The 69,099-nt window shown below is 44.8% G+C and overlaps 1 protein-coding gene and 5 long non-coding RNA genes across 15 annotated transcripts in view; 1 reads left to right on the top strand and 5 right to left on the bottom strand.

Annotated features, from left to right (window-relative positions):
- Positions 1-3,456, top strand: part of LOC127481166 (uncharacterized) — a 5,603-nt gene extending 2,147 nt beyond the window's left edge. For 2 of the 7 annotated variants that reach the window (XR_007908125.1, XR_007908129.1), the window contains 3 exons: positions 623-814; positions 1,574-1,765; positions 3,102-3,456. This is a non-coding gene — a long non-coding RNA (uncharacterized LOC127481166). Of the gene's footprint in view, positions 1-622; positions 1,005-1,573; positions 1,766-2,147; positions 2,261-2,528; positions 2,706-3,101 lie in introns of those variants that run through there. The other 5 variants (XR_007908126.1, XR_007908127.1, XR_007908128.1 and 2 more) reach the window with 5 other exon arrangements.
- A 35,476-nt stretch (positions 3,457-38,932) lies between these two features.
- LOC127481288 (uncharacterized) lies at positions 38,933-54,252 on the bottom strand. The gene is made up of 5 exons (XM_051810430.1): positions 54,203-54,252; positions 42,199-42,315; positions 41,467-41,729; positions 39,822-39,953; positions 38,933-39,320 (listed from the first exon to the last, which is right to left on the bottom strand). Exons 2-5 carry the CDS (start codon positions 42,234-42,236, stop codon positions 39,106-39,108), a joined length of 648 nt encoding a protein of 215 aa, XP_051666390.1. The 5' UTR covers positions 42,237-42,315; positions 54,203-54,252; the 3' UTR covers positions 38,933-39,105.
- Positions 42,644-47,644, bottom strand: LOC127481292 (uncharacterized). Of its 3 annotated transcripts, none has more exons than XR_007908187.1 (4): positions 45,819-46,365; positions 45,613-45,714; positions 44,588-44,783; positions 42,644-43,018 (listed from the first exon to the last, which is right to left on the bottom strand). It is a non-coding gene; the product is annotated as an uncharacterized LOC127481292 (long non-coding RNA). The 3 variants fall into 3 exon arrangements; XR_007908186.1 differs by lacking the exon at positions 42,644-43,018 and adding an exon at positions 46,437-46,448 and having other exon boundaries at positions 43,029-44,783; positions 45,819-45,892; XR_007908185.1 differs by lacking the exons at positions 42,644-43,018; positions 45,819-46,365 and adding an exon at positions 46,437-47,644 and having other exon boundaries at positions 43,029-44,783.
- On the bottom strand, positions 49,095-53,520 carry LOC127481289 (uncharacterized). Its single transcript, XR_007908181.1, has 2 exons — positions 49,540-53,520; positions 49,095-49,319 (listed from the first exon to the last, which is right to left on the bottom strand). It is a non-coding gene; the product is annotated as an uncharacterized LOC127481289 (long non-coding RNA).
- A 244-nt stretch (positions 54,253-54,496) lies between the features above and the next one.
- Positions 54,497-56,878, bottom strand: LOC127481291 (uncharacterized). Of its 2 annotated transcripts, none has more exons than XR_007908184.1 (4): positions 56,249-56,795; positions 56,043-56,144; positions 55,018-55,213; positions 54,497-54,648 (listed from the first exon to the last, which is right to left on the bottom strand). It is a non-coding gene; the product is annotated as an uncharacterized LOC127481291 (long non-coding RNA). The 2 variants fall into 2 exon arrangements; XR_007908183.1 differs by lacking the exon at positions 54,497-54,648 and adding an exon at positions 56,867-56,878 and having other exon boundaries at positions 54,659-55,213; positions 56,249-56,322.
- Positions 56,879-61,865: 4,987 nt separating this feature from the next.
- On the bottom strand, positions 61,866-64,265 carry LOC127481290 (uncharacterized). The gene is made up of 2 exons (XR_007908182.1): positions 62,486-64,265; positions 61,866-62,064 (listed from the first exon to the last, which is right to left on the bottom strand). It is a non-coding gene; the product is annotated as an uncharacterized LOC127481290 (long non-coding RNA).
- Positions 64,266-69,099: the final 4,834 nt, after the last annotated feature.

Raw genomic sequence — 69,099 nt, 5'->3', positions numbered from 1 at the left:
CTGTAAGTGAACAAGAGCCTGATTCCCCAGGAAAGAAAGCCCTTACCCTCAGGGCCTCAGGGGTAGCTGCTATGAAACTCCATGGGAAACAAGAGCTCTCTGTCCTGGAACCTTTTGTCTGGGAGGAATCTTCATCCTTATGCAATTTTGGGAGTAAAGACTGACAGTTTCAGCACAGGATTAAAAACACGATCAACAGCCCTTATTCCCAGGAAAGAAAGCCTGGAACCTTTGGCTGTTAGGTGCATTTGGTGGGCCAGTTTGGGCACTCGATGGGCAGCAACATCTCTCTGTCCTGGCATCTTTTGTCTTGCAGGAATCTTGGCCTGTATGGAATATTGGGAGTCAGACTGGCAGTTTCAGCACAGGATTTCTAAAAATGAACAACAGCCCTTTTACACAGGAAACAAAGCACTGACCATTTTAACTTCAGGTGCAGTTGGTAGGCCAGCCTGGGCACTCCTTAGGCAGCAAGAGCTTTCTGGTGTGCTACCTTTTGTCTGGGAGGAATCCTCATCCGTATTCAATTTTGGGAGCTGGACTGCCCCTTTTGGCTCGAGTCCTGCAAGGTCACATCAACCCTTTTCCCCTGGAAGGAAAGCCCTTACCTTCTTGGTTTCAGGTGCAGTTGGTGGGCCGGCCTGGACACTCGCTGGGCAGCAAGAGCTTTGTGTGGTGTCACCTTTGATCTGGGAGGAATCTTCGTCCGTATGGAATTTTGGGAGCTGGACTGCCCATTTCGGCAGTAGGATTGCTGCAAGGTAACAACAGCCCTTATGGCCAGGACAGAAAGCCTGAAACCTTTGGGTTTCAGGTGCAGTTGGTGGGCCAGCCTAGGCACTCCATGGGCAGCAAGAGCTTTCTGTGGTGGCACCTTTTATCTTGGTGGAATCCTCCTCCGTATTCAATTCTGGGAGTCGGACTGGCAATTGCAGCGCAGGACCCTTCACGTGAACTACAGCCCTTTTCCCCAAGAAAAAAGGTCCTTACCTTTGGGGTCTCAGGTGCAGTTGGTGGGCCAGCCAGGGCAGTCCATGGCCAGCAAGAGCTCTCTGTGCTGGCACCTTTTGTCTGGGAGGAATCCTCGTCTGTATTCAATTCTGGGACTTGGACTGGTAATTTCAGGGCAGGACTCCTGCAAGCGAACAGCCCTTTCTCCCAGGCAAGAAAGTGCTTACCCTCAGGGTCTCAGGTGCAGTTGGTGGGCTAGCCTAGGCACTAGCCTAGGTGGGCAGCAACATCTCTCTGTCCTGGCACCTTTTGTCTTGCAACAATCTGCATCCGGATGCAATTTTGGGAGTCGGACTGCCAGTTTCAGCGCAGGATTCCTAACAACAGCCCTTTTCCACAGCAAAGCGAGCACCGACCCTTTTAATTTCAGGTGCCGGTGGTGGGCCAGCCTGGGCACTCCTTAGGCAGCAAGAGCTTTCTGGTGTGCTACCTTTTGTCTGGGAGGAATCCTCATCCGTATTCAATTTTGGGAGCTGGACTGCCCCTTTCGGCTCGAGGAGTCCTGCAGGGTCACATCAACCCTTTTCCCCTGGAAGGAAAGCCCTTACCTTCTTGGTTTCAGGTGCAGTTGGTGGGCCGGCCTGGACACTCGCTGGGCAGCAAGAGCTTTGTGTGGTGTCACCTTTGATCTGGGAGGAATCTTCGTCCGTATGGAATTTTGGGAGCTGGACTGCCCATTTCGGCAGTAGGATTGCTGCAAGGTAACAACAGCCCTTATGGCCAGGGCAGAAAGCCTGAAACCTTTGGGTTTCAGGTGCAGTTGGTGGGCCAGCCTAGGCACTCCATGGGCAGCAAGAGCTCTCTGTGCTGGCACCTTTTGTCTGGGAGGAATCCTCGTCTATATTCAATTCTGGGACTTGGACTGGCAATTTCAGTGCAGGACTCCTGCAAGCGAACAACAGCCCTTTCTCCCAGGCAAGAAAGTGCTTACCCTCAGGGTCTCAGGTGCAGTTGGTGGGCCAGCCTAGGCACTCCATGGGCAGCAAGAGCTTTCTGTGGTGGCACCTTTTATCTTGGTGGAATCCTCCTCTGTATTCAATTCTGGGAGTCGGACTGGCGATTGCAGCGCAGGACTCCTGCACGTGAACTACAGCCCTTTTCCCCAAGAAAAAAGGTCCTTACCTTTGGGGTCTCAGGTGCAGTTGGTGGGCCAGCCAGGGCAGTCCATGGGCAGCAAGAGCTCTCTGTGGTGGCACCTTTGGTCTGGGAGGAATCTTCGTCCGTATGCCATGTTGAGACTTGGACTGGCACTTTCAGGACAGGGCTGAAAAAAACAACAACAGCCATTATCCCGACGAAACAAACCCTGGAACCTCTGGCTTTCAGGTGCAGTTGGTGGGCCAGCCTGGGCAGTCCATGGACAGCAAGAGCTCTCTGTGCTGGCACCTTTTGTCTGGGAGGAATCCTCGTCTGTATTCAATTCTGAGACTTGGACTGGCAATTTCAGTGCAGGACTCCTGCAAGCGAACAACAGCCCTTTCTCCCAGGCAAGAAAGTGCTTACCCTCAGGGTCTCAGGTGCAGTTGGTGGGCCAGCCAGGGCAGTCCATGGGCAGCAAGAGCTCTCTGTGCTGGCACCTTTTGTCTGGGAGGAATCCTCGTCTGTATTCAATTCTGGGACTTGGACTGGCAATTTCAGTGCAGGACTCCTGCAGGCGAACAACAGCCCTTTCTCCCAGGCAAGAAAGTGCTTACCCTCAGGGTCTCAGGTGCAGTTGGTGGGCCAGCCAGGGCAGTCCATGGCCAGCAAGAGCTTTCTGTGGTGGCACCTTTTATCTTGGTGGAATCCTCATCCGTATTCAATTCTGGGAGTCGGACTGGCGATTGCAGCGCAGGACTCCTGCACGTGAACTACAGCCCTTTTCCCCAAGAAAAAAGGTCCTTACCTTAGGGGTCTCAGGTGCAGTTGCTGAGCCAGCCAGGGCAGTCCATGGGCAGCAAGAGCTCTCTGTGCTGGCACCTTTTGTCTGGGAGGAATCCTCGTCTGTATTCAATTCTGAGACTTGGACTGGCAATTTCAGGGCAGGACTCCTGCAAGCGAACAACAGCCCTTTCTCCCAGGCAAGAAAGTGCTTACCCTCAGGGTCTCAGGTGCAGTTGGTGGGCCAGCCAGGGCAGTCCATGGGCAGCAAGAGCTCTCTGTGCTGGCACCTTTTGTCTGGGAGGAATCCTCGTCTGTATTCAATTCTGGGACTTGGACTGGCAATTTCAGGGCAGGACTCCTGCAAGCGAACAACAGCCCTTTCTCCCAGGCAAGAAAGTGCTTACCCTCAGGGTCTCAGGTGCAGTTGGTGGGCTAGCCTAGGCGCTAGCCTAGGTGGGCAGCAACATCTCTCTGTCCTGGCACCTTTTGTCTTGCAACAATCTGCATCCGGATGCAATTTTGGGAGTCGGACTGCCAGTTTCAGCGCAGGATTCCTAACAACAGCCCTTTTCCACAGCAAAGCGAGCACCGACCCTTTTAATTTCAGGTGCGGTGGTGGGCCAGCCTGGGCACTCCTTAAGCAGCAAGAGCTTCCTGGTGTGCTACCTTTTGTCTGGGAGGAATCCTCATCCGTATTCAATTTAGGGAGCTGGACTGCCCCTTTTGGCTCGAGGAGTCCTGCAAGGTAAACATCAAGCCTTTTCCCCTGGAAGGAAAGCCCTTGGTTTCAGGTGCAGTTCTTGGGCCGGCCTAAAAATCTTAAAATCAGGAGAAGACCCTAAGAGAATAAAAATAAGGAGAGTAGCCTAAAAAAATAAAATCAGGAGGAGAGCCTAAATAAATTAAAATCAGGAGAAGAGCCTAAAAAAATTAAAATCAGGACAGGAGCCTACAAAAATTAAAATCAGGACAGGAGCCTACAAAAACTAGAATCATGAGAGGAGCCTAAAAAAATTAATATCAGGAGAGGAGCCTAAAAAAATTAAAACCAGCAGAGGAGCCTAAAAAAATTAAAAGCAGGAGAGGAGCCTAAGAGAATAAAAATCAGGAGAGGAGACTAAAAATCTAAAAATCAGGAGAGGGGCCTATAAAAATTAATATCAGGAGAGGAGCCTAAAAAAACAAAAATCAGGAGAGGAGCCTAAAAAAACAAAAATCAGGAGAGGAGCCTAAAAAAACAAAAATCAGGAGAGGAGCCTAAAAAAATTAAAATCAGGAGAGGAGCCTAAAAAAATTGAAATCAGGAGAGGAGCCAAAAAATCTAAAAATCAGGAGAGGAGCCAAAAAAAATTAAAACCAGCAGAAGAGCCTAAAAAAATAAAAATCAGGACAGGAGCCCAAAAAAATTTTAAATCAGGAAAGGAGCCTAAAAATCTTAAAATCAGGAGAAGAGCCTAAGAGAATAAAAATCAAGAGAGCAGCCTAAAAAAATTAAAATCAGGAGAGGACACTAAACAAATTAAAATCAGGAAAGGAGTCTAAAAAAATTAAAACCAAGAGAGGAGCCTAAAAATCTTAAAATCAGGAGAGGGGCCTAATAAAATATAATCAGGAGAGGAGCCTAAAAAAATTGAAATCAGGAAAGGAGCCTAAAAAATTAAAATCAGGAGAGGAGTATAAAAATCTAAAAATCAGGAGGTGAGCCTAAAAATCTAAAAATCAGGACAGGAGCCTAAAAAAAACCAAAATCAGGAGAGGAGCCTAAAAAAAACCAAAATCAGGAGAGGAGCCTAAAAAAATTAAAATAAGGAGAGGAGTATAAAAATCTTAAAATCAGGAGAGGAGCGTAAGAAAATTAAAATTAGGAGAGGAGCCTAAAAAAATTAAAATCAGGAGTAGAGTCTAAAAAAATTAAAATCAGGAGAGGAGCCTAAAAAAATTATCATCAGGAGAGGAGCCTGGAAAAACTAAAATCAGGAGAGGAGCCTAAAAATCTGAAAATCAGGAGAGGAGCCTAAAAATCTTAAAATCAGGAGAGGAGCCTAAAATCCTAAAAATCAGGAGAGGAGACTAAAAAAAGTAAAATCAGGAGAGGAGCCAAGAAAATTTTAAATCAGAAAATGAGCCTAAAAATCTTAAAATCAGGAGAAGAGCCTAAGAGAATAAAAATAAGGAGAGCAGCCTAAAAAAATTAAAATCTGGAGAGGAGCCTAAAAAAATTAAAATCAGGAGAGGAGCCAAAAAAAATTAAAATCAGGAGAGAAGTATAAAAATCTTAAAATCAGGAGACGAGCCTAAAAATCTAAAAATCAGGAGAGTAGCCTAAAAAAAACCAAAATCAGGAGAGGAGCCTAAAAAAATTAAAATCAGGAGAGCAGCCCAAATAAATTAAAATCAAGAGAGGAGCCCAAAAAAATTAAAATCAGGAGAGGAGTCTAAAAAAATTAAAATCAGGAGAAGAGCCTAAAAAAATTGAAATCAGGACAGGAGCCTACAAAAATTAAAATCAGGAGAGGAGCCTAAAAAAATTAATATCAGGAGAGGAGCCTAAAAAAATTAATATCAGGAGAGGAGCCTAAAAAAATTAATATCAGGAGAGGAGCCTAAAAAAATTAAAACCAGCAGAGGAGCCTAAAAAAATTAAAAGCAGGAGAGGAGCCTAAGAGAATAAAAATCAGGACAGGAGACTAAAAATCTAAAAATCAGGAGAGGAGCCTAAAAAAATTAATATCAGGAGAGAAACCTAAAAATATTAAAATCAGGAGAGGAGCCTAAAAAAATTGAAATCAGGAGAGGAGCCTAAAAATCTAAAAATCAGGAGAGGAGCCAAAAAAAATTAAAACAAGCAGAGGAGCCTAAAAAAATAAAAATCAGGACAGGAGCCCAAAAATTTTAAATCAGGAAAAGAGCCTAAAAATCTTAAAATCAGGAGAAGAGCCTAAGAGAATAAAAATCAAGAGAGCAGCCTAAAAAAATTAAAATCAGGAGAGGAGCCTAAAATAATCAAAATCAGACGAGGAGCTTAAAAAAATTAAAATAAGGAGAGCAGCCTAAAAAAATTAAAATCAGGAGAGGAGCCTAAAAAAATTAAAATCAGGAGAAGAGCTTAAATAATTAAAATCAGGAGACGAGCCTAAGAGAATAAAAATCAGGAGATCAGCCTAAAAAAATTAAAATCAGGAGAGGACACTAAACAAATTAATATCAGGAGAGGAGTCTAAAAAAATTGAAACCAGGAGAGGAGTATAAAAATCTTAAAACCAGGAGAAGAGCACAAAAGTCTAAAAATCAGGAAAGGAGCCTAAGAAAAAAACAAAAATCAGGAGAGGAGCCTAAAAAAATTAATATCAGGAGAGGAACCTAAAAAAATTAAAATCAGGAGAGGAGCCAAAAAAATTTTAAATCAGGAAATGAGCCTAAAAATGTTAAAATCAGGAGAAGAGCCTAAGAGAATAAAAATAAGGAGAGCTGCCTAAAAAAATTAAAATCAGGAGAGGAGCCTAAAAAAAACAAAAATCAGGAGACGAGCCTAATAAAATTAAAATCAGGAGAGGAGTGTAAAAATCTTAAAATCAGGAGACGAGCCTAAGAAAATTAAAATCAGGAGAGCAGCCCAAATAAATTAAAATCAGAAGAGGAGCACAAAAAAATTAAAATCAGGAGAGGAGTCTAAAAAAATTAAAATCAGGAGACGAGCCTAAGAAAATTAAAATCAGGAGAAGAGCATAAAAAAATTAAAATCAGGACAGGAGCTTACAAAAATTAAAATCAGGAGAGGAGCCTACAAAAACTAGAATCATGAGAGGAGCCTAAAAAAATTAATATCAGGAGAGGAGCCTAAAAAAATTAAAACCAGTAGAGGAGCCTAAAAAAATTAAAAGCAGGAGAGGAGCCAAAGAGAATAAAAATCAGGAGAGGAGACTAAAAATCTAAAAATCAGGAGAGGAGCCTAAAAGAATTAATATCAGGAGAGGAGCCTAAAAAAATTAAAATCAGGAGAAGAGTCTAAACAAATTAAAATCAGGAGAGGAGCCTAAAAAAATTAAAATCAGGAGAGGAGCATAAAAATCTTAAAATCAGGAGACGAGCCTAAAAATCTAAAAATCAGGAGAGGAGCCTAAAAAAACAAAAATCAGGAGAGGAGCCTAAAAAAATTAAAATCAGGAGAGGAGCCTAAAAAAATTAAAATCAGGACAGGAGCCTAAAAAAATTAAATTCAGGAGAGGAGCCTAAAAGAATAAAAATCAGGAGAGGAGCCTAAAAAAATTAAAATCAGGAGAAGAGCCTAAAAAAATTAAAATCAGGACAGGAGCCTACAAAAACTAGAATCATGAGAGGAGCCTAAAAAAATTAATATCAGGAGAGGAAACTAAAAAAACTAGAATCAGGAGAGGAGCATAAAAAAACAAAAATCAGGAGAGGAGCCTAAAAAAATTAAAATCAGGAGAGGAGCCTAAAAATCTAAAAATCAGGAGAGGAACCTAAAAAAAATAAAACCAGCAGAGGAGCCTAAAAAAATAAAAATCAGGACAAGAGCCCAGAAAAATTTTAAATCAGGAAAGGAGCCTAAAAATATTAAAATCAGGAGAAGAGCCTAAGAGAATAAAAATCAAGAGAGCTGCCAAAAAAAATTCAAATCAGGAGAACAGACTAAACAAATTAAAATCAGGAGAGGAGTCTAAAAAAATTAAAACCAGGAGAGGAGGACAAAAAAATTAAAATCAGGAGAGGAGCCTAAAAAAATTAAAATCAGGAGAGGAGCCTAAAATAATTAAAATCAGGAGAAGAGCCTAAGAGAATAAAAAAAAGGAGAGGAGACTAAAAATTTAAAAATCAGGAAAGGAGCCTAAAAAAATTAAAATCTGGAGAGGAGCCCAAAAAAAATTAAAATCAGGAGAGGAGCCTAAAAAAATTAAAACCAGGAGAGGAGCCCAAAAAAATTTTAAATCAGGAAAGGTGCCTAAAAAAATTAAAATCAGGAGAGGAGCCTAAAAATCTAAAAATGAGGAGACGGGCCTAATAAAATGAAAACAGGAGAAGAGTCTAAAATGCTAAAATCAGGAGAGGAGCCTAAAAATCTTAAAATCAGGACAGGAGCCTACAAAAACTAGAATCATGAGAGGAGCCTAAAAAAATTAATATCAGGAGAGGAGCCTAAAAAAATTAATATCAGGAGAGGAGCCTAAAAAAATTAATATCAGGAGAGGAGCCTAAAAAAATTAATATCAGGAGAGGAGCCTAAAAAAATTAATATCAGGAGAGGAGCCTAAAAAAATTAATATCAGGAGAGGAGCCTAAAAAAATTAAAACCAGCAGAGGAGCCTAAAAAAATTAAAATCAGGAGAGGAGCCTAAGAGAATAAAAATCAGGACAGGAGACTAAAAATCTAAAAATCAGGAGAGGAGCCTAAAAAAATTAATATCAGGAGAGAAACCTAAAAATATTAAAATAAGGAGAGGAGCCTAAAAATATTAAAATCAGGAGACGAGCCTAAGAGAATAAAAATCAGGAGAGGAGCCAAAAAAAATTAAAACCAGCAGAGGAACCTAAAAAAATAAAAATCAGGACAGGAGCCCAAAAAAATTTTAAATCAGGAAAAGAGCCTAAAAATCTTAAAATCAGGAGAAGAGCCTAAGAGAATAAAAATCAAGAGAGCAGCCTAAAAAAATTAAAATCAGGAGAGGAGCCTAAAAAAATTAAAATCAGGAGAGGAGCCTAAAAATATTAAAATCAGGAGACGAGCCTAAGAGAATAAAAATCAAGAGAGCAGCCTAAAAAAATTAAAATCAGGAGAGGACACTAAACAAATTAAAATCAGGAGAGGAGTCTAAAAAAATTGAAACCAGGAGAGGAGTATAAAAATCTTAAAACCAGGAGAAGAGCATAAAAGTCTAAAAATCAGGAAAGGAGCCTAAAAAAAACAAAAATCAGGAGAGGAGCCTAAAAAAATTAATATCAGGGGAGGAACCTAAAAAAATTAAAATCAGGAGAGGAGCCTTAAAAAATTATAATCAGGAGAGGAGCCTGAAAAAACTAAAATCAGGAGAGCAGCCTAAAAATCTGAAAATCAGGAGCGGAGCCTAAAAATCTTAAAATCAGGAGACGAGCCTGAAATCCTAAAAATCAGGAGAGGAGCCTAAAAAAATTAAAATCAGGAGAGGAGCCCAAAAATTTTTAAATCAGGAAATGAGCCTAAAAATCTTAAAATCAGGAGAAGAGCCTAAGAGAATAAAAATAAGGAGAGGAGCCTAAAAAAATTAAAATCAGGAGAGGAGCCTAAAAACATTAAAATCAGGAGAGGAGCCTAAAAAAATTAAAATCAGGAGAGGAGCCTAAACAAATTAAAATCAGGAGAGGAGCCTAAAAAAATTAAAATCAGGAGAGGAGCCTACAAAAATTAAAATCAGGACAGGAGCCTACAAAAATTAAAATCAGGACAGGAGCCTACAAAAATTAAAATCAGGACAGGAGCCTACAAAAATTAAAATCAGGACAGGAGCCTAAATAAATTAAAATCCGGAGAGGAGCCTAAAAAAATTAAAATCAGGAGAGAAGCCAAATATCTAAAAATCAGGAGAGGAGCCTAAAAGAATAAAAATCAGGAGAGGAGCCTAAAAAAATTAAAATCAGGAGAGAAGCCAAATATCTAAAAATCAGGAGAGGAGCCTAAAAAAATTAATATCAGGAGAGGAACTTAAAAAAACTAAAATCAGGAGAGGAGCCAAAAAAAATTAAAATCCGGAGAGGAGCCTAAGAAAATTAAAATCAGGAGAGAAGACGAATATCTAAAAACCAGGAGAGGAGCCTAAAAAAACTAAAATCAGGAGAGGAGCCTAAAAAAACTAAAATCAGGAGAGGAGCCTAAAAAAATTAAAATCAGGAGAGGAGCCCAAAAAAATTAAAATCCGGAGAAGAGCCTAAGAAAATTAAAATCAGGAGAGAAAATAAATATCTAAAAACCAGGAGAGGAGCCAAAAAAACTAAAATCAGGAGAGGAGCCTAAAAAAATTAAAACCAGGAGAGGAGCCCAAAAAAATTAAAATCAGGAGAGGAGCCTAAAAATATTAAAATCAGGAGAAGAGTCTAAAAAAAATTAAAATTAGGAGAGGAGCCTTAAAAAATTGTAATCAGGAGAGGAGCCTGAAAAAACTAAAATCAGGAGAGGAGCCTAAAAATCTTAAAATCAGGAGACGAGCCTAAGAGAATAAAAATAAGGAGAGTAGCCTAAAAAAATTAAAATCAGGAGAGGAGACTAAACGAATTAAAATCAGGAGAGGAGTCTAAAAAAATTAAAATCAGGAGAGGAGCCTAAGAAAATTAAAATCAGGACAAGAGCCTAAAAAAATTAAAATCAGGACAGGAGCTTACAAAAATTAAAATCAGGAGAGGAGCCTACAAAAACTAGAATCATGAAAGGAGCCTAAAAAAATTAATATCAGGAGAGGAAACTAAAAAAACTAAAATCAGGAGAGGAGCCTAAAAAAAGAAAAATCAGGAGAGGAGCCTAAAAAAATTGAAATCAGGAGAGGAGTCTAAAAAAATAAAACCAGGAGAGGAGTCTAAAAAAATAAAACCAGCAGAGGAGCCTAAAAAAATTAAAACCAGCAGGAGAGGAGCCTAAGAGAATAAAAATCAGGAGAGGAGCCTAAAAATCTAAAAATCAGGAGAGGAGCCTAAAAAAATTAAAACCAGCAGAGGAGCCTAAAAAAATAAAAATCAGGACAGGAGCCCAAAAAAATTTTAAATCAGGATAGGAGCTTAAAAATATTAAAATCAGGAGAAGAGCCTAAGAGAATAAAAATCAAGAGAGCAACCTAAAAAATTTAAATCAGGAGAGGAGCCTAAAAATCTTAAAATCAGGAGAAGAGCATAAAAATCTAAAAATCAGGAGAGGAGCCTAAAAATCTAAAAATCAGGAGAGGAGCCTAAAAAAATTAATATCAGGAGAGGAGCCTAAAAAAATTAATATCAGGAGAGGAGCCTAAAAAAATTAATATCAGGAGAGGAGCCTAAAAAAATTAATATCAGGAGAGGAGCCTAAAAAAATTAATATCAGGAGAGGAGCCTAAAAAAATTAATATCAGGAGAGGAGCCTAAAAAAATTAATATCAGGAGAGGAGCCTAAAAAAATTAAAACCAGCAGAGGAGCCTAAAAAAATTAAAATCAGGAGAGGAGCCTAAGAGAATAAAAGTCAGGACAGGAGACTAAAAATCTAAAAATCAGGAGAGGAGCCTAAAAAAATTAATATCAGGAGAGAAACCTAAAAATATTAAAATAAGGAGAGGAGCCTAAAAAAATTGAAATCAGGAGAGGAGACTAAAAATCTAAAAATCAGGAGAGGAGCCAAAAAAAATTAAAACCAGCAGAGGAGCCTAAAAAAATAAAAATCAGGACAGGAGCCCAAAAAAATTTTAAATCAGGAAAAGAGCCTAAAAATATTAAAATCAGGAGAAGACCTAAGAGAATAAAAATCAAGAGAGCAGCCTAAAAAAATTAAAATCAGGAGAGGAGCCTAAAATAATCAAAATCAGACGAGGAGCTTAAAAAAATTAAAATCAGGAGAGCAGCCTAAAAAAATTAAAATCAGGAGAGGAGCCTAAAAAAATTAAAATCAGGAGAGGAGCCTAAAAATATTAAAATCAGGAGACGAGCCTAAGAGAATAAAAATCAGGAGAGGAGCCTAAAAAAATTAAAATCAGGAGAGGACACTAAACAAATTAAAATCAGGAGAGGAGTCTAAAAAAATTGAAACCAGGAGAGGAGTATAAAAATATTAAAACCAGGAGAAGAGCATAAAAATCTAAAAATCAGAAGAGGAGCCTAAAAATCTAAAAATAAGGAGAGGAGCCTAAAAAAATTAATATCAGGAGAGGAGCCTAAAAAAATTAATATCAGGAGAGGAGCCTAAAAAAATTAATATCAGGAGAGGAGCCTAAAAAAATTAATATCAGGAGAGGAGCCTAAAAAAATTAAAATCAGGAGAGGAGCCAAAAAAAATTAAAATCAGGAGAAGAGCCTAAAAAAATTAAAATCAGGACAGGAGCTTACAAAAATTAAAATCAGGAGAGGAGCCTACAAAAACTAGAATCATGAAAGGAGCCTAAAAAAATTAATATCAGGAGAGGAAACTAAAAAAACTAAAATCAGGAGAGGAGCCTAAAAAAAGAAAAATCAGGAGAGGAGCCTAAAAAAATTAAAATAAGGAGAGCAGCCTACAAAAATTAAAATCAGGAGAGGAGCCTAAAAAAATTAAAATCAGGAGAGGAGCCTAAAAATATTAAAATCAGGAGACGAGCCTAAGAGAATTAAAATCAAGAGAGCAGCCTAAAAAAATTAAAATCAGGAGAGGACACTAAACAAATTAAAATGAGGAGAGGAGTCTAAAAAAATTGAAACCAGGAGAGGAGTATAAAAATCTTAAAACCAGGAGAAGAGCATAAAAATCTAAAAATCAGGAGAGGAGCCTAAAAATCTAAAAATCAGGAGAGGAGCCTAAAAAAATTAATATCAGGAGAGGAGCCTAAAAAAATTAAAATCAGGAGAAGAGTCGAAAAAAATTAAAATCAGGAGAGGAGCCTGAAAAAACTAAAATCAGGAGAGGATCCTAAAAATCTGAAAATCAGGAGAGGAGCCTAAAAATCTGAAAATCAGGAGAGGAGCCTAAAAATCTGAAAATCAGGAGAGGAGCCTAAAAATCTTAAAATCAGGAGACGAGCATAAAATCCTAAAAATCAGGGGAGGAGCCTAAAAAAATTAATATCAGGAGAGGAGCCCAAAAAATTTTAAATGAGGAAATGAGCCTAAAAATCTAAAAATCAGGAGAAGGGCCTAAGAGAATAAAAATAAGGAGAGCAGCCTAAAAAAATTAATATCAGGAGAGGAGCCTAAAAAAATTAAAATCAGGAGAGCAGCCTAAAAAAATTAAAATCAGGAGAGGAGTATAAAAAAATTAAAATCAGGACAGGAGCCTAAAAATCTAAAAATCAGGAGAGGAGCCTAAAAAATTAAAATCAGGAGAGGAGCCTAAAAAAATTAAAATCAGGAGAGGAGCCTAAAAAATTAAAATCAGCAGAGGAGCTTAAAAAAATTAAAATCAGGAGAGGAGCCTAAAAAAATTAAAATCAGGAGAGGAGCCTAAAAAAATTAAAATCAGGACAGGAGCCTAAAAAAATTAAAATCAGGAGAGGAGTATAAAAATCTTAAAATCAGGAGACGAGCCTAAAAATCTAAAAATCAGGAGAGGAGCCTAAAAAAAAACAAAAATCAGGAGAGGAGCCTAAAAAAATTAAAATCAGGAGCGGAGCCTAAACAAATTAAAATCAGGACAAGAGTTTACAAAAATTGAAATCAGGACAGGAGCCTACTAAAAATTAGAATCATGAGAGGAGCCTAAAAAAATTATAATCAGGAGAGGAGCCTAAAAATCTTAAAACCAGCAGAGGAGACTAAAAAAATTAAAAGCAGGAGAGGAGCCCAAAAAAATTTTAAATCAGGATAGGAGCCTAAAAAAATTAAAATCAGGAGAAGAGCCTAAGAGAATAAAAATCAAGAGAGCAGCCTAAAAAAATTAAAATCAGGAGAGGACAATAAACAAATTAAAATCAGGAGAGGAGTCTAAAAAAATTAAAATCAGGAGAACAGCCTAAAAAAATTGAAATCAGGACAGGAGCCTAAAAAAATTAAAATCAGGACAGGAGCCTACAAAAACTAGAATCATGAGAAGAGCCAAAAAAAATTAATATCAGGAGAGGAGTCTAAAAGAATTTAAACCAGCATAGGAGCCTAGAAAAATTAAAAGCAGGAGAGGAGCCTAAGAGAATAAAAATCAGGAGAGGAGACTAAAAAACTAAAAATCAGGAGAGGAGCCTAAAAAATTTATATCAGGAGAGGAGCCTAAAAAAATTAATATCAGGAGAGGAGCCTAAAAAAATTAAAATCAGGACAGGAGCCTACAAAAACTAGAATCATGAGAGGAGCCAAAAAAAATTAATATCAGGAGAAGAGTCTAAAAGAATTTAAACCAGCATAGGAGCCTAGAAAAATTAAAAGCAGGAGAGGAGCCTAAGAGAATAAAAATCAGGAGAGGAGACTAAAAAACTAAAAATCAGGAGAGGAGCCTAAAATTTTTATATCAGGAGAGGAGCCTAAAAAAATTAATATCAGGAGAGGAGCCTAAAAAAAACAAAAATCAGGAGAGGAGCCTAAAAAAATTGAAATCAGGAGAGGAGCCTAAAAAAAACAAAAATCAGGAGAGTAGCCAAAAAAAATTAAAACCATGAGAGGAGCCTAAAAAAATAAAACTCTGGACAGGAGCCCAAAAAAATTTTAAATCAGGAAAAGAGCCCAAAAATATTAAAATCAGGAGAAGAGCCTAAAAGAATAAAAATCAAGAGAGCAGCCTAAAAAGATTAAAATCAGGAGAGGACACTAAACAAATTAAAATCAGGAGAGGAGTCTAAAAAAATTGAAACCAGGAGAAGAGCATAAAAATCTAAAAATCAGGAAAGGAGCCTAAAAAAAACCAAAAACCAGGAGAGGAGCACAAAAAAATTAAAATCAGGAGAAGAGTCGAAAAAAATTAAAATCAGGAGAGGAGCCTTAAAAAAGTTATAATCAGGAGAGGAGCCTGAAAAAACTAAAATCAGGAGAGGAGCCTAAAAATCTGAAAATCAGGAGAGGAGCCTAAAAATCTTAAAATCAAGAGACGAGCATAAAATCCTAAAAATCAGGGGAGGAGCCTAAAAAAATTAAAATCAGGAGAGGAGTCCAAAAAATTAAAATCAGGAGAGGAGTATAAAAAAATTAATATCAGGACAGGAGCCTAAAAATCTAAAAATCAGGAGAGGAGCCTACAAAAATTAAAATCAGGAGAGGAGTATAAAAAAATTAAAATCAGGACAGGAGCCTAAAAATCTAAAAATCAGGAGAGGAGCCTAAAAAAATTAAAATCAGGAGAGGAGCCTAAAAAAATTAAAATCAGGAGAGGAGCCTAAAAAAATTAAAATCAGGAGAGGAGTATAAAAATCTTAAAATCAGGAGACGAGCCTAAAAATCTAAAAATCAGGAGAGGAGCCTAAAAAAAACAAAAATCAGGAGAGGAGCCTAAAAAAATTAAAATCAGGAGAGGAGCCTAAACAAATTAAAATCAGGACAAGAGTTTACAAAAATTAAAATCAGGACAGGAGCCTACAAAAACTAGTATCATGAGAGGAGCCTAAAAAAATTAATATCAGGAGAGGAGCCTAAAAAAATTAAAACCAGCAGAGGAGCATAAAAAAATTAAAAGCAGGAGAGGAGCCCAAAAAAATTTTAAATCTGGATAGGAGCCTAAAAAAATTAAAATCAGGAGAAGAGCCTAAGAGAATAAAAATCAAGAGAGCAGCCTAAAAAAATTAAAATCAGGAGAGGACAGTAAACAAATTAAAATCAGGAGAGGAATCTAAAAAAATTAAAATCAAGAGAGGAGCCTAAAAATCTTAAAATCAGGAGAAGAGCATAAAAATCTAAAATCAGCAGAGGAGCCTAAAAATCTAACAATCAGGAGAGGAGTCTAAAATAAAAAAAAATCAGGAGAGGAGCTTAACAAAATTAAAAACAGGAGAAGAGCCTAAAAAAATTAAAATCAGGAGAGGAGCCTAAAAAAATTTAAATCAGGAGAGGAGCCTAAAAAAATTAAAATCAGGAGAGGAGTATAAAAATCTTAAAATCAGGAGACCAGCCTAAAAACCTAAAAATCAGGAGAGGAGCCTAAAAAGATTAAAATCAGGAGAGGAGCTTAAAAAAATTAAAATCAGGAGAGGAGCCTAAAAAAATTAAAATCAGGAGAGGAGCCTAAAAAAAATTAAAATCAGGACAAGAGCCTACTAAAATAAAAATCAGGACAGGAGCCTACAAAAACTAGAATCATGAGAGGAGCCTAAAAAAATTAATATCAGGAGAGGAGCCTAAAAAAAATTAAAACCAGCAGAGGAGCCTAAAAAAATTAAAAGCAGGAGAGGAGGCCAAAAAAATTTTAAATCAGGATAGGAGCCTAAAAAAATTAAAATCAGGAGAAGAACCTAAGAGAATAAAAATCAAGAGAGCAGCCTAAAAAAATTAAAATCAGGAGAGGAGCCTAAAAAAATTATAATCAGGAGAGGAGCCTAAAAAACTTAAAATCAGGAGAGGAGCCTAAAAAAATTAAAATCAGGAGAAGAGCCTAAAAAAATTAAAATCAGGACAGGAGCCTACAAAAATTAAAATCAGGACAGAAGCCTACAAAAATTAAAATCAGGACAGGAGCCTACAAAAACTAGAATCATGAGAGGAGCCCAAAAAAATTAATATCGGGAGAGGAGCCTAAAAAAACTAAAATCAGGAAAGGAGCATAAAAAAACAAAAATCAGGAGAGGAGCCTAAAAAAATTGAAATCAGGAGAGGAGCCTAAAAATCTAAAAATCAGGAGAGGAGCCAAAAAATATTAAAACCAGCAGAGGAGCCTAAAAAAATAAAAATCAGGACAGGAGCCTACAAAAATTAAAATCAGGACAGGAGCCTACAAAAATTAAAATCAGGACAGAAGCCTACAAAAATTAAAATCAGGACAGGAGCCTACAAAAACTAGAATCATGAGAGGAGACTAAACAAATTAAAATCAGGAGAGGAGTCTAAAAAAATTGAAATCAGGATAACAGCCTAAAAAAATTGAAATCAGGACAGGAGTTTAAAAAAATTAAAATCAGGACAGCAGCCTACAAAAACTACAATCATGAGAGGAGCCAAAAAAAATTAATATCAGGAGAGGAGCCTAAAAGAATTTAAACCAGCATAGGAGCCTAAAAAAATTAAAAGCAGGAGAGGAGCCTAAGAGAATAAAAATCAGGAGAGGAGACTAAAAATCTAAAAATCAGGAGAGTAGCCTAAAAAAATTTATATCAGGAGAGGAACCTAAAAAAATTAAAATCAGGAGAGGAGCCAAAAAAAATTAAAACAAGCAGAGGAGCCTAAAAAAAATAAAAATCAGGACAGGAGCACAAAAAAATTTTAAATCAAGAAAAGAGCCTAAAAATATTAAAATCAGGAGAAGAGCCTAAGAGAATAAAAATCAAGAGAGCAGCCTAAAAAAATTAAAATCAGGAGAGGAGCATAAAAAAATTAAAATCAGCGGAGGAGTATAAAAATCTAAAATCAGGAGAAGAGCATAAAAATCTAAAAATCAGGAAAGGAGCCTAAAAAAAACAAAAATCAGGAGAGGAGCCTAAAAAAATTAAAATCAGGAGAGGAGCCTTAAAAAATTATAATCAGGAGAGGAGCCTAAAAAAGTTTTAAATCAGGAAATGAGCCTAAAAATCTTAAAATCAGGAGAAGAGCGTAAGAGAAAATAAATAAGGAGAAGAGCCTAAAAATCTAAAAATCAGGAGACGGGGCCTAAAAAAATTAAAATCAGGAGAGGAGTATAAGAATCTAAAAATCAGGAGAGGAGCCTAAAAAAAAACGAAAATCAGGAGAGGAGCCTAAAAATCTAAAAATCAGGAGAGGAGCCTAAAAAAAACGAAAATCAGGAGAGGAGCCTAAAAATCTTAAAATCAGGAGAAGAGCCTAAAAAAATTAAAATCAGGACAAGAGCCTACAAAAACTAGAATCATGAGAGAAGCCTAAAAGAATTAATATCAGGAGAGGAGCCTAAAAAAATTAAAACAAGCAGAGGAACCGAAAAAAATTAAAAGCAGGAGAGGAGCCTAAAAAAATTAAAAGCAGGAGAGGAGCCTAAGAGAATAAAAATCAGGAGAGGAGACTAAAAATCTAAAAATCAGGAGAGGAGCCAAAAAAAAATTAAAACCAGCAGAGGAGCCTAAAAAAATAAAAATCAGGACAGGAGCCCAAAAAAATTTTAAATCAGGATAGGAGCCTAAAAATATTAAAATCAGGAGAAGAGCCTAAGAGAATAAAAATCAAGACAGCAGCCTAAAAAAATTAAAATCAGGAGAGGAGCCCAAAAAATTTTAAATCAGGAAATGAGCCTAAAAATCTTAAAATCAGGAGAAGAGCCTAAGAGAATAAAAATAAGGAGAGCAGCCTAAAAAAATTAAAATCAGGAGAGTAGCCTAAAAAAATTAAAATCAGGAGAGGAGCCTAAAAAAATTAAAATAAGGAGAAGAGCCTACAAAAACTAGAATCATGAGAGTAGCCTAAAAAAATTAATATCAGGAGAGGAGCCTAAAAAAATTAAAACCAGAAGAAGAGCCTAAAAAAATTAAAAGCAGGAGAGGAGCCTAAGAGAATAAAAATCAGGAGACGAGACTAAAAATCTAAAAATCCGGAGAGGAGCCTAAAAAAATTAAAATCCGGAGAGGACCCTAAAAAAATTAAAATCAGGAGAGAAGCCAAATATCTAAAAATCAGGAGAGGAGCCTAAAAAATTAAAATCAGGAGAGGAACCTAAAAAAACTAAAATCAGGAGAGGAGCCTAAAAAAAATCAAAAATCAGGAGAGGAGCCTAAAAAAAAAAAAATCAGGAGAGGAGCCTAAAAAAATTAAAATCAGGAGAGAAGCCAAAAATCTAAAAATCAGGAGAGGAGCCTAAAAAAATTAATATCAGGAGAGGAACCTAAAAAAACTAAAATCAGGAGAGGAGCCTAAAAAAACTAAAATCAGGAGAGGAGCCTAAAAAAATTAAAATCCGGAGAAGAGCCTAAGAAAATTAAAATCAGGAGAGAAAATAAATATCTAAAAACCAGGAGAGGAGCCAAAAAAACTAAAATCAGGAGAGGAGCCTAAAAAAATTAAAACCAGGAGAGGAGCCCAAAAAAATTTTAAATCAGGAAAGGAGCCTAAAAAAATTAAAATCAGGAGAAGAGTCTAAAAAAAATTAAAATCAGGAGAGGAGCCTAAAAATATTAAAAACAGGAGAAGAGTCTAAAAAAATTAAAATAAGGAGAGGAGCCTTAAAAAATTATAATCAGGACAGGAGCCTACAAAAATTAAAATCAGGACAGAAGCCTACAAAAATTAAAATCAGGACAGGAGCCTACAAAAACTAGAATCATGAGAGGAGCCCAAAAAAATTAATATCGGGAGAGGAGCCTAAAAAAACTAAAATCAGGAAAGGAGCATAAAAAAACAAAAATCAGGAGAGGAGCCTAAAAAAATTGAAATCAGGAGAGGAGCCTAAAAATCTAAAAATCAGGAGAGGAGCCAAAAAATATTAAAACCAGCAGAGGAGCCTAAAAAAATAAAAATCAGGACAGGAGCCTACAAAAATTAAAATCAGGACAGGAGCCTACAAAAATTAAAATCAGGACAGAAGCCTACAAAAATTAAAATCAGGACAGGAGCCTACAAAAACTAGAATCATGAGAGGAGACTAAACAAATTAAAATCAGGAGAGGAGTCTAAAAAAATTGAAATCAGGATAACAGCCTAAAAAAATTGAAATCAGGACAGGAGTTTAAAAAAATTAAAATCAGGACAGCAGCCTACAAAAACTACAATCATGAGAGGAGCCAAAAAAAATTAATATCAGGAGAGGAGCCTAAAAGAATTTAAACCAGCATAGGAGCCTAAAAAAATTAAAAGCAGGAGAGGAGCCTAAGAGAATAAAAATCAGGAGAGGAGACTAAAAATCTAAAAATCAGGAGAGTAGCCTAAAAAAATTTATATCAGGAGAGGAACCTAAAAAAATTAAAATCAGGAGAGGAGCCAAAAAAAATTAAAACAAGCAGAGGAGCCTAAAAAAAATAAAAATCAGGACAGGAGCACAAAAAAATTTTAAATCAAGAAAAGAGCCTAAAAATATTAAAATCAGGAGAAGAGCCTAAGAGAATAAAAATCAAGAGAGCAGCCTAAAAAAATTAATATCAGGAGAGGAGCATAAAAAAATTAAAATCAGCGGAGGAGTATAAAAATCTAAAATCAGGAGAAGAGCATAAAAATCTAAAAATCAGGAAAGGAGCCTAAAAAAAACAAAAATCAGGAGAGGAGCCTAAAAAAATTAAAATCAGGAGAGGAGCCTTAAAAAATTATAATCAGGAGAGGAGCCTAAAAAAGTTTTAAATCAGGAAATGAGCCTAAAAATCTTAAAATCAGGAGAAGAGCGTAAGAGAAAATAAATAAGGAGAAGAGCCTAAAAATCTAAAAATCAGGAGACGGGGCCTAAAAAAATTAAAATCAGGAGAGGAGTATAAGAATCTAAAAATCAGGAGAGGAGCCTAAAAAAAAACGAAAATCAGGAGAGGAGCCTAAAAATCTAAAAATCAGGAGAGGAGCCTAAAAAAAACGAAAATCAGGAGAGGAGCCTAAAAATCTTAAAATCAGGAGAAGAGCCTAAAAAAATTAAAATCAGGACAAGAGCCTACAAAAACTAGAATCATGAGAGAAGCCTAAAAGAATTAATATCAGGAGAGGAGCCTAAAAAAATTAAAACAAGCAGAGGAACCGAAAAAAATTAAAAGCAGGAGAGGAGCCTAAAAAAATTAAAAGCAGGAGAGGAGCCTAAGAGAATAAAAATCAGGAGAGGAGACTAAAAATCTAAAAATCAGGAGAGGAGCCAAAAAAAAATTAAAACCAGCAGAGGAGCCTAAAAAAATAAAAATCAGGACAGGAGCCCAAAAAAATTTTAAATCAGGATAGGAGCCTAAAAATATTAAAATCAGGAGAAGAGCCTAAGAGAATAAAAATCAAGACAGCAGCCTAAAAAAATTAAAATCAGGAGAGGAGCCCAAAAAATTTTAAATCAGGAAATGAGCCTAAAAATCTTAAAATCAGGAGAAGAGCCTAAGAGAATAAAAATAAGGAGAGCAGCCTAAAAAAATTAAAATCAGGAGAGTAGCCTAAAAAAATTAAAATCAGGAGAGGAGCCTAAAAAAATTAAAATAAGGAGAAGAGCCTACAAAAACTAGAATCATGAGAGTAGCCTAAAAAAATTAATATCAGGAGAGGAGCCTAAAAAAATTAAAACCAGAAGAAGAGCCTAAAAAAATTAAAAGCAGGAGAGGAGCCTAAGAGAATAAAAATCAGGAGACGAGACTAAAAATCTAAAAATCCGGAGAGGAGCCTAAAAAAATTAAAATCCGGAGAGGACCCTAAAAAAATTAAAATCAGGAGAGAAGCCAAATATCTAAAAATCAGGAGAGGAGCCTAAAAAATTAAAATCAGGAGAGGAACCTAAAAAAACTAAAATCAGGAGAGGAGCCTAAAAAAAATCAAAAATCAGGAGAGGAGCCTAAAAAAAAAAAAATCAGGAGAGGAGCCTAAAAAAATTAAAATCAGGAGAGAAGCCAAAAATCTAAAAATCAGGAGAGGAGCCTAAAAAAATTAATATCAGGAGAGGAACCTAAAAAAACTAAAATCAGGAGAGGAGCCTAAAAAAACTATAATCAGGAGAGGAGCCTAAAAAAATTAAAATCCGGAGAAGAGCCTAAGAAAATTAAAATCAGGAGAGAAAATAAATATCTAAAAACCAGGAGAGGAGCCAAAAAAACTAAAATCAGGAGAGGAGCCTAAAAAAATTAAAACCAGGAGAGGAGCCCAAAAAAATTTTAAATCAGGAAAGGAGCCTAAAAAAATTAAAATCAGGAGAAGAGTCTAAAAAAAATTAAAATCAGGAGAGGAGCCTAAAAATATTAAAAACAGGAGAAGAGTCTAAAAAAATTAAAATAAGGAGAGGAGCCTTAAAAAATTATAATCAGGAGAGGAGCCTGAAAAAACTAAATTCAGGAGAGGAGCCTAAAAATCTGAAAATCAGGAGAGGAGCCTAAAAATCTGAAAATCAGGAGACGAGCATAAAATCCTAAAAATCAGGGGAGGAGCCTAAAAAAATTAAAATCAGGAGAGGAGCCCAAAAAATTTTAAATCAGGAAATGAGCCTAAAAATTTAAAAATCAGGAGAAGAGCCTAAGAGAATAAAAATAAGGAGAGCAGCCTAAAAAAATTAATATCAGGAGAGGAGCCTAAAAAAATTAAAATCAGGAGAGTAGCCTAAAAAAATTAAAATCAGGAGAGGAGTCTAAAAAAATTAAAATCAGGACAGGAGCCTAAAAATCTAAAAATCAGGAGAGGAGCCTAAAAATCTAAAAATCAGGAGAGGAGCCTAAAAAAATTAAAATCAGGAGAGGAGCCTAAAAAAATTAAAATCAGGAGAGGAGCCTAAAAAAATTAAAATCAGGAGAGGAGTATAAAAATCTTAAAATCAGGAGACGAGTCTAAAAATTAAAAATCAGGAGAGGAGCCTAAAAAAAACAAAAATCAGGAGAGGAGCCTAAAAAAATTAAAATCAGGAGAGGAGCCTAAACAAATTAAAATCAGGACAAGAGTTTACAAAAATTAAAATCAGGACAAGAGCCTACAAAAACTAGAATCATGAGAGGAGCCTAAAAAAATTAATATCAGGAGAGGAGCCTAAAAAAATTAAAACCAGTAGAGGAGCCTAAAAAAATTAAAAGCAGGAGAGGAGCCAAAGAGAATAAAAATCAGGAGAGGAGACTAAAAATCTAAAAATCAGGAGAGGAGCCTAAAAGAATTAATATCAGGAGAGGAGCCTAAAAAAATTAAAATCAGGAGAAGAGTCTAAACAAATTAAAATCAGGAGAGGAGCCTAAAAAAATTAAAATCAGGAGAGGAGCATAAAAATCTTAAAATCAGGAGACGAGCCTAAAAATCTAAAAATCAGGAGAGGAGCCTAAAAAAACAAAAATCAGGAGAGGAGCCTAAAAAAATTAAAATCAGGAGAGGAGCCTAAAAAAATTAAAATCAGGACAGGAGCCTAAAAAAATTAAATTCAGGAGAGGAGCCTAAAAGAATAAAAATCAGGAGAGGAGCCTAAAAAAATTAAAATCAGGAGAAGAGCCTAAAAAAATTAAAATCAGGACAGGAGCCTACAAAAACTAGAATCATGAGAGGAGCCTAAAAAAATTAATATCAGGAGAGGAGCCTAAAAGAATTTAAACCAGCATAGGAGCCTAAAAAAATTAAAAGCAGGAGAGGAGCCTAAGAGAAGAAAAATCAGGAGAGGAGACTAAAAATCTAAAAATCAGGAGAGGAGCCTAAAAAAATTTATATCAGGAGAGGAACCTAAAAAAATTAAAATCAGGAGAGGAGCCAAAAAAAATTAAAACAAGTACAGGAGCCTAAAAAAAATAAAAATCAGGACAGGAGCACAAAAAAATTTTAAATCAAGAAAAGAGCCTAAAAATATTAAAATCAGGAGAATAGCCTAAGAGAATAAAAATCAAGAGAGCAGCCTAAAAAAATTAAAATCAGGAGAGGAGCATAAAAAAATTAAAATCAGGAGAGGAGTATAAAAATCTAAAATCAGGAGAAGAGCATAAAAATCTAAAAATCAGGAAAGGAGCCTAAAAAAACAAAAATCAGGAGAGGAGCCTAAAAAAATTAAAATCAGGAGAGGAGCCTGAAAAAAGTAAAATCGGGAGAGGAGTCTAAAAATCTGAAAATCAGGAGAGGAGCCTAAAAATCTTAAAATCAGGAGAAGAGCATAAAAATCTAAAAATCAGGAGAGGAGCCTAAAAATCTAAAAATCAGGAGAGGAGCCTAAAAAAAACAAAAATCAGGAGAGGAGCTTAAAAAAATTAAAATCAGGAGAGGAGCCTAAAAAAATTAAAATCAGGAGAGGAGCCTAAAAAAATTAAAATCAGGAGAGGAGCTTAAAAAAAACAAAAATCAGGAGAGGAGCCTAAAAAAATTAATATCAGGAGAGGAGCCTAAAAAAAATTAAAACCAGGACAGGAGCTCAAGAAAATTTTAAATCAGGAAAGGAGCCTAAAAATATTAAAATCAGGAGAAGAGCCTAAGAGAATAAAAATCAAGAGAGCTGCCAAAAAAAATTCAAATCAGGAGAGGAGACTGAACAAATTAAAATCAGGAAAGGAGTCTAAAAAAATTAAAATCAGGAGAGGAGCCTAAGAGAATAAAAATCTGGAGAGGAGACTGAAAATTTAAAAATCAGGAGAGGAGCCTAAAAAAATTAAAATCAGAAGAGGAGCCCAAAAAAAATTAAAATCAGGAGAGGAGCCTAAAAAAATTAAAACCAGGAGAGGAGCCCAAAAAAATTTTAAATCAGGAAAGGTGCCTAAAAAAATTAAAATCAGGAGAGGAGCCTAAAAATCTAAAAATCAGGAGAGGGGCCGAATAAAATAAAATCAGGAGAAGAGTCTAAAAATCTAAAAATCAGCAGAGGAGACTAAAAAAATTATAATCAGGAGAGGAGCCTGAAAAAACTAAAATCAGGAGAGGAGCCTAAAAATCTGAAAATCAGGAGAGGAGCCTAAAAATCTTAAAATCAGGAGAAGAGCCTAAAATCCTAAAAATCAGGAGAGGAGCCTAAAAATCTAAAAATAAGGAGAGGAGCCTAAAAATAACCAAAATCAGGAGAGGAGCCTAAAAAAAACAAAAATCAGGAGAGGAGCCTAAAAAAAACAAAAATCAGGAGAGGAGCCTAAAAAAAACAAAAATCAGGAGAGGAGCCTAAAAAAAACAAAAATCAGGAGAGGAGCCTAAAAAAAACAAAAATCAGGAGAGGAGCCTAAAAAAAACAAAAATCAGGAGAGGAGCCTAAAAAAAACAAAAATCACGAGAGGAGCCTAAAAAAAAACAAAAATCAGGAGAGGAGCATAAAAAAATTAAAATCAGGAGAAGAGTCTAAAAAAATTAAAATCAGGAGAGGAGCCTTAAAAAATTAAAATCAGGAGAGAAGCCTGAAAAATCTGAAAATCAGGAGAGGAGCCTAAAAATCTAAAAATCAGGAGAGGAGCCTAAAAAAAAACGAAAATCAGGAGAGGAGCCTAAAAATCTAAAAATCAGGAGAGGAGCCTAAAAATATTAAAATCAGGAGAAGAGCCTAAGAGAATAAAAATCAAGACAGCAGCCTAAAAAAATTAAAATCAGGAGAGGAGCCTAAAAAAATTAAAATCAGGAGAGGAGTCTAAAAAAATTAAAATCAGGAGAGGAGCCTAAAAATCTTAAAATCAGGAGAAGAGCATAAAAATCTAAAAATCAAGAGAGGAGCCTAAAAATCTAAAAATCAGGAGAGGAGCCTAAATAAAAACAAAAATCAGGAGAGGAGCCTAAATAAAAACAAAAATCAGGAGAGGAGCCTAAAAAAATTAAAATCAGGAGAAGAGTCTAAAAAAATTAATATCAGGAGAGGAGCCTTAAAAAATTATAATCAGGAGAGGAGCCTGAAAAAACTAAAATCAGGAGAGGAGCCTAAAAATCTTAAAATCAGGAGAGGAGCCTAAAAAAATTAAAATCAGGAGAGGAGCCCAAAAAATTTTAAATCAGGAAATGAGCCTAAAAATCTTAAAATCAGGAGAAGAGCCTAAGAGAATAAAAATAAGGAGAGCACACTAAAAAAATTAAAATCAGGAGAGGAGCCTAAAAAAATTAAAATCAGGAGAAGAGCCTAAAAATATTAAAATCAGGAGAGGAGCCTACAAAAACTAGAATCATGAGAGTAGCCTAAAAAAATTAATATCAGGAGAGGAGCCTAAAAAAATTAAAACCAGCAGAAGAGCCTAAAAAAATTAAAAGCAGGAGAGGAGCCTAAGAGAATAAAAATCAGGAGACGAGACTAAAAATCTAAAAATCAGGAGAGGAGCCTAAAAAAACTAAAATCAGGAGAGGAGCCTAAAAAAATTAAAATCCGGAGAGGACCCTAAAAAAATTAAAATCAGGAGAGAAGCCAAATATCTAAAAATCAGGAGAGGAGCCTAAAAAATTAAAATCAGGAGAGGAACCTAAAAAAACTAAAATCAGGAGAGGAGCCTAAAAAAAACCAAAAATCAGGAGAGGAGCCTAAAAAAGTTAAAATCAGGAGAGAAGCCAAATATCTAAAAATCAGGAGAGGAGCGTAAAAAAATTAATATCAGGAGAGGAACCTAAAAAAACTAAAATCAGGAGAGGAGCCTAAAAAAATTAAAATCAGGAGAGGAGCCTAAAAAAATTAAAATCCGGAGAAGAGCCTAAAAAAAATTAAAATCAGGAGAGGAGCCCAAAAAAATTTTAAGTCAGGAAAGGAGCCTAAAAAAATTAAAATCAGGAGAGGAGCCTAAAAAAATTTAAATCAGGAGAGGAGCCCAAAAATATTAAAATCAGGAGAAGAGTCTAAAAAAATTAAAATTAGGAGAGGAGCCTTAAAAAATTGTAATCAGGAGAGGAGCCTGAAAAAACTAAAATCAGGAGAGGAGCCTAAAAATCTTTAAATCAGGAGACGAGCCTAAAATCCTAAAAATCAGGAGAGGAGCCTTAAAAAAAATTAAAAATCAGGAGAAGAGCCAAAACAATTTTAAATCAGGAAATGAGCCTAAAAATGTTAAAATCAGGAGAGGAGCCTAAGAGAATAAAAATAAGGAGAGCAGCCTAAAAAAATTAAAATCAGGAGAGGAGACTAAACGAATTAAAATCAGGAGAGGAGTCTAAAAAAATTAAAATCAGGAGAGGAGCCTAAGAAAACTAAAATCAGGAGAAGAGCCTAAAAAAATTAAAATCAGGACAGGAGCTTAAAAAATTAAAATCAGGAGAGGAGCCTACAAAAACTAGAATCATGAAAGGAGCCTAAACAAATTAAAATCAGTAAAAGAGTCTAAAAAAATTAAAATCAGGAGAGGAGCCTGAAAAAACTAAATTCAGGAGAGGAGCCTAAAAATCTGAAAATCAGGAGATGAGCCTAAAAATCTTAAAATCAGGAGACGAGCCTAAAATCCTAAAAATCAGGAGAGGAGCCTAAAAAAATTAAAATCAGGAGAGGAGCCCAAAAAATTTTAAATCAGGAAATGAGCCTAAAAATCTAAAAATCAGGAGAAGAGCCTAAGAGAATAAAAATCAGGAGAGCAGCCTAAAAAAATTAAAATCAGGAGAAGAGCCTAAAAAAAAACCAAAAATCAGGAGAGGAGCCTAAAAAAATTGAAATCAGGAGAGGAGCCTAAAAATCTAAAAATCAGGAGAGGAGCCAAAAAAAATTAAAACCAGCAGAGGAGCCTAAAAAAATAAAAATCAGGACAGGAGCCCAAAAAAATTTTAAATCAGGAAAGGAGCCTAAAAATATTAAAATCAGGGGAAGAGCCAAAGAGAATAAAAATCAAGAGAGCAGCCAAAAAAAATTAAAATCAGGAGAGGAGACTAGAAAAATTAAAATCAGGAGAGGAGACTAGAAAAATTAAAATCAGGAGAGGAGCCTAAAAAAAAAAAAATCAGGACAGGAGCTCAAAAAAATTTTAAATCAGGAAAGGAGCCTAAAAATATTAAAATCAGGAGAAGAGCCTAAGAGAATAAAAATCAAGAGAGGAGCCAAAAAAAATTAAAATCAGGAGAGGAGACTAAAAAAATTAAAATCAGGAGAGGAGTCTAAAAAAATTAAAACCAGGAGAGGAGCCAAAAATATTTAAAATCAGACGAGGAGCCCAAAAAAGTTAAAATCAGGAGAGGAGCCTAAAAAAATTAAAATCAGGAGGGGAGGCTAAGAGAATAAAAATCAGGAGAGGAGAATAAACATCTAAAAATCAGGAGAGGAGCCTAAAAAAATTAATATCAGGAGAGGAACCTAAAAAAATTAAAATCAGGAGAGAAGCCAAATATCTAAAAATCAGGAGAGGAGCCTAAAAAAATTAAAATCAGGACAGGAGCCTAAAAAAATTAAAATCAGGAGAAGAGCCTAAAAATCTAAAAATCAGGAGAGGGGCCTAATAAAAAAAACTCAGGAGAGGAGCCTTAAAAAAATTAAAATCAGGAGAGGAGCCTTAAAAAATTATAATCAGGAGAGCAGCCTGAAAAAACTAAAATCAGGAGAGGAGCCTAAAAATCTGAAAATCAGGAGAGGAGCCTAAAAATGTTAAAATCAGGAGAGGAGCCTAAAAAAATTAAAATCAGGAGAGGAGCCAAAAAAATTTTAAATCAGGAAATGAGCCTAAAAATCTTAAAATCAGGAGAAGAGCCTAAGAGAATAAAAATAAGGAGAGCAGCCTAAAAAAATTAAAAACAGGAGAGGAGCCTAAAAAAATTAAAATCAGGAGAAGAGCCTAAAAAAATTAAAATCAGGACAGGAGCCTACAAAAACTTGAATCATGAGAGGAGCCTAAAAAAATTAATATCAGGAGAGGAAACTAAAAAAACTAAAATAAGGAGAGGAGCCTAAAAAAACAAAAATCAGGAGAGGAGCCTGAAAAAATTGAAATCAGGAGAGGAGCCTAAAAATCTAAAAATCAGGAGAGGAGCCAAAAAAAATAAAAAACAGGACAGGAGCCAAAAAAAATTTTAAATCAGGAAAGGAGCCTAAAAATATTAAAATCAGGAGAAGAGCCTAAGAGAATAAAAATCAAGAGAGCAGCCTAAAAAAATTAAAATCAGGAGAGGAGTGTAAAAAAATTAAAACCAGGACAGGAGCTCAAAAATATTTTAAATCAGGAAAGGAACCTAAAAATATTAAAATCAGGAGAAGAGCCTAAGAGAATAAAAATCAAGAGAGTAGCCAAAAAAATTCAAATCAGGAGAGGAGACTAAACAAATTAAAATCAGGAGAGGAGACTAAAAAATTAAAATCAGGAGGGAAGCCTAAGAGGATAAAAATCAGGAGAGGAGACTAAAAATCTAAAAATCAGGAGAGGAGCCTAAAAAAATTAATATCAGGAGAGGAGCCTAAAAAAATTTAAATCAGGAGAGAAGCCAAATATCTAAAAATCAGGAGAGGAGCCTAAAAAAATTAAAATCAGGAGACGGGCCTAAAAAAATTAAAATCAGGAGAGGAGCCTAAAAAAATTAAAATCAGGAGAAGAGCCTAAAAAAATTTAAAATCAGGACAGGAGCCTACAAAAATTAAAATCAGGACAGGAGCCTACAAAAACTAGAATCATGGTAGGAGCCTAAAAAAATTAATATCAGGAGAGGAGCCTAAAAAAATAAAAACCAGCAGAGGAGCCTAAAAAAATTAAAAGCAGGAGAGAAGCCTAAGAGAAGAAAAATCAGGACAGGAGACTAAAAATCCAAAAATCAGGAGAGAAGCCTAAAAAAATTAATATCGGGAGAGGAGCCTAAAAAAAACAAAAATCAGGAGAGGAGCCTAAAAAAATTGAAATCAGGAGAGGAGCCTAAAAATCTAAAAATCAGGAGAGGAGCCAAAAAAAATTAAAACCAGCAGAGGAGCCTAAAAAAATTAAAATCAGGACAGGAGCCCAAAAAAATTTTAAATCAGGAAAGGAGCCTAAAAATATTAAAATCAGGAGAAGAGCCTAAGAGAATAAAAATCAAGAGAGCAGCCTAAAAAAATTAAAATCAGGAGAGGAGCCTAAACAAATTAAAATCAGGAGAGGACACTAAACAAATTAAAATCAGGAGAAGAGTCTAAAAAAATTAAAATCAGGAGAGGAGCCTTAAAAAATTGTAATCAGGAGAGGAGCCTGAAAAAACTAAAATCAGGAGAGGAGCCTAAAAATCTTTAAATCAGGAGACGAGCCTAAAATCCTAAAAATCAGGAGAGGAGCCTTAAAAAAAATTAAAAATCAGGAGAAGAGCCAAAACAATTTTAAATCAGGAAATGAGCCTAAAAATGTTAAAATCAGGAGAAGAGCCTAAGAGAATAAAAATAAGGAGAGCAGCCTAAAAAAATTAAAATCAGGAGAGGAGACTAAACGAATTAAAATCAGGAGAGGAGTCTAAAAAAATTAAAATCAGGAGAGGAGCCTAAGAAAACTAAAATCAGGAGAAGAGCCTAAAAAAATTAAAATCAGGACAGGAGCTTAAAAAATTAAAATCAGGAGAGGAGCCTACAAAAACTAGAATCATGAAAGGAGCCTAAACAAATTAAAATCAGTAAAAGAGTCTAAAAAAATTAAAATCAGGAGAGGAGCCTGAAAAAACTAAATTCAGGAGAGGAGCCTAAAAATCTGAAAATCAGGAGATGAGCCTAAAAATCTTAAAATCAGGAGACGAGCCTAAAATCCTAAAAATCAGGAGAGGAGCCTAAAAAAATTAAAATCAGGAGAGGAGCCCAAAAAATTTTAAATCAGGAAATGAGCCTAAAAATCTAAAAATCAGGAGAAGAGCCTAAGAGAATAAAAATCAGGAGAGCAGCCTAAAAAAATTAAAATCAGGAGAAGAGCCTAAAAAAAAACCAAAAATCAGGAGAGGAGCCTAAAAAAATTGAAATCAGGAGAGGAGCCTAAAAATCTAAAAATCAGGAGAGAAGCCAAAAAAAATTAAAACCAGCAGAGGAGCCTAAAAAAATAAAAATCAGGACAGGAGCCCAAAAAAATTTTAAATCAGGAAAGGAGCCTAAAAATATTAAAATCAGGGGAAGAGCCAAAGAGAATAAAAATCAAGAGAGCAGCCAAAAAAAATTAAAATCAGGAGAGGAGACTAGAAAAATTAAAATCAGGAGAGGAGACTAGAAAAATTAAAATCAGGAGAGGAGCCTAAAAAAAAAAAAATCAGGACAGGAGCTCAAAAAAATTTTAAATCAGGAAAGGAGCCTAAAAATATTAAAATCAGGAGAAGAGCCTAAGAGAATAAAAATCAAGAGAGGAGCCAAAAAAAATTAAAATCAGGAGAGGAGACTAAAAAAATTAAAATCAGGAGAGGAGTCTAAAAAAATTAAAACCAGGAGAGGAGCCAAAAATATTTAAAATCAGACGAGGAGCCCAAAAAAGTTAAAATCAGGAGAGGAGCCTAAAAAAATTAAAATCAGGAGGGGAGGCTAAGAGAATAAAAATCAGGAGAGGAGAATAAACATCTAAAAATCAGGAGAGGAGCCTAAAAAAATTAATATCAGGAGAGGAACCTAAAAAAATTAAAATCAGGAGAGAAGCCAAATATCTAAAAATCAGGAGAGGAGCCTAAAAAAATTAAAATCAGGACAGGAGCCTAAAAAAATTAAAATCAGGAGAAGAGCCTAAAAATCTAAAAATCAGGAGAGGGGCCTAAAAAAAAAAACTCAGGAGAGGAGCCTTAAAAAAATTAAAATCAGGAGAGGAGCCTTAAAAAATTATAATCAGGAGAGCAGCCTGAAAAAACTAAAATCAGGAGAGGAGCCTAAAAATCTGAAAATCAGGAGAGGAGCCTAAAAATGTTAAAATCAGGAGAGGAGCCTAAAAAAATTAAAATCAGGAGAGGAGCCAAAAAAATTTTAAATCAGGAAATGAGCCTAAAAATCTTAAAATCAGGAGAAGAGCCTAAGAGAATAAAAATAAGGAGAGCAGCCTAAAAAAATTAAAAACAGGAGAGGAGCCTAAAAAAATTAAAATCAGGAGAAGAGCCTAAAAAAATTAAAATCAGGACAGGAGCCTACAAAAACTTGAATCATGAGAGGAGCCTAAAAAAATTAATATCAGGAGAGGAAACTAAAAAAACTAAAATAAGGAGAGGAGCCTAAAAAAACAAAAATCAGGAGAGGAGCCTGAAAAAATTGAAATCAGGAGAGGAGCCTAAAAATCTAAAAATCAGGAGAGGAGCCAAAAAAAATAAAAAACAGGACAGGAGCCAAAAAAAATTTTAAATCAGGAAAGGAGCCTAAAAATATTAAAATCAGGAGAAGAGCCTAAGAGAATAAAAATCAAGAGAGCAGCCTAAAAAAATTAAAATCAGGAGAGGAGTGTAAAAAAATTAAAACCAGGACAGGAGCTCAAAAATATTTTAAATCAGGAAAGGAACCTAAAAATATTAAAATCAGGAGAAGAGCCTAAGAGAATAAAAATCAAGAGAGTAGCCAAAAAAATTCAAATCAGGAGAGGAGACTAAACAAATTAAAATCAGGAGAGGAGACTAAAAAATTAAAATCAGGAGGGAAGCCTAAGAGGATAAAAATCAGGAGAGGAGACTAAAAATCTAAAAATCAGGAGAGGAGCCTAAAAAAATTAATATCAGGAGAGGAGCCTAAAAAAATTTAAATCAGGAGAGAAGCCAAATATCTAAAAATCAGGAGAGGAGCCTAAAAAATTTAAAATCAGGAGAGGGGCCTAAAAAAATTAAAATCAGGAGAGGAGCCTAAAAAAATTAAAATCAGGAGAAGAGCCTAAAAAAAATTAAAATCAGGACAGGAGCCTACAAAAATTAAAATCAGGACAGGAGCCTACAAAAACTAGAATCATGGTAGGAGCCTAAAAAAATTAATATCAGGAGAGGAGCCTAAAAAAATAAAAACCAGCAGAGGAGCCTAAAAAAATTAAAAGCAGGAGAGAAGCCTAAGAGAAGAAAAATCAGGAGAGGAGACTAAAAATCCAAAAATCAGGAGAGAAGCCTAAAAAAATTAATATCGGGAGAGGAGCCTAAAAAAAACAAAAATCAGGAGAGGAGCCTAAAAAAATTGAAATCAGGAGAGGAGCCTAAAAATCTAAAAATCAGGAGAGGAGCCAAAAAAAATTAAAACCAGCAGAGGAGCCTAAAAAAATTAAAATCAGGACAGGAGCCCAAAAAAATTTTAAATCAGGAAAGGAGCCTAAAAATATTAAAATCAGGAGAAGAGCCTAAGAGAATAAAAATCAAGAGAGCAGCCTAAAAAAATTAAAATCAGGAGAGGAGCCTAAACAAATTAAAATCAGGAGAGGACACTAAACAAATTAAAATCAGGAGAAGAGTCTAAAAAAATTAAAATCAGGAGAGGAGCCTTAAAAAATTATAATCAGGAGAGGAGCCTGAAAAAACTAAAATCAGGAGAGGAGCCTAAAAATCTTAAAATCAGGAGAGGAGCCTAAAAATCTTAAAATCAGGAGATGAGCCTAAAAATCTTAAAATCAGGAGACGAGCCTAAAATCCTAAAAATCAGGAGAGGAGCCTAAAAAAATTAAAATCAGGAGAGGAGCCTTAAAAATTTTAAATCAGGAAATGAGCCTAAAAATCTTAAAATCAGGAGAACAGCCTAAGAGAATAAAAATAAGGAGAGGAGCCTAAAAAAATTAGAATCAGGACAGGAGCCTACAAAAATTAAAATCAGGACAGGAGCCAACAAAAACTAGAATCATGAGAGGAGCCTAAAAAAATTAATATCAGGAGAGGAGCCTAAAAAAATTAAAACCAGCAGAAGAGCCTAAAAAAATTACAAGCAGGAGAGGAGATTAAGAGAATAAAAATCAGGAGAGGAGACTAAAAATCTAAAAATCAGGAGAGGAGCCTTAAAAAATTAATATCAGGAGAGGAACCTAAAAAATCTAAAATCAGGAGAGGAGCCTAAGAAAATAAAAATCAGGAGAGGAGACTAAAAACCTTAAAATCAGGAGAGCAGCCTAAAAAAATTAAAATCAGGAGAGGAGCCTGAAAAAATTAAAATGAGGAGAGGAGCCTGAAAAAATTAAAATCAGGAGAGGAGCCTGAAAAAATTAAAATCAGGAGAGACCCAGAACTCACCCAAGTCTCCCCAGAAAACTACCAGAAACTGATTTAAATCTCACCAAAAATGACCCAGAGGTCACCCAAATCTCCCTAAAAAATGACCAGAAATTGATTCAAATCTCCCCAAAAAATGACACAAAAATTGATCCAATTCACCCCTAAAATTGATCCAGAACTGACACAAAACTGGCCCAAATCACCTCAAAAACTAACTCCAAATTGGCCCCAAACCTGACCTAAAAATGCAAAAACCCCCCCCCAAAACTGACCCAAAATGATACAAAATCAGCCCCAAATATGACCAGAAACTGACCCCAAAACCCCAAAACACTGATACCAAGACTCACCCAAATCTCCCCAAAAAATGACCCAAAAGTCAGCCCAATCACCCCAAAAAATGACCAGAAATTGACCCAAAATTACCGCAAAAATAGACCCAAAACTCACCCAAATCACCCCAAAAAGCGACCACAAAGTCAGCCAAATCACCCCATAAAATGACCCAGAACTCACCCAAATCTCCCCCAAAAATCACCCACAAGTCAGCCAAATCACCCCATAAAATTACCAGAAACTGACCCAAATCACCCCCCAAAATGACCCAGAACTCACCCAAATCTCCCCAAAGAATGATAAGAAACTTAGCAAAAAAAAACCCAATAAATGACCCAAAACTGACCCAAATCTCCCCTAAAAAATGATCCGTCACCCAAATCTCCCCAAAAAATGACCAGAAACTGACCCAAATCTCCCCCAAAAATGACCAGAAACTCACAAATAATAACCCCCAAAAATGATCAGAAACTGACACAAATCTCCCCAACAAATGACCCAAACTTTATTTCTTTTCTTAGCAACAAATCCCTTCCTTTGCTCCCCCTCTGGCCCTGCCCACACGGCCCCAGTTCAGCTCTCAGTGAGTTCTTGCTTCTGGGCAGCGACTCCTCTGCCTCTTGCTGGGGCGGCAGCAGCTCCTGTGCCGGCAGGGAGAGGGACCCCGAGCCAGGAGAGGGACCCCGAGCCAGGAGAGGGACCCCAGAGCCATTATAGGGACCCCAGAGCCACGAGAGGGACCCCAGAGCCCCTACAGAGACCTCAGAGCCATTATAGGAACCCCAGAGCCCCTACAGGGACCCCAGAGCCATTATAGGGACCCCAGAGCCACGATAGAAACCCCAGAGTCCCTACAGAGACCCCAGAGCCATTATAGGGACCCCAGAGCCCTCCAGAGCCCCTATAGAGACCCCAGAGCCCCTATAGAGACCCCAGAGCCATTATAGGGACCCCAGAGCCCTCCAGAGCCCCTTGCTGGGTCACAGCCCCTCTTCTCCCTTCCAAACCCACCTTTCTGGCTGCAGCTGCTTTTCTTCTCTGGCTCCCCCTTCCTTCCCCAGGGAGCTTTGCCTTGTTCTTTGGCCAGGCTCCAGCTGCAGCTCAAGGGCAAAGCTGCAACTACAATTCCCCCTTCGGGTTTTTCACCTGAAAAACAAAGGCTTGGGCCAAACTCTGACCAGTCACTCGCTGAACACGAGACATCAAACAGGGCACACAGAATAAAATGCATCGAACTCTAAATCATGTTACAATGACTGTCGACTCCAATCCAGCACTGACATTAAAAACCTTCAAGCAATCAAAAAGACCTCCAAACATCCCTTAGATAGAGAAAAGCACACCAGGAACGAATGCAAAAAGAAAAATTCCAAACAATGCTCAATTAAATAACCATGGACTGATATAAAACATGTTTAGGGAACTTAAACCACTTCTTCCCATTATTCTCCATCAGAAATTACCCTTATTTAAGTTCTCCTTTTAACACTTCATTAAAACTGACTTATTAGGAAATGGTTTGAACCAAACTTCATAACTTGATGACTCCAGGGTTTGTGCTCCTTGACTTTGGCCTGAAGGGGTTTGGAACACAGGCTTTGTTCTGGAGAGCTTTTCCCCAATCTACAAACCCTTCTGCAAATGGGACTCCCTTCCCTCAGGGTTCGGTGGCCTCTGGTTTTCCTGAAGGCTGGGGGGGATCTGGGAGCCAAATCCCAAGGGATCCAGCCCAGCTCTGCACACACACACACACATTTCCAGCTGGTCACAGTCTCACGGGGGCCACCACCACTCAGCACATTTGCACACAAACACCCCTCTGAGTTCCTGGCACTGGGTCTGATGGACTAAGAAATGATCAGTCTGGTGGTTTGCCCTCAGAGGAGTAAGATCCAATGATGCATTTCTATTTTCATGACAATATAACCTGGAAAACACAAACATATTTCTGCTTCATGTGCAATTTAAAATTCAAAGACACAGAAACATTCCTAGAGTTCAAGTCCCCAGGTTTGGTTCCAAATGTCACTCGGTCCCCCTGGGACAAGAACAGTGGCACACACGGACTCAACAGCCCTGCACAAGCCCAGGAGTGGGGGGGAAATATCCTTGAGAGCACTGCTGCATTTCAAAAAGAAGTCAGTCACATCAACTCTGTAACAAATAAAAAAGAGAAGCCAAAATAAATAACTGTAGACAGGGTATTAAGTACCTTGAGAATACCAATAAGAAAAAACTAAGAATAAAGGCATCTATTTGAAGTACAAAGAGTTTGGGAGACACCATTTGTTTGCCACAAAGCCTTTATTTTGTTGGCTCTTCTATAGTTAGAACCCAAACCTTACCCTCCCACAAAAAGCAGAAAACCTCTTCAGAGAGTTAGGAGATGGAGTCAGTTTGGATTAACGGGAAGAACATCTCTGGAGACAAAATAAAGCAGAGAAAATAACCCCATCCTCAACAACAGAGTTGCCTCCCCACTGCCTGCCCCTGGACACTTGCTCTGGGGGTGACAGAGCCTGAAGTCTCCTGCCTAGTCCTGGGCAATACTTCCTGGGGACCACAGCACCACTGAGTTCCTAAAAATATCACAGGTTGGGCAGGTGCTTGGATTTTGTCTGGATTAACTCCCCTTCTTCCTTTCCAGGTGCTGCCCTACTCATTGTAATGGTGCTTGTACTCCCTGAGCCATTCCCTCCCCCATCCAACCATCCCTTGTGCCCTCTCTGACAAGGACAGTGGGTCCAGGTGTTCTGCCACGCTCCCAGGGCACAGGGGGGGACTGTGGAGCCACCCTCGAGGGGGGAAACGTGCCCTGCCTGCCCTGCCCAGGGAAAGGGAACTGTCCCAGTGCTCCCCAGCACAAGGCACCCTTGGAAATATCCACTGCAATGGGACACTCAGGGACAGCAACAAGCACTGCACGAGGCTGCTCTGGCACAGGGCCAATTTTAGCCTCAGCTTTTCTCTGGACCACTTCACTTTGTTTGCCACCTCATCCTGCAGTCAGAACTTGCTGTCCTTGCAACCTTTCAGGGTGACCAAAAATGAGAGAGGCCTCTGCTCCAGCACCCACAAGAGCCTGATCCATCTGACAGGATCCATTTTTCCAGGGAATTCAAAGCTCCACCTGAGGACCAGGGTCTTTTCTCACCCATCCCTGTGCTGCAGCTTGGCCTCCATCTCCCTGTGCTTTCAGTTCCCTCCATGGTTGAACACTGGCAGCCCTGGCCCTGGGCGGAGCTCGGCATCCTGATCCCATCCCTCCTGGCCCCCGGAACCGCTGACTCAGCAATGGGGGGCCCTCCATTGCCAAGGGCACGGGCCCGTCGGGGCTCACGGGGGGAGCAGGAGGGCGAAGGCTCCAGCCCTGCTGCTACAACCTTCCACCACTACAGCCAACAGAGGAGCCTCCCCAGCCCTGCCTCCCAAGGCATCCTCAACAAACCCCAGCCCAGCTCCACAGGACAAACTGCTCCCTGTCTGCCCAGGCCAGTCTAATCCCAGAGGCTCCCAGGGTCATGCAAAACAACTGCCCAGGAGATCAGAGACCCCAGTCCATCTGTTCCTAGCACAGGTTTGGGTTAGTTTGGCAAACAGACCAACTGAGGAATTCCCCAATGTTTTCCCAGTTTGACCCCTGTCACACCAATCACCTTAACACTGCCAGTCCTTCATTCTCCCTCTCTTGGTTTAAGGACTGAGCAAGTTGGACCTGTGTCTGAGCAGGACATGTGCAAACCAAATGCTGGGGACTGGAACACACACCTGGCACTCCTGCAGCTCTCACAGTCACATTCCAGAGAAAACAGCCAATTGCACCCTCACTGCTCATTTCTTAATCCCAATCCCACACTTGTTTGGCACTTGGAGCACCGCTTTTAGAACCCTATTACAGCCCATTAGAGAGCTCCCTGTCTAGCAGGGACAGGGACCCCTGGGATACTCTCAGCAATGCCTGAATCCATGGCAGGGACCTTGCTTTGAGCTCCCCAGGGCCGGGCACCCCGAGGATCTCCCCGAATAATCCTTTCGGTGCGCGCTGGAGTCCTCGGGGTGCCCCAACCCGGGGGGCACCAACAGCACTGTCCCTCCAGGGGCCAATTTGGTCCCAAAATGCAGGGGGATCTTGCCTGTGTCCCAGACTGGTCCGGGGATCTGAGGCCCTTCCCGAGAAAATCTCGGTGCCGGCGTGAAGGGCCAGAGATCCCTTGGAGCCACGGGAGAGCAGGCACAGAGTCCCTCCTGGGGGGCAATTTGCCTGCCTGAAAACAGCTCTTCAAAGGAGCCTCTAAGACTCAGCTGGTGACTTTTAGAAGCCAGGCATTCCTTGCTTACAACACCCTGCCATGATCCCAGCCCCACGGGGGTCCTGGCAATCCGCTCCCAAAGGGCACACGGAGGGGTCTCCACTGCAGCTGATGGGAGGGGTCAGCATGACAGGAGGGTTCATTTTCCTTCCCTGCATTCCTGTTGCACATTCAGGACACTCCCAACACCTGTTCCCATCTACACAAACCCTTATAAGTTCTCTGAGGGGCTCCATTGGGGGTCTCTGGTGGTCACCTGTGCCTGCAGACCCCAAAGTTCTCAGTGACCACCTTATCAACTTCAAGACAACTCACCTGGTTGTAGAGGAGCTTGGTGCTGCTTGGCTGCTGCCTCAGTTCCCTTCTTCATTCTTTCTTGACTTTGCTTGCTCAGTCCCTTTAAGTTCCTTGGCTCAGCTCCATGCACTTTCTAGGGAACATCCCACTGCAAAAACTACCAGTTCTTGGTACATCTCCTAACTCAGATATCAGGGAGTGAGGCAGAAATCAACTCATCCAGGGCACTGCCTCCAAATATTGGGACAAAAACACCATAACATTCCACGGCCTCCCTTGGCAAATCAACCCCAAACTGCTCAGACACAAACAACACCCTGCACACTACAACAATCTGGCACTGCTGGTTCAACCCGGCCAAGTCAGTTGGGAAACTACACAAGGTCAACTTCCTTCCAAGTTTCAGTTATGACACAAAAGTCAGGGAGATCACAGACTCCCCCACAGAGTTTTACTCTGAGGAGAGAAGGAAACCAAAGCCATCCCCAGGGCTGCAATAGCTCAGGCTCCCCAAAAGGCCCAGGGGCTTCAGGTTTCTGAGGGGCTTCACCGAGGGCCTTCCCAGGTCTGCTCTGTCTGGAGCCCTCCAAGTCCTCAGTGCCTGCCTGAGGAACCTCAACACAACTCACCTGCTTACACAGCAACTTGGTGCTGCTTGCCTGCTGCCTCACTTCCCTTCTTCCCTCTTTCTTCACCTCCCTTGCTTGGTCCCTTTCAATCCCTGGGCTCAGCTCTGTGCACTTTCCAGGCTCCATCCCACTGCAAAAAGGATTAGCCCTTGTTACATCTCAACACTCAGAGAGCATTCCCCCTTTTTTCTTAACACTGGGCCATCAGGCCAGGGTCTCATTATTTAAAGCACAGTTTGACTCCTCAGTGACAACAACAGCTACAGCCCTGAATCCTAACACAGGCTGAGACACAAACACGGATGGGAACTCTTAAGGATCCACTTTGTCCTGCTCACCAATCAAAAGGAGCTTTCTGAACTCAAGAATAACAGACCCCAGGTCCTTTTACTGCAACTTTACCTGCTATAAATGTGACCCACAAGACCTGCAAAGGCCCTTCCCACTTCACCTGCAGGGCTGGCAGTGCCACCACTGGACACGGCCCCAGTGGCTGGGCAGGAACGGAGGGGCTGGGGCGTCCAATCCATCGGCCCAGGCGGCACCAGGAGTTCCTGCAGTTCCTGAGGGGAGAGCCTCAAGCCAACAAAGGATTAGGAAGAATATTTTAAACTTCAATGTGTCTATCTCCTGGAATATGGGGACTTTGATAAGTCCTACTGGTGCAACAAGGACACACTCAAGGCTATCTATTAAAAGGATCTACCAGCACTCAAAAGCTATCACTGTCCTTCTGTCAGGGGGAACGCAGCAAACTCTCTTTGCCAGGAGCCTCCAGGAGGACTTCCAGCTTTTGGGGCTCCCTTTTAACCATTTTTCCCATAACTGGAGCTGGGACTATCACCTGCCCTACAGGGGGAACAGCCCACAAAGTTCACCATCAGGGATGCCATTAACTGAAAGTCCCTTCTCAGGGGGGTCACTGCACACCTTGGCCTTTGTTTGCCCTCCCCACCAAAGATGCTTCCAACAGTTCTGACACATCTGGCAGACCCAGAGCTCTCCTCAGGGAATGCTTCAGCTGCTTAAAGGCTGCCCTTGCACCATCTATTCAAAAAGTCGCCATAACAGTCTTACCACACATCCCGAGGGAGCAATGCAGAGTCCAGCCCGTCCCACCATTCCCAGCAAGGCAGTTCATGGGCTGTCTGGGGCTCAGGGAGGAGTCACGGGGCTTCTCTTCTTCCTGCCTGCTTGCCCCATTTTCTCCTGCAAAAGCAAAGCTTTCTTGGCTTTCCTTGCTCAAGGAGATGCAAAGGCCATCTTTTAAATCCAATACTGGAAACTCCTCCAGGTTGTCATTCAAGGTGCTTCTCTCAGGTCCTGCACTAATCAATCATCTTGTCCACTGGTTTTCTTGGCAGGTTCTTGCATTCACGTCCTACAAGCAAACCAGGAGGAGCCAATTTAGCTGTTCCTGCAACCAATCCAGTCTGGCATTCTGATTTTAAAGGATACTGGGTTGGCCTTACCCATAGAGATCCCACATCAGGGGTAATACCTACAGGTTCTGCCCTCTTCCACTCTCCTGCAGCTCCACTGGCCCACACCACAGGAACAACTGCAGCTGCCACTTCAGTCAGGGCCTTGCTGCTGACAGGAGTTATTCCCTGCACAACAAGAGCTGCTGCTTGGACACATTTAGTTTCAGCAATTACAGTGTCAAGAGCCCCAGTTTTCAATTCCATTTCTGCCTCAACTTTTCCAGCCCATCACTTCCTAGCAGAGGTTTGGGTGAGTTTGGCAAAAACACAAACTGAGGAATTCCCCAATGTTTTCCCAGTTTGACCCCTGTCACACCAATCACCTTAACACTGCCAGTCCATAATTCTCATTCTGCTGTGTTCAGGACTGAGGAAATTGTACTTGTGTCTGACCAGGACATGTGCAAACCAAATGCTGGGGACTGGAACACACACCTGGCACTCCTGCAGCTCTCACAGTCACATTCCAGAGAAAACAGCCAATTGCACCCTCACTGCTCATTTCTTAATCCCAATCCCACACTTGTTTGGCACTTGGAGCACCGCTTTTAGAACCCAATTACAGCCCATTAGAGAGCTCCCTGTCTAGCAGGGACAGGGACCCCTGGGATACTCTCAGCAATGCCTGAATCCATGGCAGGGACCTTGCTTTGAGCTCCCCAGGGCCGGGCACCCCGAGGATCTCCCCGAATAATCCTTTCGGTGCGCGCTGGAGTCCTCGGGGTGCCCCAACCCGGGGGGCACCAACAGCACTGTCCCTCCAGGGGGCCAATTTGGTCCCAAAATGCAGGGGGATCTTGCCTGTGTCCCAGACTGGTCCGGGGATCTGAGGCCCTTCCCGAGAAAATCTCGGTGCCGGCGTGAAGGGCCAGAGATCCCTTGGAGCCACGGGAGAGCAGGCACAGAGTCCCTCCTGGGGGGCAATTTGCCTGCCTGAAAACAGCTCTTCAAAGGAGCCTCTAAGACTCAGCTGGTGACTTTTAGAAGCCAGGCATTCCTATACACTGTGAGATATTTTAAGGCTTATCTGACTGAAAAGCATAAAGCTTTTATCATGGACACCTGACCTCCCACAGACAGCTCCTTTCCCCTTTCAGTACAAAATTATTTTCATGGAATCACTCAATAGGAAGTGCCCAGGAACCCCAGACTGTGCTTTCCAGAACAGAAAATAAACAGAAGAACGGAGTTTTGCACAAGTGTAACATACTCCAGAACAGACCTGACTTTAGTTTTACCCTTTGTGTTCAAATATTCCATAGAAAAGCTCCAGCAGGAGAGCTGGTACATTCCCAAGAGTATCCTGGAAGTCCCTTTCACGAGGGCTGGAGGAAAATCGCAGTTGTATGAGTCCCTTGTGCCTGCAGATGCCTGGGGATCCTCTCCATCCACCTCGTGCTCTCCCAACAGCAGAAAGGGTGCTGAGACAGGAGGAAGGAAACCTTTAGCATAAAGCTGGGGAGGAATATAAAGCTTCCTTTCCTGGGGAGCTTTGCGAAGTCTGCAACGAGAAAGGGAAAATTTGCATCTCCTTTGGTACACGTGTCAACAGAGACTGAGACTTTTTGCCTTTTTCAGACAACCGTGCCCCTTTTGGCTCCCTGGCAGCTCCAATGGCACCAGAACCCCCCTTCCTGCACACCCACGGCTGTCACACACAGGCACCCACACACTTTTGCACCAGCCCACACGTGGCCAACATCTCCTCACCCTAGACATCCCAAGGTCAGTAGTTTTGCTAGAGAGCACAGCAACCCCCCTGTCCTCGCAAACTGCCTCCCTGCAAAAAAGGAATCGTTTTCCTGGACATTTCTCCCACAGTCAAGGTCTTTTCAAACTGCTGTCGTGCCACCAAACCTGCTCAGGGTCCCTCCCAGCTTCTGCCTGTCCTTGCATTTAAAGGCATAGGCACATTCTATCTTCCAACAGCAAACCCAGCTCCTCACGGGCAGTAGAAGCCCTGCTCTTACCTGGACAGACTGCCGGGCTCGGCACAGCTGTGGCTCATGGAGCAGCTTCCCAAGGCCGTTCTCTCTCCCAGCAGGAAGCACAACTCGCCTCCACACCAGGGGAAACCACGAGCGAGGCTGCAAATGGACACAGAAGGAGCAAAAAGCATTAACGCAGCACCAAAAAACCAAGTTAAAGCAGTCTTTGCCTCATAACCCTGCACGGGGAAAGGGTTTGGGATCCCAAAGCAAACCCTCAGACACCCAGAGAGCACAGGACCCACAGCCATGCCACGGCTCCCCCCGGGGGCACCCGGCAGGTAAGGGGCTTACCCGGGCCCCGCCGCCCAGCACAACGCGCCCCTAAACGCCCCCGGCTGCCCCGGTGCACAAACCCAGCGGCCAAGGCGCTCTCCCCTCCGCAGCCCGGGCAGCAGCGGGGCCGCACCCTCAGCCCCCACGCACAACCGCCCCCACCTGCCCCGCCGGCCCTTTATACCGCGGGCCGGCAGCGCTGCCCAATCAGCACTCGAGCGCCTCCGCCCAATCCCAGCCCGCCTGGCCCTGCGGCCCCGCCCCGCCCGCTCAGCCCGGCCCCGGCCCTCGGCGCGGCCCCGCTCCCCGTTCCCTCCGCGCGGCTCCCGCCGCAGCCCCGGCGGGCTGAAAGCCCAGAGCCAACGGGAACTCCAGCCAGCTGCAGGCAGATGTTACTCTGTCCCAGTTTGCCAGGGGTGGGCACGAAGGGGCCCTTCCCCGTTCGGAAGTGGAAGTTGTCCCCTGTGCACAGCCCGCTCTCATCCTCGGCCTCGTGGGAGCCAATTCCCTTGTCCCAGCCCACTTCCTGCAGAGAAGAAAGGGAAAGATTGCACAGAAGGGAGACATTCTTCCCTGGGAGGGTGGGGAGGTGGCCTGGCACAGAGAAGTTGTGGCTGCCCCATCCCTGCAAGTGGCCAAGGCCAGGCTGGAGGTCTATTAGAAGGTGTCCCTGCCTGTGGCAGGGGGTGGAAGGAGATGATCCCTGAGATCCTTTCCAACCCAAACCACTCCAGGATCCCAGGATGATTCCATGCTCTCTCTCTGCATTTCTTTGGCATCATTTCCTCTCAAAAACAACATCTGCGATTTAGTTGATTGCTAAAGCCATCATTTTAAAATCATCTCAGGAATCCAAAGGGACTGGAAAACACTTCATTAAAACTGACTTATTAGGAAATGGTTTGAACCAAGAGAATTAAAATCAGGACAAGAGCCTTAAAAAAATTAAATTTAGGAGAAGAGCCTTCAAAAAATTAAAATCAGGACAAGAGCCTTCAAAAAATTAAAATCAGGACAAGAGCCTTAAAAAAATTAAAATGAGGACAAGAGCCCAAGAGAATTAAAATCAGGAGAAATTCACGTTATTCCCCCCACACACACCCCGGGACAGACGGGAGGCCGCGAGTCCCGCCCTGCCGCCGGAACCGGCCCTTAACTCGAGCAGGGAGCGCTGCACCGGCACGAGAGCCACTGCGCATGCGTCGCCGGTCCCTCTCCTGCCTGCCCTTACTTACCACGTGATCGCCGGCGTCTTGCCAACGACTGCGCATGCGCCCCCCCCCCCCACCCCGCCGCCCGACCGCCCGGCTTCGCTTTCTTACTGCGGCTCCCCCTCCACTTTTCCGGCTCCCTGGGGTTCCCTCACCCACATTTCGGGGTCCCCTTCTCACATTTTAGGGGTGATGACCCCGCAATTTACGGTTCGGGGGGGGGGGAGGAGAGGAAACGGGGTGCCCAAGAAGGGGTTTCTTTTTTTTTTTTCTCTCTTTTATTTCATTTTCATTTTATTTCCTTTTTAGTTTTTTTGCCTTTTTTTTTAAATTTTCTTTTTTATATTTCCTTCTTTACTTCGTTTATTTTTTATTCTCTTTATTTTTCATTTTCTCTCCCAGTGCTCCCCAGTAACACCCAGTGCTCCCCAACAACCCTCAGTAACACCCAGTGCTCCCCAGTACACCCCAGTAACACCCAGTGCTCCTCAACAACCCCCAGTAACACCCAGTGCTCCCCAAAAATTGACCCAAAACCGACCCAAATCACCCCAAAAGCTGACCCAAAACTGACCCCAAAACCTGACCCCAATCATCCCAAAAGCTGACCCAAAACTGACCCCAATCATCCCAAAAGCTGACCCAAAACTGACCCCAATCATCCCAAAAGCTGACCCAAATCACCCCAAACAATGACCCCAAACTGACCCCAAAAACTGACCCAAATCATCCCCAAAACTGACCCAAAACTCTGCATTTCTTTGGCATCATTTCCTCTCAAAAACAACATCTGCGATTTAGTTGATTGCTAAAGCCATCATTTTAAAATCATCTCAGGAATCCAAAGGGACTGGAAAACACACAGAAATCATTCCTGCACCCACCAAAGCATTAGGAATTGGAACCCGATTCCCTCATCTCTCTCCTTGTTCTTCTTGGCTGGAAAACCTGATGATCCCCACTGGCTGTTTTTAGGCTGCTTTTCTTCCACAGCTCCTTTCCTCCCGGCTGAAACCTCCTGGCATCTTCAGGCCTTATCTGGAGGGAAGCCCCTCTGAAGTATTTCCTCTCGTGGCAATTCTGTGGGATGAAGAAGTAAACAAAGCACATCAAGAGCTCCTTCTACCCCCTTCCCTCGCAAACACCCTCCCAGCTTGTCCTTGGCAGCTCCATCCCCCCGGCAGCCGCACCCGACGCTTCGGCTCCGCTGGGAAAGGGACAGCAAGTGCAGAAGCAAGTTCAGGTCTGGGCAGGGGCTCCCTGGGGAACGGCACTTCAGTGCTTTAGTCCGTGGCCTTTCCTGCTGCCCTCCCTCCTGGAGGCAGAGGATGACCCGTCCCTTGTTTCTCCCACGCTGGCAGACCCAGGTCCTGCTCCTTTGGCCCCACTTTTCTTGGCAGACCCGGCATCATTTCCCAGGGTCCCCAGGAAACTTCTGCACTTGACCCACTGCTAAGTGCAGAGCACAGGGCGAGGGAAGGACAAATTTCTCGGCACCCACCCCCTGGAATTTCCCTCCTCCGCAGCACGCTCCCGTTCCCGCTGTCTCTGGAGGTGCCCGCACGAGTCCTCCTTCTCCCAGCACCTCAGAGAACGTCCTTTTCACCCAGGTCCTGCTTACCGTCGTCCAACAAAACACGCTGACAACATTTTTCACGATGCCAGTGGAGAGCTATCAGAGCACACTGCACAGGGAAGCTGAGCCTGCCCCATCCCTGCAAGTGTTCCAGGCCAGGCTGGACGGGACTCGCAGCAACCGGGGACAGTGGAAGGTGTCCCTGCCCACGGAAGACAGGCTGGCCTTTGAAGGTCCCCTTCAAACCAAATCGCTCTGGGATTCCCCTCCAAAATCACTCCCAAAGAGACACAGCAACCAAAGCAGAGGGACTGCACTCCCAGCTTTTCTTACCTGCAGGCACACACAGCACAGCACGTTGGACATAAAAGCCACAGGGTTAGTCCTGCCAGAGGCGTCCGGCACACCCACGGCGACCGAAGGGAAAGAGGCAGCCTGGGAACACGGAGTAAAAGACACCTTAATTAGGACTACACTGAGCCATAGCCAGGTCATTCCCACAGACAGCTTCACCGTCCAGTCCCACAAAAAGCACTGACCTCCCAGGGCCTCAGTTAGGATGGCTCCTGACGCTGACACCTCCGTTTGCCCCGGGGGGTCAAGAATAACATGCCTGGGAAGAAGTCACCCCCAACAACAAAAAGGGAAAATTAGTGAAGCACGGGGTCCTCTTCTGACTAGATTGCCACCAGCATTCCAGAGCAGATGACACGACTGTTCTGTTACAGACGAGAAAAGCCTGTTCTCCCAAACAAACAGCGAGGAGATTTATGGGCACGCCTGAAAATTTCCTGTGAGGAACTTTTTGTAACTAAGGAGCAGGTGCTGTCTTGAGTTGAAGGCATCAATTTGACAGACACTTAGGACAGCAAACTCTTCAGCAGAGCAATTAACTGCAGCCTATTTGAACAGCAGGGGAGAGAAAACGACAGTCGAAGGGAAGACAAGAAAAGCAGAACTGGAATCAGCAGACTTTTCTTCCATCTCTCCCGAGGAAGTCTAGTTTGTCTGTTCTAATAATTCTATGCCCTTTTCTACATGAAACTTAGAGCAAGGCTGAAAAAACAACTAGAAAACACGGAGAGAAGCTTTTTAGAATTTCACGTGATTTTCCCAAACCGATGCCAGAAAAGCAGAACTCGGTAGAATGTACTCACCTCGAGGCCTTTGTTCTTTTCTTCCATAAGCTTCGTCACCTGATTGAAAAAGCAGAGTAGACTCGGTATTTAGGCTCCCAACAGGAAAACTTCCCCTTCATTTCCTAAAAGAAACTACATTAATCTGCACAGCTGCAGGCGCGTCTCCAGCTGTTAAAGCCTTTCAGCTTTTCGGAGGGTGAGAATGCCCTGCTAAGGAAGGCTGAAAACTGCTCGGAGCCTGCACAGGTCCAAGAGCCCCTTGATTTTGTCTGTGTTCCAGTCCCGGGCTAAAGAAAGGGCAGAAGAAGCGCAGTTGTTCCTTGCCTCTTCCCTAAGAGGTTCGGCCAGGTGCTGGGCCAGCCCGGGCACTCCGGGGGAAGGCCGGCAGTGCCCAAGCAGCGCCGCTTTGCCAGGGGCGTCGCTTGCAAGAGCGCCGCCGAGCGCCGGGCCCTGCCTCACAGTCGCCGCCTGGCGGACACGGCCGGGAGCGGCACTGCAGCCGCGCGCCTCCCCCCCCCCCCCCCCCTCCTTGGCGAGACCCGCGGCGCCTTTGGACGCGCCCAGCTTACCCCGGGGTCGATCTCCGTCGAATCTGCCGCCGTGGGTCGCTTCCGGGGGGGGAAGGCGGCGGCGCAGCCCCGATAGCATCTCCAGGGCACGGCGGGAGCGAGCGGGGCAGAAGCGGGGGCAGAAGCGGGGGCAGGGGCGGGAGCGGAGCGGGGCGAGAGGGCGGCGCGACGTGCGCGCCATGCGGTCCTCGCGCGCCGCGGCCCCGAGACGGGGGCTGCCGGCGCCGGTGCCTGCCGCCGCCCACGAACCTGCCGCCCGCGCCCGGCGCCGCCGAGCGCCCGGCCCTGTCCCCGCAGCGGGAAGCAGCGCGGCGAGACGGCGCTGCGGGCGCGGGGTGGGGGTCCGGGTCGCGGCGGAAGCCTCTCGCCGCCATCTTTAGTGTGGTCGTTCCGGTCCTGGCGGCGCCATCTTTACTGTGGGCTTGGCGAACTTCCGGGCCGGGGCCGCCATCTTTAGTGTGGTCGTTCCGGTCCTGGCGGCGCCATCTTTACTGTGGGCTTGGCGAACTTCCGGGCCGGGGCCGCCATCTTTAGTGTGGTCGTTCCGGTCCTGGTGGCGCCATCTTTACTATGGGCTTGGCGGACTTCCGGGCCGGGGCCTTGGAAGACTTCCGGTCGCTCACTACTTCCGGTGACCGAGTTTACCCAAATTAGCGTCCGTCCTCGCTAATTTCTGCTCTTTCACCCCAAGAAATCTTCACGTTATTCCCCCCCCGCACACCCCGGGACAGACGGGAGACCGCGAGTCCCGCCCTGCCGCCGGAACCGGCCCTTAACTCGAGCAGGGAGCGCTGCACCGGCACGAGAGCCACTGCGCATGCGTCGCCGGTCCCTCTTCTGCCTGCCCTTACTTACCACGTGATCGCCGGCGTTTTGCCAACGACTGCGCATGCGCTGTTCAAAATTTTTTCAATGCAGTTCCTGTTTTCCGTCAGCAGGTGGCAGTATTTCATCTCAAATATATGTGCAATTCCTTTTCTCTATCACCAGGGGGCACTGTTGCTATGCGATTTTTTACTTATGGCATTTTTTTTTTGTTTTATAAGCGTATTTGTTCGTGTAGTTCTTTTGGGAAATCGGATAATTGGCTTGTAATTGCTGGTGGTTTGAAAATTTACTTGTGTAATTAGGCTCTTCTCCTGGTTTTAATTCTCTAGGCTCTTCTCCTAAGAGAATTAAAATCAGGAGAAGAGCCTAAAAAAAAAATGAAAATCAGGGGAAGAGCCTAAAAAAAATGAAAATCAGGAGAAGAGTCTAAAAATATAAAAATCAGGAGGAGAGCCCAAGAGAATTAAAATCAGGAGAAGAACCTAAGAGAATTAAAATCAAGAGAAGAGCCTAAAAAAATTACAATCAGGAGAAGAGCCTGAAAAAATTAAAATCAGGACACGGGACTAATACAATAAAAATCATGAGAGGAGCCTAAAAAAATTAAAATCAGGAGAGGAGCCTGAAAAAATTAAAATCAGGAGAGGGGACTAAAAAAATTAAAATCAGGAGAGGGGACTAAAAAAATTAAAATCAGGAGAGGGGACTAAAAAAATTAAAATCAGGAGAGGAGCCTGAAGGAATTACAATCAGGAGAGACCCAGAACTCACCCAAGTCTCCCCAAAAAACTACCAGAAACTGATTCAAATCTCCCCAAAAATGACCCAGAACTCACCCAAATCTCCCCAAAAAGTGACACAAAAACTGATCCAATTCACTCCAAAAATTGATCCAGAACTGACACAAAACTGGCCCAAATCACCTCAAAAACTAACTCCAAATTGGCCCAAAACCTGACCTAAAAATGCAAGAACCCCCCCCAAAACTGACCCAAAATGATACAAAATCAGCCCCAGATATGACCAGAAACTGACCCCAAAATCCCAAAACACTGATACCAAGACTCACCCAAATCTCCCCAAAAAAATGACCCAAAAGTCAGCCCAATCATCCCAAAAAATGACCAGAAACTGACCCAAAATTACCACAAAAATAAACCCAAAACTCACCCAAATCATCCCGAAAAATGACCAGAAACTGACCCAAATCTCCCCCAAAAATGACCAGAAACTCACTAAAAATAACCCCCAAAAATGATCAGAAACTGACACAAATCTCCCCAACAAATGACCCAAACTTTATTTCTTTTCTTAGCAACAAATCCCTTCCTTTGCTCCCCTCTGGCCCTGCCCACACGGCCCCAGTTCAGCTCTCAGTGAGTTCTTGCTTCTGGGCAGCGACTCCTCTGCCTCTTGCTGGGGCGGCAGCAGCTCCTGTGCCGGCAGGGAGAGGGACCCCGAGCCAGGAGAGGGACCCCGAGCCAGGAGAGGGACCCCAGAGCCCCTACAGAGACCCCAGAGCCATTATAGGGACCCCAGAGCCACGATAGAAACCCCAGAGTCCCTACAGAGACCCCAGAGCCATTATAGGGACCCCAGAGCCCTCCAGAGCCCCTATAGAGACCCCAGAGCCCCTATAGAGACCCCAGAGCCATTATAGGGACCCCAGAGCCCTCCAGAGCCCCTTGCTGGGTCACAGCCCCTCTTCTTCCTTCCAAACCCACCTTTCTGGCTGCAGCTGCTTTTCTTCTCTGGCTCCCCCTTCCTTCCCCAGGGAGCTTTGCCTTGTTCTTTGGCCAGGCTCCAGCTGCAGCTCAAGGGCAAAGCTGCAACTACAATTCCCCCTTCGGGTTTTTCACCTGAAAAACAAAGGCTTGGGCCAAACTCTGACCAGTCACTCGCTGAACACGAGACATCAAACAGGGCACACAGAATAAAATGCATCGAACTCTAAATCATGTTACAATGACTGTCCACCCCAATCCAGCACTGACATTAAAAACCTTCAAGCAATCAAAAAGACCTCCAAACATCCCTTAGATAGAGAAAAGCACACCAGGAACGAATGCAAAAAGAAAAATTCCAAACAATGCTCAATTAAATAACCATGGACTGATATAAAACATGTTTAGGGAACTTAAACCACTTCTTCCCATTATTCTCCATCAGAAATTACCCTTATTTAAGTTCTCCTTTTAACACTTCATTAAAACTGACTTATTAGGAAATGGTTTGAACCAAACTTCATAACTTGATGACTCCAGGGTTTGTGCTCCTTGACTTTGGCCTGAAGGGGTTTGGAACACAGGCTTTGTTCTGGAGAGCTTTTCCCCAATCTACAAACCCTTCTGCAAATGGGACTCCCTTCCCTCAGGGTTCGGTGGCCTCTGGTTTTCCTGAAGGCTGGGGGGGATCTGGGAGCCAAATCCCAAGGGATCCAGCCCAGCTCTGCACACACACACACACATTTCCAGCTGGTCACAGTCTCACGGGGGCCACCACCACTCAGCACATTTGCACACAAACACCCCTCTGAGTTCCTGGCACTGGGTCTGATGGACTAAGAAATGATCAGTCTGGTGGTTTGCCCTCAGAGGAGTAAGATCCAATGATGCATTTCTATTTTCATGACAATATAACCTGGAAAACACAAACATATTTCTGCTTCATGTGCAATTTAAAATTCAAAGACACAGAAACATTCCTAGAGTTCAAGTCCCCAGGTTTGGTTCCAAATGTCACTCGGTCCCCCTGGGACAAGAACAGTGGCACACACGGACTCAACAGCCCTGCACAAGCCCAGGAGTGGGGGGGAAATATCCTTGAGAGCACTGCTGCATTTCAAAAAGAAGTCAGTCACATCAACTCTGTAACAAATAAAAAAGAGAAGCCAAAATAAATAACTGTAGACAGGGTATTAAGTACCTTGAGAATACCAATAAGAAAAAACTAAGAATAAAGGCATCTATTTGAAGTACAAAGAGTTTGGGAGACACCATTTGTTTGCCACAAAGCCTTTATTTTGTTGGCTCTTCTATAGTTAGAACCCAAACCTTACCCTCCCACAAAAAGCAGAAAACCTCTTCAGAGAGTTAGGAGATGGAGTCAGTTTGGATTAACGGGAAGAATATCTCTGGAGACAAAATAAAGCAGAGAAAATAACCCCATCCTCAACAACAGAGCTGCCTCCCCACTGCCTGCCCCTGGACACTTGCTCTGGGGGTGACAGAGCCTGAAGTCTCCTGCCTAGTCCTGGGCAATACTTCCTGGGGACCACAGCACCACTGAGTTCCTAAAAATATCACAGGTTGGGCAGGTGCTTGAATTTTGTCTGGATTAACGCCCCCCTTCCTTTCCAGGTGCTGCCCTACTCATTGTAATGGTGCTTGTACTCCCTGAGCCATTCCCTCCCCCATCCAACCATCCCTTGTGCCCTCTCTGACAAGGACAGTGGGTCCAGGTGTTCTGCCACGCTCCCAGGGCACAGGGGGGGACTGTGGAGCCACCCTCGAGGGGGGAAACGTGCCCTGCCTGCCCTGCCCAGGGAAAGGGAACTGCCCCAGTGCTCCCCAGCACAAGGCACCCTTGGAAATATCCACTGCAATGGGACACTCAGGGACAGCAACAAGCACTGCACGAGGCTGCTCTGGCACAGGACCAATTTTAGCCTCAGCTTTTCTCTGGACCACTTCACTTTGTTTGCCACCTCATCCTGCAGTCAGAACTTGCTGTCCTTGCAACCTTTCAGGGTGACCAAAAATGAGAGAGGCCTCTGCTCCAGCACCCACAAGGGCCTGATCCATCTGACAGGATCCATTTTTCCAGGGAATTCAAAGCTCCACCTGAGGACCAGGGTCTTTTCTCACCCATCCCTGTGCTGCAGCTTGGCCTCCATCTCCCTGTGCTTTCAGTTCCCTCCATGGTTGAACACTGGCAGCCCTGGCCCTGGGCGGAGCTCGGCATCCTGATCCCATCCCTCCTGGCCCCCGGAACCGCTGACTCAGCAATGGGGGGCCCTCCATTGCCAAGGGCACGGGCCCGTCGGGGTTCACGGGGGGAGTAGGAGGGCGAAGGCTCCAGCCCTGCTGCTACAACCTTCCACCACTACAGCCAACAGAGGAGCCTCTCCAGCCCTGCCTCCCAAGGCATCCTCAACAAACCCAGCCCAGCTCCACAGGACAAACTGCTCCCTGTCTGCCCAGGCCAGTCTAATCCCAGAGGTTCCCAGGTCATGCAGGACAACTGCCCAGGAGATCAGAGACTCCAGTCCATCTCTTCCTAGCACAGGTTTGGGTGAGTTTGGCAAATAGAGAGACTCAGGAATTCCCCAGTGTTTTCCCAGTTTGACCCCTGTCACACCAATCACCTTAACACTGCCAGTCCATAATTCTCATTCTGCTGTGTTCAGGACTGAGGAAATTGTACTTGTGTCTGACCAGGACATGTGCAAACCAAATGCTGGGGACTGGAACACACACCTGGCACTCCTGCAGCTCTCACAGTCACATTCCAGAGAAAACAGCCAATTGCACCCTCACTGCTCATTTCTTAATCCCAATCCCACACTTCTTTGGCACTTGGAGCACCACTTTTAGAACCCAATTACAGCCCATTAGAGAGCTCCCTGTCTAGCAGGGACAGGGACCCCTGGGATACTCTCAGCAATGCCTGAATCCATGGCAGGGACCTTGCTTTGAGCTCCCCAGGGCCGGGCACCCCGAGGATCTCCCCGAATAATCCTTTCGGTGCGCGCTGGAGTCCTCGGGGTGCCCCAACCCGGGGGGCACCAACAGCACTGTCCCTCCAGGGGGCCAATTTGGTCCCAAAATGCAGGGGGATCTTGCCTGTGTCCCAGACTGGTCCGGGGATCTGAGGCCCTTCCCGAGAAAATCTCGGTGCCGGCGTGAAGGGCCAGAGATCCCTTGGAGCCACGGGAGAGCAGGCACAGAGTCCCTCCTGGGGGGCAATTTGCCTGCCTGAAAACAGCTCTTCAAAGGAGCCTCTAAGACTCAGCTGGTGACTTTTAGAAGCCAGGCATTCCTATACACTGTGAGATATTTTAAGGCTTATCTGACTGAAAAGCATAAAGCTTTTATCATGGACACCTGACCTCCCACAGACAGCTCCTTTCCCCTTTCAGTACAAAATTATTTTCATGGAATCACTCAATAGGAAGTGCCCAGGAACCCCAGACTGTGCTTTCCAGAACAGAAAATAAACAGAAGAACGGAGTTTTGCACAAGTGTAACATACTCCAGAACAGACCTGACTTTAGTTTTACCCTTTGTGTTCAAATATTCCATAGAAAAGCTCCAGCAGGAGAGCTGGTACATTCCCAAGAGTATCCTGGAAGTCCCTTTCACGAGGGCTGGAGGAAAATCGCAGTTGTATGAGTCCCTTGTGCCTGCAGATGCCTGGGGATCCTCTCCATCCACCTCGTGCTCTCCCAACAGCAGAAAGGGTGCTGAGACAGGAGGAAGGAAACCTTTAGCATAAAGCTGGGGAGGAATATAAAGCTTCCTTTCCTGGGGAGCTTTGCGAAGTCTGCAACGAGAAAGGGAAAATTTGCATCTCCTTTGGTACACGTGTCAACAGAGACTGAGACTTTTTGCCTTTTTCAGACAACCGTGCCCCTTTTGGCTCCCCGGCAGCTCCAATGGCACCAGAACCCCCCTTCCTGCACACCCACGGCTGTCACACACAGGCACCCACACACTTTTGCACCAGCCCACACGTGGCCAACATCTCCTCACCCTAGACATCCCAAGGTCAGTAGTTTTGCTAGAGAGCACAGCAACCCCCCTGTCCTCGCAAACTGCCTCCCTGCAAAAAAGGAATCGTTTTCCTGGACATTTCTCCCACAGTCAAGGTCTTTTCAAACTGCTGTCGTGCCACCAAACCTGCTCAGGGTCCCTCCCAGCTTCTGCCTGTCCTTGCATTTAAAGGCATAGGCACATTCTATCTTCCAACAGCAAACCCAGCTCCTCACGGGCAGTAGAAGCCCTGCTCTTACCTGGACAGACTGCCGGGCTCGGCACAGCTGTGGCTCATGGAGCAGCTTCCCAAGGCCGTTCTCTCTCCCAGCAGGAAGCACAACTCGCCTCCACACCAGGGGAAACCACGAGCGAGGCTGCAAATGGACACAGAACGAGCAAAAAGCATTAACGCAGCACCAAAAAACCAAGTTAAAGCAGTCTTTGCCTCATAACCCTGCACGGGGAAAGGGTTTGGGATCCCAAAGCAAACCCTCAGACACCCAGAGAGCACAGGACCCACAGCCATGCCACGGCTCCCCCCGGGGGCACCCGGCAGGTAAGGGGCTTACCCGGGCCCCGCCGCCCAGCACAAGGCGCCCCTAAACGCCCCCGGCTGCCCCGGTGCACAAACCCAGCGGCCAAGGCGCTCTCCCCTCCGCAGCCCGGGCAGCAGCGGGGCCACACCCTCAGCCTCCACACACAACCGCCCCCACCTGCCCCGCCGGCCCTTTATACCGCGGGCCGGCAGCGCTGCCCAATCAGCACTCGAGCGCCTCCGCCCAATCCCAGCCCGCCTGGCCCTGCGGCCCCGCCCCGCCCGCTCAGCCCGGCCCCGGCCCTCGGCGCGGCCCCGCCCCCCGATCCCTCCGCGCGGCTCCCGCCGCAGCCCCGGCGGGCTGAAAGCCCAGAGCCAACGGGAACTCCAGCCAGCTGCAGGCAGATGTTACTCTGTCCCAGTTTGCCAGGGGTGGGCACGAAGGGGCCCTTCCCCGTTCGGAAGTGGAAGTTGTCCCCTGTGCACAGCCCGCTCTCATCCTCGGCCTCGTGGGAGCCAATTCCCTTGTCCCAGCCCACTTCCTGCAGAGAAGAAAGGGAAAGATTGCACAGAAGGGAGACATTCTTCCCTGGGAGGGTGGGGAGGTGGCCTGGCACAGAGAAGTTGTGGCTGCCCCATCCCTGCAAGTGGCCAAGGCCAGGCTGGAGGTCTATTAGAAGGTGTCCCTGCCTGTGGCAGGGGGTGGAAGGAGATGATCCCTGAGATCCTTTCCAACCCAAACCACTCCAGGATCCCAGGATGATTCCATGCTCTCTCTCTGCATTTCTTTGGCATCATTTCCTCTCAAAAACAACATCTGCGATTTAGTTGATTGCTAAAGCCATCATTTTAAAATCATCTCAGGAATCCAAAGGGACTGGAAAACACACAGAAATCATTCCTGCACCCACCAAAGCATTAGGAATTGGAACCCGATTCCCTCATCTCTCTCCTTGTTCTTCTTGGCTGGAAAACCTGACGATCCCCACTGGCTGTTTTTAGGCTGCTTTTCTTCCACAGCTCCTTTCCTCCCGGCTGAAACCTCCTGGCATCTTCAGGCCTTATCTGGAGGGAAGCCCCTCTGAAGTATTTCCTCTCGTGGCAATTCTGTGGGATGAAGAAGTAAACAAAGCACATCAAGAGCTCCTTCTACCCCCTTCCCTCGCAAACACCCTCCCAGCTTGTCCTTGGCAGCTCCATCCCCCCGGCAGCCGCACCCGACGCTTCGGCTCCGCTGGGAAAGGGACAGCAAGTGCAGAAGCAAGTTCAGGTCTGGGCAGGGGCTCCCTGGGGAACGGCACTTCAGTGCTTTAGTCCGTGGCCTTTCCTGCTGCCCTCCCTCCTGGAGGCAGAGGATGACCCGTCCCTTGTTTCTCCCACGCTGGCAGACCCAGGTCCTGCTCCTTTGGCCCCACTTTTCTTGGCAGACCCGGCATCATTTCCCAGGGTCCCCAGGAAACTTCTGCACTTGACCCACTGCTAAGTGCAGAGCACAGGGCGAGGGAAGGACAAATTTCTCGGCACCCACCCCCTGGAATTTCCCTCCTCCGCAGCACGCTCCCGTTCCCGCTGTCTCTGGAGGTGCCCGCACGAGTCCTCCTTCTCCCAGCACCTCAGAGAACGTCCTTTTCACCCAGGTCCTGCTTACCGTCGTCCAACAAAACACGCTGACAACATTTTTCACGATGCCAGTGGAGAGCTATCAGAGCACACTGCACAGGGAAGCTGAGCCTGCCCCATCCCTGCAAGTGTTCCAGGCCAGGCTGGACGGGACTCGCAGCAACCGGGGACAGTGGAAGGTGTCCCTGCCCACGGAAGACAGGCTGGCCTTTGAAGGTCCCCTTCAAACCAAATCGCTCTGGGATTCCCCTCCAAAATCACTCCCAAAGAGACACAGCAACCAAAGCAGAGGGACTGCACTCCCAGCTTTTCTTACCTGCAGGCACACACAGCACAGCACGTTGGACATAAAAGCCACAGGGTTAGTCCTGCCAGAGGCGTCCGGCACACCCACGGCGACCGAAGGGAAAGAGGCAGCCTGGGAACACGGAGTAAAAGACACCTTAATTAGGACTACACTGAGCCATAGCCAGGTCATTCCCACAGACAGCTTCACCGTCCAGTCCCACAAAAAGCACTGACCTCCCAGGGCCTCAGTTAGGATGGCTCCTGACGCTGACACCTCCGTTTGCCCCGGGGGGTCAAGAATAACATGCCTGGGAAGAAGTCACCCCCAACAACAAAAAGGGAAAATTAGTGAAGCACGGGGTCCTCTTCTGACTAGATTGCCACCAGCATTCCAGAGCAGATGACACGACTGTTCTGTTACAGACGAGAAAAGCCTGTTCTCCCAAACAAACAGCGAGGAGATTTATGGGCACGCCTGAAAATTTCCTGTGAGGAACTTTTTGTAACTAAGGAGCAGGTGCTGTCTTGAGTTGAAGGCATCAATTTGACAGACACTTAGGACAGCAAACTCTTCAGCAGAGCAATTAACTGCAGCCTATTTGAACAGCAGGGGAGAGAAAACGACAGTCGAAGGGAAGACAAGAAAAGCAGAACTGGAATCAGCAGACTTTTCTTCCATCTCTCCCGAGGAAGTCTAGTTTGTCTGTTCTAATAATTCTATGCCCTTTTCTACATGAAACTTAGAGCAAGGCTGAAAAAACAACTAGAAAACACGGAGAGAAGCTTTTTAGAATTTCACGTGATTTTCCCAAACCGATGCCAGAAAAGCAGAACTCGGTAGAATGTACTCACCTCGAGGCCTTTGTTCTTTTCTTCCATAAGCTTCGTCACCTGATTGAAAAAGCAGAGTAGACTCGGTATTTAGGCTCCCAACAGGAAAACTTCCCCTTCATTTCCTAAAAGAAACTACATTAATCTGCACAGCTGCAGGCGCGTCTCCAGCTGTTAAAGCCTTTCAGCTTTTCGGAGGGTGAGAATGCCCTGCTAAGGAAGGCTGAAAACTGCTCGGAGCCTGCACAGGTCCAAGAGCCCCTTGATTTTGTCTGTGTTCCAGTCCCGGGCTAAAGAAAGGGCAGAAGAAGCGCAGTTGTTCCTTGCCTCTTCCCTAAGAGGTTCGGCCAGGTGCTGGGCCAGCCCGGGCACTCCGGGGGAAGGCCGGCAGTGCCCAAGCAGCGCCGCTTTGCCAGGGGCGTCGCTTGCAAGAGCGCCGCCGAGCGCCGGGCCCTGCCTCACAGTCGCCGCCTGGCGGACACGGCCGGGAGCGGCACTGCAGCCGCGCGCCTCCCCCCCCCCCTCCCCTCCTTGGCGAGACCCGCGGCGCCTTTGGACGCGCCCAGCTTACCCCGGGGTCGATCTCCGTCGAATCTGCCGCCGTGGGTCGCTTCCGGGGGGGGAAGGCGGCGGCGCAGCCCCGATAGCATCTCCAGGGCACGGCGGGAGCGAGCGGGGCAGAAGCGGGGGCAGAAGCGGGGGCAGGGGCGGGAGCGGAGCGGGGCGAGAGGGCGGCGCGACGTGCGCGCCATGCGGTCCTCGCGCGCCGCGGCCCCGAGACGGGGGCTGCCGGCGCCGGTGCCTGCCGCCGCCCACGAACCTGCCGCCCGCGCCCGGCGCCGCCGAGCGCCCGGCCCTGTCCCCGCAGCGGGAAGCAGCGCGGCGAGACGGCGCTGCGGGCGCGGGGTGGGGGTCCGGGTCGCGGCGGAAGCCTCTCGCCGCCATCTTTAGTGTGGTCGTTCCGGTCCTGGCGGCGCCATCTTTACTGTGGGCTTGGCGAACTTCCGGGCCGGGGCCGCCATCTTTAGTGTGGTCGTTCCGGTCCTGGCGGCGCCATCTTTACTGTGGGCTTGGCGAACTTCCGGGCAGGGGCCGCCATCTTTAGTGTAGTCGTTCCGGTCCTGGTGGCGCCATCTTTACTATGGGCTTGGCGGACTTCCGGGCCGGGGCCTTGGAGGACTTCCTGTCGCTCACTACTTCCGGTGACCGAGTTTACCCAAATTAGCGTCCCTCCTCGCTAATTTCTGCGCTTTCACCCCAAGAAATCTTCACGTTATTCCCCCCCCTCACACCCCGGGACAGACGGGAGACCGCGAGTCCCGCCCTGCCGCCGAAACCGGCCCTTAACTCGAGCAGGGAGCGCTGCACCGGCACGGGAGCCACTGCGCATGCGTCGCCGGTCCCTCTCCTGCCTGCCCTTACTTACCACGTGATCGCCGGCGTTTTGCCAACGACTGCGCATGCGCTGTTCAAAATTTTTTCAATGCAGTTCCTGTTTTCCGTCAGCAGGTGGCAGTATTTCATCTCAAATTTATGTGCAATTCCTTTTCTCTGTCACCAGGGGGCACTGTTGCTATGCGATTTTTTACTTATGGCATTTTTTTTTTTGTTTTATAACCGTATTTGTTCGTGTAGTTCTTTTGGGAAATCGGATAATTGGCTTGTAATTGCTGGTGGTTTGAAAATTTACTTGTGTAATTAGGCTCTTCTCCTGGTTTTAATTCTCTAGGCTCTTCTCCTAAGAGAATTAAAATCAGGAGAAGAGCCTAAAAAAAAAATGAAAATCAGGGGAAGAGCCTAAAAAAAATGAAAATCAGGAGAAGAGCCTAAAAAAAATGAAAATCAGGAGAAGAGTCTAAAAATATAAAAATCAGGAGGAGAGCCCAAGAGAATTAAAATCAGGAGAAGAACCTAAGAGAATTAAAATCAAGAGAAGAGCCTAAAAAAATTACAATCAGGAGAAGAGCCTAAAAAAATTAAAAACAGGAGAGGAGCCTGAAAAAATTAAAATCAGGACACGGGACTAATACAATAAAAATCAGGAGAGGAGCCTAAAAAAATTAAAATCAGAAGAGGAGCCTGAAAAAATTAAAATCAGGACAGGGGACTAATACAATAACAATCAGGAGAGGGGACTAAAAAAATTAAAATCAGGATAGGGGGCTAAAAAAATTAAAATCAGGAGAGGAGTCTAAAAAATTAAAATGAGGAGAAGAGCCTAAAAAAATTAAAATCAGGAGAGGAGCCTGAAGGAATTACAATCAGGAGAGACCCAGAACTCACCCAAGTCTCCCCAAAAAACTACCAGAAACTGATTCAAATCTCACCAAAAATGACCCAGAACTCACCCAAATCTCCCCAAAAAGTGACACAAAAACTGATCCAATTCACTCCAAAAATTGATCCAGAACTGACACAAAACTGGCCCAAATCACCTCAAAAACTAACTCCAAATTGGCCCAAAACCTGACCTAAAAATGCAAAAAACCCCCCCCAAAACTGACCCAAAATGATACAAAATCAGCCCCAAATATGACCAGAAACTGACCCCAAAATCCCAAAACACTGATACCAAGACTCACCCAAATCTCCCCAAAAAAATGACCCAAAAGTTAGCCCAATCACCCCAAAAAATGACCAGAAACTCACCCAAAATTACCACAAAAATAAACCCAAAACTCACCCAAATCATCCCGAAAAATGACCAGAAACTGACCCAAATCTCCCCCAAAAATGACCAGAAACTCACTAAAAATAACCCCCAAAAATGATCAGAAACTGACACAAATCTCCCCAACAAATGACCCAAACTTTATTTCTTTTCTTAGCAACAAATCCCTTCCTTTGCTCCCCTCTGGCCCTGCCCACACGGCCCCAGTTCAGCTCTCAGTGAGTTCTTGCTTCTGGGCAGCGACTCCTCTGCCTCTTGCTGGGGCGGCAGCAGCTCCTGTGCCGGCAGGGAGAGGGACCCCGAGCCAGGAGAGGGACCCCAGAACCAGGAGAGGGACCTCAGAACCAGGAGAGGGACCCCAGAGCCATTACAGGGACCCCAGAGCCATTATAGGGACCCCAGAGCCACGATAGAAACCCCAGAGTCCCTACAGAGACCCCAGAGCCATTATAGGGACCCCAGAGCCCTCCAGAGCCCCTATAGAGACCCCAGAGCCCCTATAGAGACCCCAGAGCCATTACAGGGACCCCAGAGCCATTACAGGGACCCCAGAGCCATTACAGGGACCCCAGAGCCCTCCAGAGCCCCTTGCTGGGTCACAACCCCTCTTCTCCCGTCCAAACCCACCTTTCTGGCTGCAGCTGCTTTTCTTCTCTGGCTCCCCCTTCCTTCCCCAGGGAGCTTTGCCTTGTTCTTTGGCCAGGCTCCAGCTGCAGCTCAAGGGCAAAGCTGCAACTACAATTCCCCCTTCGGGTTTTTCACCTGAAAAACAAAGGCTTGGGCCAAACTCTGACCAGTCACTCGCTGAACACGAGACATCAAACAGGGCACACAGAATAAAATGCATCGAACTCTAAATCATGTTACAATGACTGTCCACCCCAATCCAGCACTGACATTAAAAACCTTCAACCAACCAAAATGACCTCCAAACATCCCTTAGATAGAGAAAAGCACACCAGGAACAATGCAAAAAGAAAAATTCCAAACAATGCTCAATTAAATAACCATGGACTGATATAAAACATGTTTAGGGAACTTAAACCACTTCTTCCCATTATTCTCCATCAGAAATTACCCTTATTTAAGTTCTCCTTTTAACACTTCATTAAAACTGACTTATTAGGAAATGCTTTGAACCAAGAGAATTAAAATCAGGACAAGAGCCTTAAAAAAATTAAATTTAGGAGAAGAGCCTTAAAAAAATTAAAATCAGGACAAGAGCCTTCAAAAAATTAAAATCAGGACTAGAGCCTTCAAAAAATTAAAATCAGGACAAGAGCCTTCAAAAAATTAAAATCAGGACAAGAGCCTTAAAAAAATTAAAATGAGGACAAGAGCCCAAGAGAATTAAAATCAGGAGAAATTCACGTTATTCCCCCCACACACACCCCGGGACAGACGGGAGGCCGCGAGTCCCGCCCTGCCGCCGGAACCGGCCCTTAACTCGAGCAGGGAGCGCTGCACCGGCACGAGAGCCACTGCGCATGCGTCGCCGGTCCCTCTCCTGCCTGCCCTTACTTACCACGTGATCGCCGGCGTCTTGCCAACGACTGCGCATGCGCCCCCCCCCCCCACCCCGCCGCCCGACCGCCCGGCTTCGCTTTCTTACTGCGGCTCCCCCTCCACTTTTCCGGCTCCCTGGGGTTCCCTCACCCACATTTCGGGGTCCCCTTCTCACATTTTAGGGGTGATGACCCCGCAATTTACGGTTCGGGGGGGGGGGAGGAGAGGAAACGGGGTGCCCAAGAAGGGGTTTCTTTTTTTTTTTTCTCTCTTTTATTTCATTTTCATTTTATTTCCTTTTTAGTTTTTTTGCCTTTTTTTTTAAATTTTCTTTTTTATATTTCCTTCTTTACTTCGTTTATTTTTTATTCTCTTTATTTTTCATTTTCTCTCCCAGTGCTCCCCAGTAACACCCAGTGCTCCCCAACAACCCTCAGTAACACCCAGTGCTCCCCAGTACACCCCAGTAACACCCAGTGCTCCTCAACAACCCCCAGTAACACCCAGTGCTCCCCAAAAATTGACCCAAAACCGACCCAAATCACCCCAAAAGCTGACCCAAAACTGACCCCAAAACCTGACCCCAATCATCCCAAAAGCTGACCCAAAACTGACCCCAATCATCCCAAAAGCTGACCCAAATCACCCCAAACAATGACCCCAAACTGACCCCAAAAACTGACCCAAATCATCCCCAAAACTGACCCAAAACTCTGCATTTCTTTGGCATCATTTCCTCTCAAAAACAACATCTGCGATTTAGTTGATTGCTAAAGCCATCATTTTAAAATCATCTCAGGAATCCAAAGGGACTGGAAAACACACAGAAATCATTCCTGCACCCACCAAAGCATTAGGAATTGGAACCCGATTCCCTCATCTCTCTCCTTGTTCTTCTTGGCTGGAAAACCTGATGATCCCCACTGGCTGTTTTTAGGCTGCTTTTCTTCCACAGCTCCTTTCCTCCCGGCTGAAACCTCCTGGCATCTTCAGGGCTTATCTGGAGGGAAGCCCCTCTGAAGTATTTCCTCTCGTGGCAATTCTGTGGGATGAAGAAGTAAAAAAAGCACATCAAGAGCTCCTTCCACCCCCTTCCCTCGCAAACACCCTCCCAGCTTGTCCTTGGCAGCTCCATCCCCCCGGCAGCCGCACCCGATGCTTCGGCTCCGCTGGGAAAGGGACAGCAAGTGCAGAAGCAAGTTCAGGTCTGGGCAGGGGCTCCCTGGGGAACGGCACTTCAGTGCTTTAGTCCGTGGCCTTTCCTGCTGCCCTCCCTCCTGGAGGCAGAGGATGACCCGTCCCTTGTTTCTCCCACGCTGGCAGACCCAGGTCCTGCTCCTTTGGCCCCACTTTTCTTGGCAGACCCGGCATCATTTCCCAGGGTCCCCAGGAAACTTCTGCACTTGACCCACTGCTAAGTGCAGAGCACAGGGCGAGGGAAGGACAAATTTCTCGGCACCCACCCCCTGGAATTTCCCTCCTCCGCAGCACGCTCCCGTTCCCGCTGTCTCTGGAGGTGCCCACACGAGTCCTCCTTCTCCCAGCCCTGCCAAACTGACACACACACAGGAGAAATAACAAGTCTTGCTTGCACAATTCCCCACCCTAACCCTTGCCTGTCCTGCCCAGAGCTGAGGGAAATCTGACGGAATATTAATAAACCACCTTTGTTAAGAGCAGTCATCAGCCCGGTCCTTCAGGCTTTGCAGGAGTTTGTAGGGAACAGCCCCAAATTCCAGTCCTACCTCTAAATTTGTAACAGCTTTCCTCGGAGAGATTCTGGACAGTAACACATACAACAGAAAGAAAAGACTGCACAAGGAGTAACAGAAGGTTTGCCATGAAGAATAGAGGTTCCTGTTCTCCCTCATCAGGCTGGGACTGGAGGACCCAGTCTTTGCCATCAAGAGACCAGAGTGTTGTCATTAAGACTTAAACCTCTCCCCCACGGGTGTTTCTCAGAGAACTGGGCCAGCACTGAGCTACTCCCATGTGCCTGCAGTGCTTTGGGGAGGGACAAGACAACCTTCCACTTGTGCTTGGAAGAGAATGAAAAGTCATTCCCCTTCTCTCTCTCTGACCCAGCACCAAAGCAGTCCTGTAGGACAACACTGGACTAGGCCTGATTCAACTGGGAAAGAAAAAAATCCTAAACAAACAAACAAAACCACCCTGAATTTCAGGTAAAAATACGCTGCTTCCTGAACAGGAGCACACAAAATGCATTGAAGCCAAACAGAAAATGACAAACCAGAAGAAAAAAAGAGCCAAAAGAAATGCTCTGCCTGCCTTGATACGCTCTCTGTTTGACCATTCCAAAGGGAATTCTCCACAGATCAGAAGCAATTACCAATCATTTTTCCTCTGTAACAAATGAACAACTTGGGTTTCTGCTGAGGGGCTGGACATGTCCAGTGAGGGTTCAGGGTCTGGTGGGTTGTTTATGGCAGATTCTGACCGGCCCAGGCCAAACCCAACCACCCCCATTGCTGCTCCATCCCACATGGAGAATATTGATACTGTATAGAAATACTCCCCTTCCCTGCTACTCCATCCTTCCTTACACATGCGTGGAGCAGGTTTTCTCCACCCTTTGTTCCCAGCAACAGCTCTCCAGCCCGAATCCCAGCTCCCACAGACACAAACTAAACACACCTAAGGTGATGGTTCCATCAGCACCTGGAATTCCAAGCTCCCTGTTCGCTGGAATGCTCATCCCAACACTCACAGCAATCTCACCTCAGCCCACAGGCTCTCTGTCCGCAGAGGCAAGCACAGCCTGCTCTGGCACCATGTTTCCTCTCATTCCTGATCTCCTGCAAACCCCCAGGGAAATCCAATCCCTCAGACCCTGCATCCCTGGACACGAGGGGAACTGGAGTTTGACCCGGATCCCAGCACCCTGGACAAGTGTGTTCCCACGAGCACGTGCCTGTGGCTCCATCCAGCCCATCCATCCCTCCTTTTCCCCCAGGGAGTCCCAAACCCTCCCCCAGCTCCCCTGCGTCTGTCCCCCGGCCCAGCCCAGCTCCAGGCTCTCCCCCAGCGCTGTGTCAGCCCCAGCCCTGGCAGAGCTGCAAACAGCCCCCAGCTCGGCCCCCCGGGCTCCTGAACCCCCAAGCCAAGGCTCGGGCTCACCAACGGGGACCCACCTGCCCCTCTCAGCACAGCCCAACCCCACAGCTCGGGGACCCCACGCTCACCCAGCCCTTCACCCCTTCCTCTCCACCCTTCCCAGCACGGCAAGGACCAACCTGCAGTGGAAACAGAGCCAGTGCCCAGGGAGCAAATGCCAACAGGCAGGAGGAGAGAAACGTGTCCCTCTGACTTACCTCACCCCACGGGCTGCACCAGGTGCCCCCAGCGCCGGTCGGTGGGGCTGGAGCCTGTTGCCTTTGGCTGCTCACACCCCAACACATTCGGCATTGCTGGACCCAAGTCAACGATTTTCCCTGTCCTGAAAGAGAGGAGAACAAGAAAATTAAGCGCACCGGGGAAGTCAAAGGCCCTTGGCTTTCACCCTTCTCTTCTGATTACTCACCACAGGCGTTTCTTCCCTAAAACCTGCTCTTACCCCGCACCCCCCGCCCCGGCCGGTCGCCGCCACTGCCCTGCCCGGCGGCCCCGAGCGCTTCAGGCCCGGCCCGGCCAACGCCTCGCTCTGCGCAGGCGCCGCTTCCCGGCCCACGCCTCGCTCTGCGCAGGCGCCGCTTCCCGGCCCGCCCCGACCGCCGGGCGCTGCCTCGCGGTCGCCGCCTGGCGGACACGGCCGGGAACGGCACTGCAGCCGCGCCCCCCCCTTGCGAGACCCGCGGCGCCTTTCGCGAGGACGGGCCTTTCTTCCCTAAAACCTGCCCTTCCCTAGGAAAAGCTGAGCAATTCACAGAGTTGCTGTTTTTAGCCCGGCTTCCCAAAGGACTTCTCTCTCCCGGCGGCGGCGGCGGCGGCAGCAGCAGCAACGCTCCCCGGGAAGCCCTGACGGAGGCTGGGAACTGACACACAACAAGCCAAGAGCATTAACTCGGCCCCAAAACACTCCACAACAGACCAATTTACAGTCACCTTTGCCTCCTCCCCCCCGTGCAGGCCCAGGCTTTGGGATTCCAAGGCAAACCCCGAGAGGCCCAGAGAGCAGCAGCCCCTCAGCCCCAGCACGGCCTCCCCCGGGCTCCCCCGGCCGGGAACCGGCCCAGCCAGCCCCTGCTGTGCAGCACAGCAGGCGGGGGGATGACTTTTGGGACCCCTCCCTGGCCGCTGTAGAGCAATGCAGGCACCGGGGCCAAGTCCTGCCCGGACCCCGGGCACCGCAGACAGTTCAGCCCCAGCAGCAGCAGCAGCAGCAGCAGCAGCAGCAGCAGCAGCAGCTGCTGTTCTGCCTCTTGCTCCCCTCTCATTTGGAACCGAACGGTGAGGAACAAGCCCCAGGTACAATCGGCACCGAGCAGCAAGGCCTGGGCTTGCCAGAGGCCCGGGCCTGCCTACTCCAGGCTCTGGGCTTCCTTTGCTTTCTTGCGCCGCAATTCTCCTGCCCCCGCAAGCGTTAAAAGACAGACTGCCCGGTGAGACGTGCCCCTAAACAGCCATCAGTTCCAAGGCCAGAAAATCTCAGGGCCACACTTCGAAACCCTGCCGTGAGGCCCCCGGAGAAGCCAAGGGGAGCTGGGATTCCCTGGAGTCCCAGGGAACCGAGGGGAAGGTGGTGAACGAGCAGAGAGCAAACGCCTCCAGCTGCTTCTCCCTGCAGCCCCCACGGAAGGTGCAGCGAACGCACACCTGTGTGGAGTTTTTAAGAGAGCTTTAAAATAAACTAAAAAACAATCAGTTTACCGAAAAATCCTTCTGCAGTCCGCGCTGTCAAACAACTCAAATTGCTCACTAAGAAAATGACCTAATTTAGAACAACTGAATTGTAGAACCTCAGTGCAGCTGCCCTGGGATTTCATGCCCCCAGTGTCTCTTGCATCGGGGAAAAGGACTGGGATGCACTGGGAGGGACTGGGGGCAGTGCGGAGGGATGGGGATGGGACTGAGGGCAATGGAGAGGGGCTTGGGGGACTGGACTGGGAGTGGGGGCACTGCACTGCCATCCACTGGTATGGGATTCTCAGGGGAGGGACTGGGGGAACTGGGATGGGACAGGGGCCATAGGGGAGGGATTGGGGACAGTGGGACTACAGGCACTGGGATGGGCTGAGATGCACTGGGGAGGGACTGGGATGGGACTGAGATGTTCTGGGGAGGGAGTGGGATGCACTGGGAGGGACTGAGGGCAGTGGGGAGGGATGGGGATGGGATTGGTGGCACTTGGAATGGCACTAGGGATAGACTGGGATTGGACTGGGGGCACTGGGGAGGGACTGCAATGGGTTTGAGGCAAATTTGGAAGGACTGGGAGCACTGGGGAGGTTCTGGAGGGAACTGTGCAGGGAGCTGGGTTGGGACTGAGGGTACTAGGGATGGATTGAAATGGGACTGAGGGTACTGGAGACGGAGTGGGATGGGACTGGGGTGCACTGGGGGCAACTGGGAAGGACTGGAGGCACTGGGGAAGGAACGGGGATGGCACTCGCTGAACTGGGCTAGGGTTTGGGGCACTTAGGAGAAACTGGGATGGACTGAGGAGAGACTGGGACAGTGGGAGGGGACTGGAAAGCTGAAATTGAAACAGACTCACCTGAGTCGCCATCTAAGTCCAGCTCCAGCTCCTGAGCCTGAACAACAGCCGAGGGGACTCAGCCCCAGCCCTGGTCCCTCCTCCCCCTCATTGTTAACACCTGGGCCTTCTCATTGTTAACACCTGGGCCTTCTCCATAGAACAGCTGACTCTAGTACTCCCAGTTCTCTACAGTGGCTTGCAACAGAAATAAGAGACTCCCTAGAGTGCTCCAAAAATACAATACTAAACCCAGAGTAATTTCTACTAAAAAACAACAGTCCCTGACCAAAGCATCCAGTTCATATTCTAGCCTCAATATCAACCCCAGCCCCCCGTGACTTCAGCTCGAGACCCACAAGCTTTATTGCACTGCCAGCTCTGCTCTCTCAGCAGTAGCTCTGCATCTTGCCAGCGCCGCCACGGGAAGCTGCTCCAGGTTCTCGCTGCAGGATCTTCAGCTTGGCTCCAGCTCTGGGATTTTCCAGCTCCACCCTCACACTCCCAATCCCACTCCCCCAGCTACTCCTCTTACCCCATAACTCCTAGCCCAACTGCAAACTCTCAATCCCAGCCCTATACTGATTTCAGCCCCAGCCTCTCACTCCACATTCCCAATTATAATCCCAATTCCACAGACACACAGGGATTTCAGCGACGGTGCCACAGGCCCTATCTCCGCCCCACACGGATTCCTGCCCAGGTGTTACAGTCCCGAGCACAGAACCCTGTCCCTATCCCAGCCCCTCAGTGATTTCAGCTCGAGACCCACAAGCTTTATTGCACTGCCAGCTCTGCTCTCTCAGCAGTAGCTCTGCATCTTGCCAGCGCCGCCACGGGAAGCTGCTCCAGGTTCTCGCTGCAGGATCTTCAGCTTGGCTCCAGCTCTGGGATTTTCCAGCTCCACCTCACACTCCCAATCCCAGTCCCCCAGCTGCTCCTCCAGACCCATAATTCCTATCCCAATTCCAAAATCACAAACCCAGCTCTATACTGATTTCAGCTCTACCCATCAAACTCACGTTCCTGCCCAACAATCCCTATTCCACAGCCACACACAGATTTCAGCAACAGTGCCACAGGCCCTATCTCACAGGGATTGCTGTCATTCCTGCCCCAAGTGTTACAGTCCCAAGCCCAAACCCTGTCCCTATCCCAGCCCCTCAGTGATTTCAGCTCGAGACCCACAAGCTTTATTGCACTGCCAGCTCTGCTCTCTCAGCAGTAGCTCTGCATCTTGCCAGCGCCGCCACGGGAAGCTGCTCCAGGTTCTCGCTGCAGGATCTTCAGCTTGGCTCCAGCTCTGGGATTTTCCAGCTCCACCCTCACATTCCAATCCCAGTCTCCCACTTCCCAATTCCTCACCCTCCCAATTCCCGTCCACCAGGTACTCCTCCTACCCCAGAACTCCTAGCCCAACTCCAAAGTCAAAACCCCAGCTCTAGACTCATTTCAGCCCTACCCACCCAGCCCACGTTCCTGCTCATCAATCCTTATTCCACAGACACACAGGGATTTCAGTGACGCTGCCACAGTCCTCATCTGAGCTCCAGACACCCTCCCAGCTCCAGAGACACAATCCCAGCCCTATATGGATTTCAGCCCCAGCCTCTCACTCCACATTCCCAATTATAATCCCGAGTCCAAACACACACAGATTTCAGCGACAGTGCCACAGGCCCTATCTCACAGGGATTGCTGTCATTCCTGCCCCAAGTGTTACAGTCCCAAGCCCAGAACCCAGCCCTACCCCAGCCCCTCAGTGATTTCAGCTCGAGACCCACAAGCTTTATTGCACTGCCAGCTCTGCTCTCTCAGCAGTAGCTCTGCATCTTGCCAGCGCCGCCACGGGAAGCTGCTCCAGGTTCTCGCTGCAGGATCTTCAGCTTGGCTCCAGCTCTGGGATTTTCCAGCTCCACCCTCACACTCCCAATCCCACTCCCCCAGCTACTCCTCTTACCCCATAACTCCTAGCCCAACTGCAAACTCTCAATCCCAGCCCTATACTGATTTCAGCCCCAGCCTCTCACTCCACATTCCCAATTAGAATCCCAATTCCACAGACACACAGGGATTTCAGCGACGGTGCCACAGGCCCTATCTCCGCCCCACACTGATTCCTGCCCAGGTGTTACAGCCCCGAGCCCAGAACCCTGTCCCTATCCCAGCCCCTCAGTGATTTCAGCTCGAGACCCACAAGCTTTATTGCACTGCCAGCTCTGCTCTCTCAGCAGTAGCTCTGCATCTTGCCAGCGCCGCCACGGGAAGCTGCTCCAGGTTCTCGCTGCAGGATCTTCAGCTTGGCTCCAGCTCTGGGATTTTCCAGCTCCACCCTCGCACTCCCAATCCCAGTCCCCCAGCTGCTCCTCCAGACCCATAATTCCTATCCCAATTCCAAAATCACAAACCCAGCTCTATACTGAT

The sequence above is a fragment of the Manacus candei genome, unplaced genomic scaffold, assembly GCF_025592945.1.
Source record: "Manacus candei isolate 608988 ecotype Guabito, Panama unplaced genomic scaffold, ASM2559294v1 h1tg000077l, whole genome shotgun sequence".
NCBI lineage: Eukaryota > Metazoa > Chordata > Aves > Passeriformes > Pipridae > Manacus > Manacus candei.
The sequence above is the reverse complement of the archived record's forward strand: the minus strand, read 5'-3'. Positions and strand labels throughout refer to the sequence as shown.

Coding starts and splice junctions, on each gene's coding strand:
- LOC127481288 (XM_051810430.1), bottom strand. CDS start 42,236: ATGAGCCACAGCTGTGCCGAGCCCGGCAGTCTGTCCAG. Junction 41,730..42,198: donor GAGCCCGGCAGTCTGTCCAG/GTAAGAGCAGGG, acceptor TTCTCGTTGCAG/ACTTCGCAAAGCTCCCCAGG. Junction 39,321..39,821: donor TTGCTCCCTCGGGATGTGTG/GTAAGACTGTTA, acceptor TGTTGGCTTGAG/GCTCTCCCCTCAGGAACTGC.